At 44.2% G+C, this 72,089-nt stretch overlaps 2 protein-coding genes across 3 annotated transcripts; one reads left to right on the top strand and one right to left on the bottom strand.

The window, feature by feature from the left end:
• The first annotated feature begins 29,929 nt into the window (after positions 1-29,929).
• sqstm1 (sequestosome 1) lies at positions 29,930-44,914 on the top strand. Its single transcript, XM_068044020.1, has 8 exons — positions 29,930-30,305; positions 33,297-33,392; positions 35,531-35,745; positions 37,653-37,797; positions 38,363-38,452; positions 39,361-39,623; positions 42,096-42,309; positions 43,339-44,914. Exons 1-8 carry the CDS (start codon positions 30,137-30,139, stop codon positions 43,494-43,496), a joined length of 1,350 nt encoding a protein of 449 aa, XP_067900121.1. The 5' UTR covers positions 29,930-30,136; the 3' UTR covers positions 43,497-44,914.
• An 862-nt stretch (positions 44,915-45,776) lies between these two features.
• On the bottom strand, positions 45,777-71,455 carry mrnip (MRN complex interacting protein). 2 transcript variants are annotated; one of them, XM_068044018.1, is made up of 7 exons: positions 71,277-71,455; positions 63,914-63,973; positions 57,345-57,442; positions 55,474-55,543; positions 54,693-54,844; positions 54,194-54,302; positions 45,778-47,943 (listed from the first exon to the last, which is right to left on the bottom strand). In XM_068044018.1, exons 1-7 carry the CDS (start codon positions 71,391-71,393, stop codon positions 47,182-47,184), a joined length of 1,368 nt encoding a protein of 455 aa, XP_067900119.1. In that variant the 5' UTR covers positions 71,394-71,455; the 3' UTR covers positions 45,778-47,181. The 2 variants fall into 2 exon arrangements, with proteins under 2 accessions (XP_067900120.1, XP_067900119.1); XM_068044019.1 differs by lacking the exon at positions 63,914-63,973 and having other exon boundaries at positions 45,777-47,943.
• Positions 71,456-72,089: the final 634 nt, after the last annotated feature.

Here is a 72,089-nt window from a genome sequence, read left to right as displayed (position 1 = left end):
TCCCAAAGCACTTTACAAGAGTAATATCAACAAGAATTTTGACATTTTTTAACACTGGGCCATAGGAGATATTGGGAAAGATGATCAAAAGCTTGATCAAAGAGGCAGGTTTTAGAAGCGCCTCAAAATAGGAGAGAGAGCGTGATGGGAGACCTTTAGGGAGGGAATTCCAGAATTTAGGATCAAGGCAACTGAAAGCATGGCAGGCCATGGTGGAGCTATTAAAATCAGGGATGCTCAGGAAGCCAGAATTGGAGGAGCGAAGATATCTCGGAGGGGTGAGGCAATGGAGGGTTGTTGGATGGGAAGCCTGTGAAGGTCAGCGAGCACAGACGTGATTGGTGAATGAGACTGAGCACATTACGATATGGAGGTTTGGATGAGCACAGGTTTATGTAGGGTTGAAGATGGGAGGCCAGCCAGCAGAGCATTGGAATAGTTAAGTCTAGAGGTAACAAAGGCATGGATGAGGATTGAGCTGAGGTAAGGTTGAAGTTGAGTGATGTTACAGAAGTCGAGAAGGCAATATTGGTGATGGAATGTGGTTAGAAACTTAACTCGGAGTCAAACACAACAATGAGGTTGTGAACGGTCTTATTCTGCTTATGACCATTACCAGGGATAGAAATGCTGGACAGGGAACGTGTTTGTCGTGAGGACCAAAGATAATGGCTTTAATCTTCCCAATATTTAGTTGGAGCAAATTCTGCTCATCCAATATTAGATGTCAGACAGTTGAGGGATCCAAGGAGGTGGTGGTGAGATAGAGCTGAGTATCATTGGCATACATGTGGACCTGATGTTGTGTTTTCCAATGATACTGCCAAGGGGTAGCATGAAGCTAAGAAATAGAAGGAGAACAAGAATAGATCCTTGGGGGAACTCCAGAGGTAACAGAGCGAGAGTGGGAAAAGAAGTCATTGCAGGTTATTCTTTGGATAAGAATAGAACCAAGCTAGGGTAGTTCCACTCACCTGAACAATGAGTCATAGAGTTATACAGCACAGAAACAGGCCCTTCGGCCCATCGTGTCTGTGCCGGCCATCAAGCACCTAACGATTCTAATCCCATTTTCCAGCACTTGGCTCATAGCCTTGTATGCTATGGCATTTCAAGTGCTCATCTAAATACTTCTTAAATGTTGTGAGGGTTCCTGCCTCTACCACCACTTCAGGCAGTGCCTTCCAGATTCCAACCACCCTCTGGGTGAAAATATTTTTCCACAAATCCCCTCTAAACCTCCTGCACCTTACCTTAAATCCATGCCCCCTGGTTATTGACCCCTCCGCTAAGGGAAAAAGTCTCTTCCTATCTAACCTATCAATGCCCCTCATAATTTTGTATACCTCAATCATGTCCCTTCTCAGCCTTCTCTGTTCCAAGGAAAACAACCCTAGCCTTTTCAGTCTCTCTTCATAGCTGAAATGCTCCAGCCCAGGCAACATCCTGGTGAATCTCCTCTGCACCCTCTCCAGTGCAATCACACCCTTCCTATGGTGTGGTGCCCAGAACTGTACACAGTCCTCCAGCTGTGGCATAACTAGCATTTTATACAGCTCCATCATAACCTCCCTGCTGTTATATTCTATGCCTCGGCTAATAAAGGCAAGTATCCCATATGCTTTCCTAACCACCTTATCTACCTGTGCTGCTGCCTTCAGTGATCTATGGACAAGTACACCAAGGTCCCTCTGACCTTCTGTTCTTCCTAGGGTCCTACCCTCCACTGTATATTCCCTTGCCTTGTTAGTCCTCCCAAAATGCATCACCTCACACTTCCCAGGATTAAATTCCATTTGCCACAGCTCCCCTCATCTTTCCAGCCCATCTATATCGTCCTGTAATCTAAGGCTTTCCTCCTATTTACGACACCACCAATTTTCGTGTCATCTGTGAATTTACTTATCATACCTCCTATATTAGGTAAATTAATAGGTAAATTGGCCATTATAAATTGCCCCTAATGTAGGTAGTTGGTAGGGGAATATAGGAACAGGTGAGGATGTGGTAGGAATATGGGATTAGTGTAGGATTAGTATAAATGGGTGGTTAATGGTCGGCACAGACTCGGTGGGCTGAAGGGCCTGTTTCAGTGCTGTATCTCTAAATCTAAAAATCTAATTCATGTGAAAATCATTAATGTACACTACAAACAGCAAGGGTCCCAGCACCGAACCCTGTGGTACACCACTGGTCACAGGCTTCCACTCGCAAAAACAACCCTCGACCATCACCCTCTGTTTCCTGCCACCAAGCCAATTTTGGATCCAATTTGCCAAATTGCCCTGGATCCCATGGGCTGTTACCTTCTTAATCAATCTCCCATGCGGGACCTTATCAAAAGCCTTACTGAAGTCCATGTAGACTACATCAACTGTCTTACCCTCATCTACACATCTAGTCATCACCTCGAAAAATTCAATCAAGTTAGTTAGACACGATTTCTCCCTGACAAAGCCATGCTGACTATCCCTGATTATTCCCTGCCTCTCCAAGTGGAGATTAATCCTGTCCCTCAGAATTTTTACCAATAGTTTCCCAACCACTGATGTTAGACTCCCTAGCCTGTAATTACCTGGGCTATCCCTGCTACCCTTCTTGAATAATGGTACCACATTCGGTCCTCCAGTCCTCTGGCACCTCTCCCATGGCCAGAGAGGATCTGAAAATTTGTGTCAGAGCCCCTGCTATCATCTCCCTTGCCTCACACAACAGCCTGGGATACATCTCATCTGGGCCTGGGAATTTATCCACTTTTAAGCCCGCTAAAGCATCTAATACTTCCTCCCTTTCAATGTTAATATGTTCAAGTATATCGCAACCCCCTCCCTGATCTCGACACCTACAGCGTCATTCTCCACAGTGAAAACAGATGAAAAGTAATCATTTAAAACATCACCTGTGTCCTCCGGTTCCACACACAGATTGCCAGTTTGGTCCCTAATGGGCCCTACTCTTTCCCTGGTTATCCTCTTGCCCTTAATATACTTATAAAACGCCTTAGGATTTTCCTGTATATTGACCGTCAATGTTTTTTCATGTCTCCTCTTCGCTCTCCTAATTCTTTTTTTAAGTACCCCCCTCCACTTTCTATACTCCTCTAATGCCTCCGCTGTTTTCAGTGCTCCGCATCTGCCAAAAGCCTCCTTTTTTTCCCAATCCAATACTCCATATCCCTTGACATTCAGGGTTCCCTGGACTTGATGGTCCTATCCTTGACCTTAATGGGAACATGTTGGCCCTGAACTCTATTTCCTCTTTGAATGCTTCCCACTGGCCTGATGTAGACTTTCCTACAAGTAACTGCTCCCAGTCCACTTTAGCCAGATCCTGTTTTATCAAATTGAAATTGGCCTTCCCCCAATTCAGTACCTTTATTTCTGGCCCGTCTTTGTCCTTTTCCATAACTACCTTGAATCTTACAGAGTTATGGTCACTATCCCCGAAATGCTCCCCCACTGATACTTCTACCACTTGTCCAGCTTCATTCCCTAGGATTAGGTCCAGTACTGCCCCTTCTCTTGTAGGACTTTCTACGTACTGGCTCAAAAAGCTCTCTTGTATGCATTTTAGGAATTCCTCCCCTTTTAAGCCTTTTTCACTAAGACTATCCCAGTTGATATTAGGTAAGTTGAAATCCCCTACTATTGTTACCCTATTATTTTTACACCTTTCTGAGATTTTCCGACATATCTGTTCCTCTACCTCTCTCTGGCTGTTTGGAGGCCTGTAGTACACGCCCAGCCAAGTGATTGCCCCCCTTTTGTTCTTAATTTTTACCCATATGGCCTCATTTGAGGAACCTTCTAAGATATCATCCCTCCTTACTGCAGTAATTGACTCCTTGATCAACAGTGCAATACCACCTCTTCTTTTATCCCCTCCCCTATCACGCCTGAAGATTCTATACCCTGGAATATTGAGTTGCCAGTCCTGCCCCTCCCTCAGCCGTGTCTCTGTGATAGCAATAATATCATAATCCCATGTGCTTATCAATGCCCTCAATTCATCTGCCTTATTAGTAAGACTCCTTGCATTAAAGTATATGCAATCCAGCCTTGCATTTTCACTTGTGCCTTACCAGGTCTATATTTGCTCTGCCTTCCAGACTGATTCAGTTTCTCTTCTATATTTGGCTGTGCCTCACTCCCTACTGTACCTCCACTTTGTATCCCATCCCCCTGCCAAATTAGTTTAAACCCCCCCAACAGCACTAGCAAATCTCCCAGCAAGGATGTTGGTCCTGTCCTGGTTCAGCTGCAACCCGTCCAACTTGTACAGGTCCCACCTTTGCCAGAAACAGACCCAGTGGTCCAGGAACCTAAAGCCCTCCCTCCTGCACCATCTCCTCAGCCAAGCATTCATCTGCTCTATCCTCCTATTCCTATACTCACAAGCACGTGGCACTGGGAGTAATCCAGAGATTAAAACCTTTGAAGTCCTGCATTTTAATCTGCCACCTAGCTCCCTAAATTCTTTTTGCAGGACCTCATCCCTCTTTCTACCTATGTCGTTGGTACCAATGGAGGTGAGGCTTTGGAGGAGGATGGTGTGGGGACTATTTCAGTACAGGGAATGGTAGCACTGTGGTCATGTTAATGGACTAGTAATACAGAGGCCTGCACTAATGCTCCAGAGATATGAGTTCAAATCCCACGATGGCAGCTGGGGGAATTTAAATTCAATTGTTAATAAATCTGAAATAAAAAGTTAGTGTCATCAATAATGTGCATGAAACTACTGGACTGATGTAAAAACTCATCTGGTTCATTAATGTCCTTCAGGGGAGGAAATCTGCCATCCTTACCTGGTCTGGCCTATATGTGACTCCAGATCCACACCAATGTGTTTTACTCGACTGCTCTCTGAAATGGCATAGCGAGCCACTCTGACATAACAAACCGCTACAGACTAGCAATGTTGGTGACAGCACCTCTGAGTGCAATATTTTTTTATTTTAGAGATACAGCACTGAAACAGGCCCTTTGGCCCACCAAATCTGTGCCGACGAACAACCACCCATTTATACTAACCCTACAGTAATCCCATATTCCCTACCATCTACCTACACTAGGGGCAATTTACAACGGCCAATTTACCTATCACCCGCAAGTCTTTGGCTGTGGGAGGAAACCAGAGCACCCAGCGAAAACTCACGCGGTCACAGGGAGAACTTGCAAACTCCGCACAGGCAGTACCCAGAATCGAACCCGGGTCCCTGGAGCTGTGAGGCTGCGGTGCTAACCACTGCGCCACTGTGCTGCCCTGGAGTGCCTCTGTATTACTAGTCCATTAACATGACCACAATGCTACCATTCCCTGTACTGCAATACTGGAGTGTCAGCCTAGATCTTTTTGTGTTCAAATCCTGGATTGGAATTTGAATTCGCAACCTTGTGACTTAGAGGCAAAAGTGCTACCAGCTAAGCCATGGCTGGCACCTCACAGAGATATGTATGTTCTATGTTCTATGTTCTATAAATTATGATGGTTTTTGATAGAGTAAATAAGAGGAAACTAATTCCAGTGGCAAGAGTGGCGGTAACACAGATTTAAGGTAATTGGCAAAAGAACCAGAGAGGAGATGAGTTTTTCTTTTACACAGTGAGCTATGATCTGGAAGATCTAACTGAAAGGTGCTGGAAGCAGATTCAATAGTAACTTTTAAAAGGGAATTGTATAAATACTTAAAGGGGAAATGAAGGGGAGTGGGACCAGTGGGATAGCTCTTTCAAAGACCCAGCTCAGTTACAATGGGCCAAATGGCCACCTTCTGTGCTGCATGTTTCTGATTCTATTCCTATTAAGCTAGGACTTCTTGAAACTTTTTTATTTTGTCAAATTGCTCTACTCGCAGCCAAAATTTGGTTCATTGTTCTTTGGGGGTAATTATTCTGCCATTATTCCTTTTTCTGGATTTCTGTTTCATTGATCTGGAATTCTGTCACCATGTGACTAGCTACTGTCCTAATTCTTTATACTGTGCCTCCTGACTCAATCTCTGTTCCCTTTTTTTGTAAGTTCCATATATAATTTTTGAGTGGAAATATATTGAGGTGACGAGGGCAGGTGTGCTGCATTGTTTTTTATTTTCAGATTCTCCAGAAGTATAATTTTGTACATTGATATACATATGTAAATTGTACCAAAATCTTCTTTGGCCTCCTTATCTCGAGAGACAATGGGTAAGCGCCTGGAGGTGGTCAGTGGTGTGTGGAGCAGTGCCTGGAGTGGCTATAAAGGCCAATTCTAGAGTGACAGGCTCTTCCACACGTGCTGCAGAAATATTTGTTTGTCGGGGCTGTTACACAGTTGGCTCTCCCCTTGCGCCTCTGTCTTTTTTCCTGCCAACTGCTAAGTCTCTTCGAGTCGCCACACTTTAGCCCTGCCTTTGTACCAAAATAGATGCAAATAAACTGACCTGCAGGCGGCGGAGTTCCAAGTGAGAACCTGGTGGGGAGGAGGGAGGAATAAAATTTTCAGGGCGGGAGGGGTGAAGGAGCGGGGGAAACAATTTTGATTGGATGTGGGGATGGTGGGACGGGGTTGAAGGGCAAAAGATTGAAGGCTGGGGGGGAAAGTTTGGGTATTTGAAAAAGTCAATTGTTGGTCATTTCGGGCAATGAAATGACCATGGTGGGGGGGGTGGGATTGGGGAAGGGCCTCCACATCTTCATTACTTTTTAATTAAAAAATTGCATGTCGGTACCTTCTAAATATTGAAATTAATTGTAATGGCTTAAAACCCTTTAAAAATGGCACCTGCGCTGTGGCGCGGGATGCTGTTGCAGTGGACGCGGTGGACGCAGCGGCCGCCCCCTCTATGTCATCAGGGGCGGCAGCTCCGCCCCCTCCATTTAAATGAGTCCCCGCGCATAATATCGCGGGGGCTGCTCGGCGGCCGTTATAAATTCCAGGCGAAGAAAGAAAGGTGCTTTTTATATAGCACCTGTCACAACCTTAGGACATCTCCAAGCACTTTATAATGAACTAAGTACTTTTGAATTGTAGTCATTGTTGTAATTTAAAAGTTACTTCTTGGAGTTATTCCTCAGTCACAACAACTTTATCAAATTACCACAAATGTAACATGTGTGGGGAACTAGATGTCAGTGTTAAACATTCTTGTCAGTCCAGTGGACTGTCACCTTTCAACTTCACTTATTAAAAAGCAAGCGTTGTCTGAAAGCCTCCTGCTCTTTGTCTTGCGTAAAGTGTTCCTTGTTTACAGACTGAAGTTGCTAGAAGTTGTTAACCCTTTGTCATTAGCATTCAGGCCTTTTCACTTAACTAGAATTCCAAAACATCTGCAAATACAACACTACAGTTTACTACTTATATACTTCATCAGTTTACTGTCCTGAGAAGTGTTAGGGAGTCAAATCTTGTCTTAACGAGCCTCTGCCTACAAGATGACAGTGATCTTGAATTTATGTCATCTAGTTACCAACTCACCAGCCTGTAGGAGTAGATCTTCCTTATTTACCTTAACAAAACTTTTTGCATTAGCTTTGAACATTTCTATCTGATATCCTCTTGACTGTCTCTATCACAATCAAAAGAACCCCATTCTCTTTTGTCTATCCTCACCAATAAAGCTTCTGATCCCTAATGTCATGTTCTTAACCCAGAGGGCTGCTGTTGATTTGGAATTAAACTCCAGCAAGAGTCGGCACCTTAAGCAGAAGAAAGGAGAAAGTTGGAAGCCCTTTTTGTTTTAGAAAGAGAAATCATGGGCATAATGTTGCAGGTAAATATAAACAAAAATTAGGCCTGTAGTGATTCAGCAGTTTAGTCTCTCAACAATGATTCAGAAAAAACAGTAACTCAGAGCTCCGAGTCCCCCCTGATAGGTCCCCATGACATCATCCATTACCAGGCAGCTACTGTATCACCTGATTCTAACTCATACAACCATATGACTAAAATCCTTATGTGTTAGTTAAGTTCACTACATCACTTCTGACATCTCATTGAATATATAGTTATGTAAAGGAAATGCTTCAGAAAAGTTAGGAAAGTTCTAGAAAATGTCTTCATAAACAACAGGACAACTCAGCATTATGCAATATTCATCTGAATGTATTTCAGGCAAAATAGTTGAATGTAGTTTCTTTTAAGCATTGGCAATATTTATATTTGAACATTTGTTTTCTGCTCCTAATGTCCCTGCCTCTTGCTGGGTTATAGTTCCAAGATCCTAACAACTTGCTCGTATCTTACTTGAGGCCATTCTCCATATGTGAGCTAAGGTTGTCACTTCTGATTGAACCGTATTCTGCAAACAAGACCTCCTGGACTCCAAACACTGCATTGCCACCATTGGCAGTCTGACACGTTAATCCCTATAGTGATAGATTGATAATGGCAGCTACACTACCCACAGTCCTCTGTGCTCCAAAAACTGTTCTACCCACCCAGGGCTCATTGTGTCTCTGTTTGTTCTGCGTCCAAGAGCTGGAATGAATTAGGAGAAGGAAATGCCCCCAAGATCCTGTGGGAGATTAATCATTAATTCTGGAAGACTCCCGACCAAACCAGAATGGTTGGCAACCCCAGTATGAGCCCAGAGGAGTTATTCACTGGGGAGCAGGGGAGGATTGTAGTGGAACCTGATCGCCAACAATTTGTATTTATACTGTGCCTTTAGCATAGTAAACATCCCAAGGTGTGTCATAGGAGCATTATCAGACAAAACACTAAGCCACATAAAGAGATATTAGGACAGGCAACCAAACGCTTGGTCAAAAAGGTCAGTTTTAAGGAGCCGAGAGGTTTAGGGAGGAAATTCCTGAGTTTAGCACCGAGGCAGATGAAGGCACAGCCGGCAATGGTGGAGCAATGCAAATCAGGATACACAAAGGCCAAAATTTGAAGAGCGCAGAGATCTTGGAAGGTTGTAGGGCTGGAGGAGGCTTGGCAAGGTTTGGAGTGAAACAGGATTTTTCTCCTGAGTTGCCTGCAGGAGTGTCCAGGAGATTAATCATTAATTCCAGCCCTAGTGTGAGCTCAGAGGATGTATTTAATGAGGGGCAAAGAAGGCTCACAGTCGATCTCATTCTAACCAGGCATTACACACACGCACTTTCCATCGAAATCACTGTGCGGGAATCCTGGAAAATTTTTCCCCCTCTCTAGCTGAGAGTCACCGTCACATCTGAGATCAGGTAACTGAACCCTGAATCAAATCGGAGTTCTTCCTGGTCTGTAGAGCTTAGCGTAACACCATGTAATGGATTTATCCACCAAACCATGGGTGAAAGCTCTGGAGCTGTCACAGCTCCTGTGAGCTGTGGTTTAGTGAGTAGCATGCTTATCTCTGAGTCAGAAGGTTGTGGGTTTAAGTCCCACTCCAGAGACTTGAGCACCTAATCCAGGCTGACACTTCCCATGCAGTAGATCATGGCACGGAAGGAGGTTCACCGAGTCCATGTTGGCTTTCTGTAGAGCAATCCAATCAGTTCCTTTCCCCTGCTCTATCCCCATAGGCCTGCAAAATTACTTCCCTCAAGTGCCCATCCAATTTCCTTTTTGAAATAATTTGTCGTCTCCACTTCCACCCTCGTAGCAGCAAGTTCCATGTTATGACCACTCGCTGCGTTTAAAAAAAAAAGTTCTTCCTCACATCCACCTTGCATCTCTTGCCCAAAACCTTTAATCTGTGTCCCCCGGTCCTTGTACCATCAGCTAATGGAAATAGCTTTTCTTTGTCTACGTTATCTAATCTTGTACACCTCTATCAGATCTTCCCTCCAATATCCTATACTCCAACGTAACCCTATAGCTAAAATCCCTCATCCCTGGAACCATTCTGGTAAATTTCCTCTGCAACCTCTCAAGGACCCTCACATCCTTCCTAAAATGTGGTGACCAGAACTGGACACAGTATTCTGGTTATGGCCTAACCAGAGCTTTATAAAGGTTCAGTATAATTTCCCAGATTTTGTAATCAATACCTCTATTTATACCAAGATCCAATATGCTTTGCTAACCACTTTCAAGAACACAAATTAGAGCAGGCGTAGACCATATGACCCATCGAGCCATTCAAAATGATCATGGCTGATTTTAGGATTCAACTCCACTTTCCCACCTCCTCGCCATATCCCTCGATTCCCTGACAGACCAAAAATCTGTCCGTCCCAGTCTTAAATGTATTCAAGGATGGAGCATCCACAGCCTTCTGGGATAGAGAATTCCAAAGATTCACAGTCCTTTGAGTGAAGTAATTTCTCCTCATCTCAGTCCTGAATGATCGGCCACTTATCCTGAGATTGTGTCCCCGTGTTTTACATTCCCCAACCAGTGGAAATAATCTCAGTTTCTATGCTATCCAGCCCCTTTAGAATCTTGTATGTTTCAATGAGATCACCTCTCATTCTTCTAAACTCCAGAGAATACAGGCCCAATTTACTTAGTTTCTCATCATAGGACAACCCCCTCATCCCAGGGACCAATCCAGTGAACCTTTTCTGCACTGTCTCCGATGCAAGTATATCCTTTCTTAAATGTGGAAACCAAAACTGCACACAGTATTCCAGATGTGGTCTCACCAAAACCCTGTACAATTGTAGCAATACTTCCTTATACCTGTACTCCTCCAATCCCCTTGCAATAAAGGCCAGCATTTGCCTTCCTAATTGCTTGTTGTACCTGCATGTTAACTTTGTGCATTCCTTGTACGAGTACCCCAAGTCTCTCTGAACATCAATACTTACTAGTTTCACATCTTTTTAAAAATATTCTGTTTCTCTATTTGTACGACCAAAGTGAACAACTTCACACTTCCCTAGATTATACTCCATCTGCCATCTTGTTGTCCACTCACTTAACCTGTCTATATCTCTTTGCAGCCTCTCTGTGTTCTCTCCACAGCTTACCTTTCCACCTACCTTTGTATCATCAGCAAACTTAGATACATTACTCTCTGTCAATTCATCTAAGTCATTAATATTGTTTGTGAATAGCTGAGGCCCCAGCACTGACCCTTGCAGCACTACACTATTTACTGCCTGCCAACTTGGAAATTCCCCGTTTACATATGAACATACAAATTAGGATCCATTCGGTCTCTCGAGCCTGCTCTGCCATTCAATAAGATCATGGCTGATCTGTTTGTGTTTCGAATTCCACACTCCTATCTATCCCTGATAACATTTGATTCCCTTGCCTAACAAGAATCTATGTACCTCAGCCTTAGAAATATTCAATGACCCTGCCTCCACCACCTTCTGAGGCAGAGAATTCCAAAGTCGCACAACCTTCAGAGAGTAAAAATTTCTCCTCATCTCTGTCCTAAAAGGGTGCCCCCTAGTTCTGGACTTACTCACAAGAGGAAACATCCTTTCCACATCCACCTTGTCAAGACCGTTCAGGATCTTATAAACTTCAATCAAGCCTCCCCTCACTCTTCTAAACTCCAGTGAAAAGAAGCCCAGTCTGTCCAACCTTTCTTCATAAGACAACCCGCTCATTCCAGGTATCAATTTAGTAAACCTCCAATGAACCGCCTCTAACACATTTACATCCTTAAATAAAGAGACCAAAACTGCACACAGTATTCGAAATGTGGTTTCACCAATGCCCTGTATAACTGAAGCATAACATCCTTTTATTTTCAATTCCTCTTGTAATAAAGGATAGCATTCCATTAGCCTTCTTTATTACTTGCTGTACCTGCATACTAACTTTTTGTGACTCATGCACTGGAACAGCTAGATCCTCTGCACCTCAGAATTCTGCAGTCGTTCTCTGTTTAAGTAGTACTCTGCTTTTTATTCTTCCCACCAAGGTGAACAACTTCACATTTACCCACATTATACTCCATCTGCCAGATTTTTGCCCACTCACTCAACAAATCAATCTATCGGTCTGCAACCTCCTTATGTCCTCTTCACAACATACTTTCTTACCTATCTTTGTGTCATCTGCAAATGTATGCCCACTTGTTGCTTCCTGTCTGTTAACCAGTCATCTATCCATGCTAATATATTACCCCCAACTCCATGAGCCCCTATCTTGCCAATTAACCTTTTGAGTGGCATCTCATCAAATGCCTTTTGGAAATCCAGGTATACTACATCTACTGCTTCCCCTTCATCTACCCTACGAGTTACATCCTCAAAAAACTCTCATAAATTCGTCAAACAAGATTTCGCTTGAGTAAAACCATGTTGACTTGTTCTAATCATACTGTGCTTTTCTAAGTGTATTGTTAAGACTTCCTTAGATTCCAGCATTTTCCCAATGACTGATGTTAGGCTAACTGGCCTTTAGTTCCCTGTTTTCTATCTACTGTCTTGAAAAGCGGTGTAACTTTTGCCAACTTCCAATCTGATGGGACTATTCCCGAATCTAAGGAATTTTGGAAAATCATAGCTAGTGCATCTACTATCTCTGCAGCTATCTCTTTTAGAACCATAGGATGTAGGTCATCAACTCCTGGAGATTTGTCAGATTTTAGTACCTTAGGTTTCTCCAATACTTTTTCTCTGCTGATATGAATTTCCTTAATTTTCTCACTCTTTTTAGCCCCTAGGTTACTGCCTATTTGTGGAATGGAATTTGTCTCTTCTTCTGTGAAAATGGACACAAAGTATTCTTTCAATGCCTTTGCCGGTTCCTCATTCCCCATGATAATTTCTCCTGTCTCTGCTTTCAAGGGACCAACATTTACTTTAGCTTTTGTCTTCCTTTTGATATACCTATAAAAGCTCTTACAATCTGTTTTTATGTTACTGGCTGGTTTATTCTCATTCTATTTGTTCCATTTTTATCAACTTTTTGGTGGCCCTTTGGTTTCTAAAACACACCCAATCCTCAGACTTGCTACTATTTTTTGCAACATTGTAAACCTTTTCTTTTAATCTAATACTATCCTTAACTTCCTGAGTGAGCCACGGATGGGTCATTCTTGCTGAGTTTTTGTTTTTCAAAGGAATGTATTTTTGTTGAACCCTTTGAATTGTTCTTAAAAGGTTTTCCACTGTTCATTTACCACCATACCTTTTAGTCTATTTACCCAATTTACTTTAGCTAGTTCTCCCCTTATGCCTACATAATTGACTTTGTTTAAGTTTAAGATGCTAGTTTGTGATTGGAGCATGTCACTTTCAAACTTAACATGAAATTCAATGGTATTATGATCACTGTTTCCCAGTGGATCTTTTATTCTGACATTGCTTCATTACACAATACGTGGCTCCACATGTATTGCTCCAAGAAACTGTCTCGAAAACATTCTACCAACTCATCTTCTAGACCACTCCTGCCAATTTCATTGTCCCAATCTATATGAAGATTAAAGTCCCCCACAATTATTATATTGCCTTTGTTACAAGCTCCAATAATTTCTTGTTAATGCGCTGTCCAACAGTATAACTACTGTTAGGGGGCCTATAAATTACTCCTACCATTCTTGCTATTCCTTATTTCCACCCATACTGATTCTATTTCATGATCTTCTCACCTTTCTCACGAATGCCCTTATGTTATCCTTTACCATCAGTGCTACCCGCTCCTCCTTTGTTATTAACTTTCTGAAATATTGTGTACCCTGGAATATTTATTTTCCAACCTTGATCACCATGTAACCATGTCTCTTTGAAGACGATTAGATCTAAATCATGTACCTCTGTTTGTGCCATTAGTTCATCTATCTTTTTGTGGATGCTTTGCATATTCAGATATAGAATCTTTTAATTTCATTTTTTGCTTCTATTCCCTTCAATGACCTTATTCGCTGATGTACAATTTCTGTTAAACTCTCTGTCCCTTCCTGTCCCGTTCTGCTTGTCTTTACCCACAATGCTATACTTTTCCGATGCCTTTCTCTTTGGATTTCTAAATCTCACCTCTCCTGAACCTCCTCCCACTCTGTTCGCTCACAACCTCTAGTCTTATCTGCTGGATCACTCTTGAGTTTGTATGCACTATCCTATCCTGCCACACCCTGATTATCATTATCCTTATTGCTATCTTGCCTTCTCCTCTCTCTTTAAATTATCACATCTTCCCTCACTTGATCCCTCGCCCACACTATTTAGTTTAAAGCCCTCTCTACTGTCCTAGTTATGACTTGCCAGAACATTGGTCCCAGCATGGTTCAGGTATAGACCATCCCAATGGTACAGCTCTCGCTTTCCCCAGTACTTGTGCCAATGCCCCATGAATTGAAATGAATTCTTCAACACCAATCTTTGAGCCACACATTTAACTGTCTAATCTTCATTTACCCTATGCCAGTTTGCTCGTAGCTCAGGTATTAACCCAGAGATTATTACCGTTGAGGTTCTGCTTTTTAATTTATCCCCCAGCTGCTCATACTCCCTTTGCAGAACCTCTTTCCTAGTCCTATCTATGTCATTCGTACACACGTGGACCATGACAATGGGATCCTCCCCCTCCCAATGTAAGTTCCTCTCCAGCCCCAAGCAGATGTCCCGAACCCTGGCACCAGGCAGGCAGTCCTTCTGGACTCTCGCTCTTGGCTGCAGAGAATGGTGTCTATCCCCCTGACTATACTGTCCCCTACTACTACTACATTCCTATTTACTCGCACCCCCCCACACCCCCCTCCGCTTGAATGGTTTCCTGTACCACGGTGCCATGGTCAGTTTGCTCATCTATCCTGCAGCCCTCTCATCCATACAAGCTGAAAGAACCTCAAACCTTTTGGACAATTGCAAGGGCTGAGCCTCCTCCATTTCTGCCTTCTCGATCCCCTTACCTGTCTTACTCGCACTCACATACTCCTGTCCCCGACCACTGACCAAATCAGAGGATTTGTGGTGTGACTGCCTCCTGGAACAAAGTGTCCAGGTAACTTTCTCCCTCCCTGATGCATCACAGTGTTTGTAGCTCAGCCTCCAGCTCAGTGACTCTGAGCCAAAGCTATTCGAGCTGCAGACACTTACTGCAGACGTGTTTGCCATGGATCACAGTGGTGTCCACCAGCTCCCACATAAGGCAGCTGCAACACATCACCTGCCCTGCCATCCTGATTGGGTTTTAAATAACTAGGCCCAACCATCTTCAGCTGCTTCATCAATGACCTTCCTTCAATCATAAGGTCAGAAATGGGGATGTTCGCTGATGATTGCACAATGTTCAGCACCATTCGTGACTCCTCAGATACTGAAGCAATCCATGTGGAAATGCAGCAAGACTTGGACAATATCCAGGCTTGGGCTGATAAGTGGCAGGTAACATTTGTGCCACACAAATGCCAGGCAATGACCATCTCCAACAAGAGAGAATCTAACCATCTCCCATTGACATTCAATGGCATTACCATTGCTGAATCTCCCACTATCAACATCCTAGGGGCTACCATTGATCAGAAACTGAACTGGAGTAGCCATATAAATACCGTGGCTATAAGAGCAGGTCAGAGGCTAGGAATCCTGCGGCGAGTAACTCACCTCCTGACTCCCCAAAGCCTGTCCACCATCTACAAGGCTCAAGTCAGGAGTGTGATGGAATACTCTCCACTTGCCTGGATGGGTGCAGCTCCAACAACACTCAAGAAGCTCGACACCATCCATGACAAAGCAGCCCGCTTGATTGGCACCCCATCTACAAACATTCACTCCCTTCACCACCAACGCACAGTGGCAGCAGTGCGTATCATCTACAAGATGCACTGCAGCAACATGCCAAGGCTCCTTAGACAGCACCTTCCAAACCCGCGACCTCTACCAACTAGAAGGACAAGGGCAGCAAATGCATGGGAACACCACCACCTGCAAGTTCCCCTCCAAGTCACACACCATCCTGACTTGGAACTATATCGCCGTTCCTTCACTGTCACTGGGTCAAAATCCTGGAACTCCCTTCCTAACAGCACTGTGGGTGTACCTATTCACCAGCCAATCTATTAAGCTTTAACCTTACAATTAGAATAATTACCCGAGTTTTGAAAGATAAATGATGATAAACTCACCAACCAATCAACTATTTTCCGGTGATGTCACATTTTGATTTTTTTTTTCTCACCTCAGAACAAGGTCAGTCCGCTCTGGTGGCCTGGACTGGACTGGCTAGCTCTTTTAAACTGCTCACTGGTCCTGTTTTCTCTCTCTCTCGCTCTCTCTCTGCTTCCCACCGCTGCTCTTTTGAAGTGCCTACTGGTCCCGCTTGCTCTCTCTCTCTCTCTCTCTCTGCTTCCCACCGCTGCTCTTTTGAAATGCCTACTGGTCCCGCTTGCTCTCTCTCTCTCTCTCTCTGCTTCCTGCCGCTGCTCTTTTGAAGTGCATGCTGGTCCTACTTGCTCGCCAATATGTCCTGCCATCTGCAAATATCTATGCACATGAACCTACTGGTCCCTCTGTCCCTGTACACTGTTTAGAACTGTGCCATTTAGGCTGTATTGCCTCTCCCTATCCCTCCTGCCAAAATGCATCACTTCACACTTCTCTGTATTAAATTCCATCTGTCACTTGTCTGCCCATTCTGCGAGCCTTTGTATGTCCTGCTTCAGTCGATTGGTATCATCCTTGCTGTTTGTCACACCACCAAGTCTGGTATCATTGGCAAATTTTGAAATTTTACTCTCTATTCCAAGATCCAAGTCATTGATAAATATCAAAAAAAGCAGTGGTCCTAGCACTGAACTTTGAGAAACACCATTACTCATCGTCCAGTATGAAAAGCAACATTTACCAATTTTCACTGTTTTTTGTCCTTGAGCCAATTTTGTGATCCAAGCTGATACTGACACTCCTATTCTATGAGCCTCAGTTTTGTTGACTAGCCTTTTATGTGGTACCTTGTCAAATGTTTTCTTAAAATCCATGAAGACAACATCAATTGCTTTCCCTTCATCAACCTTCCCTGTTACTTCATCAAAAAATTCAATTAGATTAGTCAAGCACGCTCTACCTTTTACAAATCCATGCTGGCTATCCTTAATGAACTCAAACCTCTCCAGGTGCTTGATTTTTTTCTGCCTGATTACTGTTTCTAAAACCTTAACCAGCACTGATGTTAAATTAACTGGCCTGTAGTTCCTAGGAATGCCCTTACACCATTTCTTGAATAAGGGTATCACACCTACCCCATATCGAGGGAAAATTGGAAAATTATGGCAAGTCCTCTGCTATCCCCACTCCCACTTCCTTGAGCAACCTGGGATGCAAGTTATTCGGATTATGCGACTTATTCACTCTAAACAAAGCCAGCCTTTCCAGTATATCCTTCCTGTCAATCACCCCATCCATTATCTCTACTTCTACCGATATTTTGTCTGCATCCTCTTCCTTAGTAAACAGTGATACAAAGTACTCATTAAGTATTCTAGCCTTGCCCTGTGCCTCTAAGCATATATCACTCTCTTTGTCCCGAATAGGCCCACCCCACCTCTTATACCCTTTACTTATTAGCGCTTACTATTTACATGTCGGTAGAAGATTTTTGGGTTCCGTTTAAATGTTAACTGCCATTCTATTCTCATTCGCTCTTTGCTAGTCTTATTTATGTCTTCACTTCCCCTCTCAACTTAAAGTATTTGGCCTGGTTCTCACTTGAAAAATTCACTTGATGTGCATCATTTTACATTTTATTTTTTTTATTTAGAGATACAGCACTGAAACAGGCCCTTCGGCCCACCGAGTCTGTGCTGACCAACAACCACCCATTTATACTAACCCTTCAGTAATCCCATATTCCCTATCACCTACCGATACTAGGGGCAATTTACAATGGCCAATTTACCTATCAACCTGCAAGTCTTTTGGATGTGGGAGGAATCCAGAGCACCCGGCGAAAACCCACGCAGACACAGGGAGAACTTGCAAACTCCGCACAGGCAGTACCCAGAATCGAACCCGGGTCCCTGGAGCTGTGAGGCTGCGGTGCTAACCACTGCGCCACTGTGCCGCCCATATTCTCAATCTTCCTCATCATCCAAGGAACCCTGGCTTTGGTTCCCTTGCCTTTTGCCATTGTTGCAATGTACCTAGCCTGTACCTGAAACATCTCCTTCTTGAAGATCACCCATTTTAGAAGCCTATAGAATACCCCCAGTATTGTGATAATTCCATTTTTGCTTCTCAGTTCTAACAAAATCGATTCTGCCTTTGCCTCCTCAGAACATCTTCCATTTCCAACACTATAATGTCCTCCCTAATCATTACTGCCACCTCATTTTTAGCTTCCCTATCTTTTCTGAACAATTTATATCTTTGAATATTAAGTGCCCTGGCCTCACCGTTTTTAAGCCACGTTTCTGTTATTGCCACTACATCATATTCTCATCCGACTATTTGTGCTTGTAGCTCACCAACCTTATTTACCACATTTGTGCATTTACATACATGTATTATAAACTTGTCTTTGTATTCCTCATAGTCCTTCTTAGTCTGCTCCCATCTAATGTGGTACTACTTTTTCTAGCACTATCCAACACTCTCACTCCTTTATGCACCTTATTCCTCTTTTCTACTTCTATTAGCTGGTGTACATCCCCCTGCCAATTTAGTTTAAACCCTACCCAACTACACTAGTGAACCTTCCCCTGAGGACATTGGTCCCAGTCCTGTTGAGGTGCAACCCTTCCCTTTTGAATAGGTGCCTCCTGCCCCAGAAGTGGTCCCAATGTCCCAAGAATCTGAACCTCTCCCTCCTGTACCATGCCTCAAGTCACACATGGATCCTCCCTATAGTCCTATATCTACTCTTGCTAGCACGTGGCACTGACAATAATCCAGAGATTACCACATTCACGGTCCTGCTTTTTAACTTCCTCCCTTGCTCCTGAAAATCTGACCATAGGACCTCAATACCTGCTCTGTCTAGGTCACTGGTACTAATGTGTAGCACAATGTCTGTCTGGCTCACTCCCTTCCTCCTGCAGAATATTCTGCACCCTCTCCTTGATGTCCTTTACCCTGGCACCAGGGAGGCAATGCTCCATGCGGGGCTCGCCTGGTTCGCATCCTTCCATCTACAAAAGATGATGGACAGATTGTGGCTCACACTGACAGTTACATAAATGCCTGTCTGTCCCCCTAACTATGGGATCTCCTATAACGACTGCATTTCTACTCTTTGCTGTTCCCTCCTGTGTAGTCCCTTGCCCATTGGTGTCATGGTCTGAACTACACTCCTTCAAGGTGTTGTCACTCCCAGCAGTATCCAAAGCTGAGTTTGAAAGTTTGAAAGTGACACACCGAAGATGTCTGCACTTCCTGCCTCTTTCTACTCTTCCAGATGGCCACCCACCTACTATCCTGAACTCTCACTCCCTGTGGGGTGACCACCTTCTGGAACATATGATCCAGGAAACTTTCATCCTCCCTGATGCTCCACAGTGACTCCAACTGCCCCTCAAGCTTGGAAATCCTGAGCTCAAGCAGCTGGAGACACTTCCTACACACTTGGTTCCCCAAGACACATGAGGTGTCCTGAAGTTCCCACATGGTACAGGAATTACAAGATGCCTATCCGTGATCTTTTAAAAAACTCTATTCCCTCTTATAGAATCTAGTTAGTACCTTGTTTAAACTATTAATTTTAATTGACTTTTGTAGACTTGCTCTGTGCTAATACTGTTACTGATATACTTATCCCAATTTGAAATTTTATTAGTTAAACTAGTTAAGCTATAAATTTAATACAGTACTTTATAGTTTCCTGGTCCTAGTTTAAACCACTGTCCATTTAAAAAAAAAAATCCTAAAACTCAACCAGTCACCTACCTGCTATCCTCTGATGTCACTCCTTGAATTTTTGGAAATACACCGATCAGTTCCACACTGTTCCCCCACTCTCTCTCTGTCTGTCTCCCTCTTTTGTTCCCGCTGCCACTGCTGGTGTCTCTGATAAGGTCCACACACTGATTGTGCGCTGCATTGTCACAGCAGCTGTATTTGGGATGAGACGTTAAAACCAAGGCCTTGTCTGACCTCTTGGGCCTCATAAAATGAAAAGCAGGGGAGTTTGCCCCAATGTCCTGGGTCAATAATTATCCCTTGACCAACACCACTAACAAAAGATTATTTCACTGCTGTTTGTGAGACCTTGATGTGGAGAATGGCTGCCATGTTTCCTACATTGCAACAGTGACTACACTTAAAAAGTACTTCATTGGCTGTAAAGCGCTTTGGACATGCTGAGGTGATGAAAGACGCTATAGAAATGCAAGTTCTTTCTCAGAACGATTGAAAGTGTGTTGTGTTGACTCACTAGCCTGTGATTTATTCCCCAGTTGTACTAATGTGGCCTCCAGTGAGTTTTGCAGCTTTACAATTTTGCAATTGTGAATGCAAATTAAGTACACAAGAACTAACAATATATTTTTTAAAAACTGCAGTAAATGTCATTTTGCAGCACTGAGAATTTAGAACCAACCATGTGTAAGCCTGTCCTGCGTATTTTATTTTGTACAGTGAAATCTAGTTAAATAATCAGCAGTTGCTCCATGTGACTGCAGTCAGGTGATTCTTATCAGGCCGGAACCGTAGGGGAAGATATTCTTGTTGAGACATAGGGGTGCTTAAAACCCTCTTGTGTCTGAAATGTTTACATACTGCGTGGATAAAGAATTAGTTTACTAAACTCAGGTCATTAGACTCTCGGAGTCAGCTGACTGTCACCAGACTTCTGTCTTTTTTTGTTTGTGTTTATTATCTTGCAAACATGTTGTTTCTGCAGCTGCACTGATAGCACTGGCTTCCTCCTGGATATCTGATTGTATTTCAGAAGTTAGGACCAGGGGAGTTATGCAGCATGTCAATATGAGCAGTTGATCCTTCACACAGTTAAGTTTAAAAATCACTGATATATGGCAAGTAACTAGAAATTAACCTAGAAATATGTAGTCTGGGTACCCACAGCGTCCAACTAGAAGGCACAGACTCAAGCTCAGAACATAAGACCAACAGTAGGCCATTCTGCCATTGAGCCTGTCCTAAACTCTGTTCCCTTGTCGTCGACTCCATCCCTCTCCCCAGCCACTTGTCTGATGCTGAACCAGACTGTTCGCAGCCTTGCCATCCTATTTGACACTGACCTGAGCTTCCGTCCCTACATCCTCTCCATCACCAGGAACACATACTTCCACTTCCATAATATCGACCATTTCCCTCCCACCCCACTCATCCGAACACAGGCTGGTGCCTGTGCCCTAACTCGTGCCAAGTCCCGTTCATCCATCACCGCAGTACTTGCTAACCTATATTTGCTCCCTGTGCAGCAAAGCCTCAATTTTAAAATTATCACCTTCTTGTTCAGTTCCCTCCATGGCCTCGCCCCTTTTTATCTCTGCGTAACCTCCTCCAGCCCTACAGCCCTCCGTGAAATCTTCATTCCTCCATTTCTGGCCTTATGTGTATCCACACTTTCCTTCATCCCATCATTGGCAGCCTTGCCTTCAGCTGCCTAGGTCCCAAGTTCTAAAATGCCCTCTGTAAACCTCTCCTCTCCACTCTCGCTCTTCCTTTAAGACACTTCTTAAAGCTTTTGGTCCTCATGTCTCCTTGTTTAGCTTAGTATTGATTTTTGTCCAATAACGCACCTTGGGGCATTTTACTACACTAAAGGCATAATTCAAAGGTAAGCTGTTATTGTAGCTGATGTGGTTCTTTCCTTTCCTCCTCTTCTTTCACTTTCCTTTTGCTTCCTCCTCCATCTTTATTAAAGCTTGGTAAGAGAGGAAGGTTTTTAGTCATCTACACTAATATCTCCTTACATAGCTCAGGGTCATATTTTGTTTTATAATGCCTCTGAAGCACCTTGGGACCTTTTATCAAAGTTCTACAACAACTGCACTTTCCCACCCTATTCTCATATCCCTTGGTTCCTTTAGTATCCAAAAATCTATTGCTCTCAGTCTTGAATATGCTCGATGACTGAGCATCTAAGCATCCACAGCCTGCTGGGGTAGAGAATTCCAAAGATTCATAACCCTCTGAGTGAAGAAATCTCTCTTTCTCTCTGAGCTAAGTGACCAGCCTCTTTATCCTGAGACTTTAAACCCTTGTTCTAGACTCTCCAGCCAGGGGAAACAGCCTCTCGGTAACTACTCTGTCAGATCATGCAAAACGTTCATACATTTCGATGATCATCATCTCTCGTTCTTCTAAACTCGAGGATATAGGCCCATTCTACTCAATCTCTCTTCATAGGACAACCCTCTCATCTTTGGAATTAATCTAGTGAACTTTTGTTGCACTCTCTTCTAAAGCAAGTACATCTATCCTTAGGTAAGGCGACCAGAACAGTACATGGAATGCCAAATGTGGATTCAGCAAAGCCCTATATTATTGCAGCAAAACTTCTTAAACTCCAACCATGCAATAAAGGCTAACATATTATTTGCCTTCCTAATTGCTTAGGACTTTGACATTTTATAGGTAGAGCCTTGTGGTATAGAGTGGTCACTTCTTTGTGCTCTGCTTTAAACGTACGAAACAAAGTGCAGATAAGGAGATCCTGGCTGGACAACAACTTCCATCACCTTTAATGTAAAAGAAAATGTCTGAGCCAGATGAGGAGGGATTTTGATCAGGTTTTCTTAGGGGGAGAGAGATGGCAAGGCAGGAGGGTTTAGGGAGGGAGTAGGACCTAGGCAGGCAAATGGTGGGATGCAGGCACAAAGGGCCCTGAGTAAGAGGAAAAAAGACTTTGAGTAGAATGTCGGTTGCAGAGATGCAATGAATATATGATTATGGAGAAATTTACAGATAAGGATTTTCAACTTGAGGTATGGGGGATGCCAAGCTAATGTAGGTCAGTGAAGAGGGGGTGGAATGGGGGGTGATGACCGAGCAGCAGAGTTTAGGATTAATTGGAGTTGATAGAGGGGAGAGAATTGGAGGTCAGCAAGAAGGTTATTGGGAGTAGCCAAGTCTAAAGGTGATCAGTGCATTTATAAAAGTTTCACTATCATAGGGAGTAGGGTGGAAATGTTGAGGTGGAAGTATGCAATGTTTGTAATGAACAGGATGTGGAGTCTGAAACTGAGCCCAGGGTTAAAAAGTTGATGGAGGTTGCGAACAATTTGAATGAGCCCAAGAAAGTGATCAAGGAGGAGAATGGCAAGATAGTGGTGTTTGCGGTGGGGACTGATAGTTTCATGATATCCCAATTTGAATTGGAGGAAGTTAAGATTTATCCAAGAATGGAAGTTAGTGAAACATTCTCTGGGGCTAATAATAGGAGAAATATTGTCCCAAAATAATGACAACTATTGGTGACTGAACACAGGTAGTTTCTGTCTCCCAATATGGATTCCACTTAACCAGAAACTTGCAGGGTTATGAAGATACAAATTAGAAGCAGGAGTAGGCCATTCAGCCCCTCAAGCCTGCTGCACCATTCAATAAAATCATGGCTGATCTGTTTGTGTCTTGAATTCCACACTCCCATCTACCCCCAATAACCTTTGATTCCCCTTCCTAACAAGAATCTATCTACTTCCGCATTAAAAATATTCAATGACCCCACTTCCTGAGGCAGAGAGTCGCACAATCCTCAGTAAAGGGGGAGGCGATAGCGTAGTGGTATTATCACTGGACTAGTAACCCAGAGACCCAGGGTATTGTACTAATGCTTTGTCTTTCAACACACCATTAACATATTGTTTGCCTTTGCTCCATGACCTTTTGGTCAGCTATGTGGCCTGGTCCAATCTGCACCTTCTCCTTTGTTATCTCTTGCCCAACCCCCACCTCACTTGTTTATAATCTGTGACTTTTCTAATATTTGTCAGTTCTGAAGAAGGGTCACTGACCCGAAACGTTAACTCTGCTTCTCTTTCCACAGATGCTGCCAGACCTGCTGAGTGAATCCAGCATTTCTTGTTTTTGACCCAGGGTATTGCTCTGGAGACATGGATTCGAATCCCACCACAGCAGAAGGTGGAATTTGAATTAATAAATCTGGAATTAAAAAGTTAGTCTAATGATGTCCATGAAACCACTGTCGATTGTTGTAAAAACCCATCTGGTTCACTAATGTCCTTTAGGGAAGGAAATCTGCTGTCCTTACCAGGTCTGGCCTACATGTGACTCCAGACCCACAGCAATATGGTTAGCTCTTACATGCCCTCTGAAATGGCCTAGCAAGCCACTCAGTTGTACCTAACCGCTACGAAGTCAATAAAAAGGAATGAAACTGGACGGACCACCCGGCATTGACCTAGGCACCGGAAACGACAATGGCAAACCCAGCCCTGTCGACCCTGCAAAGTCCTCCTTACTAACATCTGGGGGCTTGTGCCAAAGTTGGGAGAGCTGTCACACAGACTAGTCAAGCAACAGCCTGACATAGTCATACTCACGGAATCATACCTTACAGACAATGTACCAGACACTGCAATCACTATCCCTGAGTATGTCCAGTCCCACCAGCAGGACAGACCCAGCAGAGGTGGCGGGACACTGATCTACAGTAGGGATGGAGTTGGCCTGGGAGTCCTCAACATCGACTCCGGACCCCATGAAGTCTCATGGCATCAGGTCAAACATGGGCAAGATAACCTCCTATTGATAACCTCCTACTGCCCTCCATCAGCTGATGAGTCAGTACTCCTCCATGTTGAACACCACTTGGAGGAATAACTGAGGGTGGCAAGGGCACAAAATGTACTCTGGGTGGGGGACTTCAATGTCCATCACCAAGAGTGGCTCAGTAGCACCACTACTGACCGAGCTGGCCGAGTCCTAAAGGACATAGCTGCTAGACTGGGTCTGCAGCAGGTGGTGGGGGAACCAACACAAGGGAAAAACACACGACCTTGTCCTCACCAATCTGCCTGCCTCAGATGCTTCTGTCCATGACTGTATTGCTAGGAGTGATCACTGCACAGTCCTTGTGGAGACAAAGTGCCGCCTTGACATTGAGGATACCATCCATTGTGTTGTGTGGCACTATCACCATGCTAAATGGGATAGATTTCGAACAGATCTCGCAACGTAAAACAGGGCATCCATGAGGCGCTGTGGGCCATCAGCAGCAGCAGAATTGTACTCAACGACAATCTGTAACCTCATGGACCTGCATATCCCCCACTCTCCCATTACCATCAAGCCAGGAGAACAACCCTGGTTCAATGAAGAGTGCAACCTGGTGAAGCTACAACCCAGGACCACTTGCATGCCAAACTGCATAAGCAGCATGCAATAGACAGAGCTAAGCAATACCATAACCAACGGATCAGATCTAAGCTCTGCAGTCCTGCCATATCCAGCCGTCAATGGTGGTGGACAATTAAACAACTAACTGGAGGAGGTGGCTCCACAAATATCCCCATCCTCAATGATGGGGGAGCCCAGCACATTAGTGCGAAAGATAGGGCAGAAGCATCTGCAACAATCTTCAGCCAGAAGTGCCGAGTTGATGATCCATCTCGGCCTCCTCCTAAAGTCCCCAGCATCATAGATGCCAGACTTCAGACAATTGGATTCACTCCGCGTGATATCAAGAAACAACTGAAGGCACTGGATACTGCAAAGGCTATGGGTCCTGACAATATTCCGGCAATAGTACTGAAGACCTGTGCTCCAGAACTTGCCGTACCCCTAGCCAAGCTGTTCCAGTACAACTACAACACTGGCATCTACCCAGCAATGTGGAAAATTGCCCAGGTATGTCCTGTACACAAAAAGCAGGACATGTCCAACCCGGCCAATTACCGCCCCATCAGTCTACTCTCAATCATCAGTAAAGTGATGGAAGGTGTCATCAACAGTGCCATCAAGCAGCACTTACTTAGCAATAACCTGCTCAGTGATATTCAGTTTGGGTTCCGCCAGGGCCACTCAGCACCTGACCTCATTACAGCCTTGGTTCAGACATGGACAAAAGAGCTGAAGTCAAGAGGTGAGGTGAGAGTGACTGCCCTTGACATCAAGGCAGCATTTGACCGAGGATGGCATCAAGGAGCCCTAGCAAAACTGGTGTCACTGGGTATCAGGGGGAAAACTCTCTGCTGGTTGGAGTCAAACCTAGCGCAAAGGAAGTTGGCTGTGGTTGTTGGAGGTCAATCATCTGAGCTCCAGGCCATCACTGCAGGAGTTCCTCAGGGTAGTGTCCTAGGCCCAACCATCTTCAGCTGCTTCATCAATGACCTTCCTTCAATCATAAGGTCAGAAGTGGGGATGTTCGCTGATGATTGCACAATGTTCAGCACCATTTGTGACTCCTCAAATACTGAAGCAGTCCGTATAGAAATGCGGCAAGACCTGGACAATATCCAGGCTTGGGCTGATAAGTGGCAAGTAACATTTGCGCCATCCAAGTGCCAGGCAATGACCATCTCCAACAAGAGAGAATCTAACCATCTCCCCTTGACATTCAATGGCATTACCATCGCTGAATCCCCCACTATCAACATCCTAGGGGCTACCATTGACCAGAAACTGAACTGGAGTAGCCATATAAATACTGTGGCTACAAAAGCAGGTCAGAGGCTAGGAATCCTGGGGTGAGTAACTCACCTCCTGACTCCCCAAAGCCTGTCCACCATCTACAAGGCACAAGTCAGGAGTGTGATGGAATACTCTCCACTTGCCTGGATGGTTGCAGCTCCAACAACACTCAAGAAGCTCGACACCATCCAGGACAAAGCAGTCCACTTGATTGGCAACCCATCTACAAACATTCACTCCCTTCACCACCGACGCACAGTGGCAGCAGTATGTACCATCTACAGGTGCATTGCAGCAACGCACCATGGCTCCTTAGACAGCACCTTCCAAACCCGCGACCTCTACCACCTCGAAGGAGTTGAGCACCAGATGCATGGGAACATCAACACCGGCAAGTTCCCCTCTAAGTTACACACCATCCTGACTTGGAACTATATCGCTGTTCCTTCACTGTTGCTGGGTCAAAATCCTGGAACTCCCTTCCTAACAGCACTGTGGGTGTTCCTACCTCACATGGACTGCAGCGGTTCAAGAAGGCAGCTCATCACCACATTCTCAAGGGCAATTAGGGATGGGCAATAAATACTGGCCTAGTCAGCGACACCCACATCTCATGAATGAATATTTAAAAAAATGAAAAAAAAAGATTTCCCCTCATCTCAGTCATAAAAGGGCTACCTCTAATTTTAAAACAGTGCCCCCTAGTTCTGGACTCACCCACAAGGGGAAACTCTATCCCACATCCACCTTGTCAAGACTGTTCAGGATCTTATATACTTCAATCAAATCTCCTCTCACTCTTCTAAACTCCAGTGAAAAGAAGCCCAGTCTGTCAAACCTTTACTCATAAGACAACTGGCTCATTCCAGGTATCAATCTAGTAAACCTTCTCTGATCCGCCTCCAACGCATTCACATCCTTCCTTAAATAAGGAGACCAAAACTGCACACAGTATTCGAGATAAAAACAAGAAATGCTGGAAATACTCAGCAGGTCTGTCAGCATCTGTGGAGTGAGAAGCAGAGTTAACGTTACATTAACTCTGCTACTCTCTCCATAGATCCGAACAGACCTGCTGAGTATTTCCAGCATTTCTTGTTTTTATTTCAGATTTCCAGCATCTGCAGTATTTGCTTTTATCACAGTATTCGAGACGTGGTCTCACTAATGCCCTGAATAACTGAAGCATAACATCCTTACTTATATTTTCAATTCCTCTCGTAATAAAGGATAGCATTCCATTAGCCTTCGTTATTACTTGCTGTACGTGCATACCAACCTTTTGTGATTTATGCACTAGAACGCCTAGATCCCTGTGCGCCTCAGAATTCTGCAGTCATTCTCCGTTTAAGTAATACTCTGCTTTTTTATTCTTCCTGCTCAAGTGAACTTCACGTACAATACGTCAATGAGCTCCCCTTTATCTGCAGCGCATGTTACTCCCTCAAAGAATTCTAATAAATTGGTTAAACGTGATTTCCATTTCACAAAACCATGCTGACTATTCCCAATTACCTAAGTGCCCAGCTATAGCCTCCATAATGATTGATTCTAACACCTTCCCCACAACAGACATTAATCTAACTGGCCTGTAGTTACCTGGTTCCTGCCTCCCACCCTCCCCCCTTGAATAGAGGGGTTATATTTGCTACTTTCCAGTCTGATGGAACCTTTCCAGAATCCTGCGTATTTTGAAAGGTTAACACCAATGCATCTACTACCTCATTAGCCACCTCTTTTAAGACCCTAGGATGAAGTCCATCAGGACCCAAGGACTTGTCATAGAGTTATACAGCACAGAAACAGGCCCTTCAGCCCATCGTGTCTGTGCTGGCCATCAAGCACCCATCTATGGGTGGCACAGTGGTTAGCACTGCAGCCTCACAGCTCCAGGGACCTGGGTTCGATTCTGGGTACTGCCTGTGCGGAGTTTGCAAGTTCTCCCTGTGTCTGCGTGGGTTTTCGCCGGGTGCTCCGGTTTCCTCCCAAAGCCAAAGACTTGCGGGTGATAGGTAAATTGGCCATTGTAAATTGCCCCTAGTATAGGTAGGTGATAGGGAATATGGGATTACTGTAGGGTTAGTATAAATGGGTGGTTGATGGTCGGCACAGACTCGGTGGGCCGAAGGGCCTGTTTCAGTGCTGTATCTCTAAATAAAAAATAAAATAAAATATTCGAATCCCATTTTCCAGCACTTGGCCCGTAGCCTTGTATGCTATGGCGTTTCAAGTGCTCATCTCAATACTTCTTAAATGTTGTGAGGGTTCCTGCCTCTACCACCTCTTCAGGCAGTGTGTTCCTTGTCAGCCCACAGCTCCATCAGTTTGTTTAGTATCGCTTCCCTGGTGAATGTAATTTCACCAAGTTCCTCTCTTCCTTCCACCTCCTGATTTACAGCTACTACTGGAATGTTTTTTGTATCCTCTATAGTGAAGACAGAAGCAAAATATTTGCTAATTTCATCCACCATTTCCTTATTATCTACTATTAACTACCCATTCTCACTCTCTAGAGGACCAACACTCACTTTACTTGCTCTTTTCCTTTTTTAAATACCTGTAGAAACTCTTGCTATCCATTTTTACATTTCTAGCTAGCTTCTTCTCATACTCTAATTTCTTTCTCCTGATTAACCGTTATGGGAAAAAAGCAGGACTAATTGGATAGTTCAAAGAGCCAGTGCAGGCATGATGGGCTGAATGGCCTCCTGTGCTGTAAGTTTCTATGAAATGGCATAACAAATACAGCACAGAAAAAGGCCAATAAGTCCAACTCGTCCATTGCCAGTGTTTTATGTTCTATAAGAGCCTCCTGCTACCCCCTCTTCCTCTTACCCTATCAACATACCCTTATATTCCTTTCTCCCTCAACTACTACTTGAGATAGTGAGTGCCACATTCTCACCATTCTCTGGGTAAAAGAGGTTTGTCCTGAATTCCCTATTGGATTCATATTTATGGCCCCTAGTTTGGGTCTGGGAAACATTTCTCTACGTCTACCCTGTCCAAACTATTTGGTTATATTAATGAGTTTTGGCCTTTTCCCCCTCCTTGGATACTTTTTTTTAAGGATTACATTCTAGAAAGTCGAAGAGACTTAGTAGTTGGCAGGAAAAAAGACAGAGGCGCAAGGGGAGAGCCAACTGTGTAACAGCCCTGACAAACAAATTTCTCTGCAGCACCTGTGGAAGAGCCTGTCACTCTAGAATTGGCCTTTATAGCCACTCCAGGCGCTGCTTCACAAACCACTGACCACCTCCAGGCGCTTATCCATTGTCTCTCGAGATAAGGAGGCCAAAGAAGACATTCTAGAAAGTAAGACAATAGCAACCATTTCAAAACACTGTTTGAAAATAAATGTTATTGTGCTCGGAACAGATCTCCAGGGTGACTGGATAGCCTGAAGGAAAGGCGAAGCCTGCTGTGCAAGTGTCCTTGCACCAATTCCCGTCGATGCTCGCAGTCTCCCCTTCGGTGGCTCAGAGCTAATAAAGAGCGACGTCACCGCTGTATACAGAAGAGAACATGAACGGAAAAGGTTGGGTTTGTGTTCCAGGGTCGGAGGGCGGGGATCTGGGTATATAAAGCCGGTACCCAGCAGATCAGCTATACTCCGTTTTGAGTAGCGAGAAGAGCAAAGTTTGGAGAGTCGGTAGCAATTTCTTGCTGCGCAATTGAGGTCATCGCAACTTTCCGCCACAAAGTAGCGAATTTCTTAGCACAAAGTAACGAGCGGGGAGTTACACACCGTCTATCGAGGCTGAACCATGGCTTTTAATGTGAAGGTTTACCTGCTGGGGAAAGATGAGATACACCGGGAGATCCGCCGTTTTACCGTCGATCACGGCGTCTCCACCAGCTTCGACTATCTCTACAAGAAGGTGGCCAGTGTCTTCCAGTCCCTTCGATCGGAGAACTTTCAGATGTTTTACAAAGGTGGGCGTTTGTAACTCTTTTTCCTTCCCCCCCCCCCCCCCCCCCCAGCGAGTTATTGCAAGAAATGTTTGTGCCTCACCCGGATTTGTTTGTATTAGATTTTCGCCTCCAAATTAATGCTTTTAATGCGCTTTTGGGTCAATCTGTTTGTCACGATGCACTTTAATATTGCAAACAGTAAAGAAAGCTATTGCTTTTCTTTGGCAAATGGTTTTAACTGGTAAATAGCGACCGGTGTACGGTTGGTTTTGCCACTGGCCTTTGCTCGGTTAGTTATGTCTTCCCTGATCTGCATTTAACCGGCTTTAACTCGGATCTGGAGCGGATTTAAATCGTCCGATCGCTGGGAGGATTGGGATTGTTCTAGATCAGATTTTTCCTCCCAGTCTGTTGCTGGGAGATGATGATTTTAAAACAAAGCAAATCTTCTCTGGGGTGAGTGACTAAGTTGTTTTAAGCTCCACCTTCCCCCTGTCGGCCAACCTGCGGAAATCCCCTGAATATTACCAACACAAACAGCCGTCACCCGATATCTTCTACTGCTGAAAGTCTTGCTTTTAAGACATCTGTCATAGTTGCTGGTATTCATATTTTTGCTATGGTGGAGGGGAGAAAGTCGTGCGCCTGATTTGTTTCAGAGCAATCAGGAGTCCATTTTCCATTGTCTACTTTATCTTCAATCTATCTTTGAAAGCTCCAGTAGAGAGTACCAGATTTTCACTACCCTTTGTGGGAAGAACTGCTTCCTGAATGGCCTAGCTTTAATTTTAGTTTTGTCCTTTTTTTGTTCTTAATCCCCCCACCAGAGGAAATAATTTCTAATATAAGTGGTATTGTATAGGGCTAAGCTTTATAGAAATACAGCATATTTTCCCCTTCCTGTTCTTTCAATTAGTTTAAATATGACTTGTGGTTTGACCCACTTGCCAAAGGAAACTCCAAGTAAGGAGGTCAAAACCCTTCATTAATTTTGAATATCTCCCTACAACCTTTCTCTGCCCTAAGGAAAACAATCCTAGTTTCTCCAATCTGACCACATAACTGAAGTGTCTCTCTTTTGGTATCCTTCTGATAAACCCTCTCCAGGACCTTTTATGTATTTCCTAAAGTATAATCAGTGCCTGGAAATGCACACAACACTATATTAATCCCCCTGCTGATTGCTATTCTGAGAAAGGAAACATTTTATAATAATGCCACTTACCCAGCCTTTAATGTACTTTCCTGGACTTGGGCAGCTTGTCTTAATCCTGTAGAGCTACTCTGGGATGCACAGTGCTGCTTCTGGACAGATGCCAGTTTTTCAGTTAGTAGCCATTTTACTGAGTCAGAAGCTTGTGGTTCAAGACCTATTCCAGAATCTGAACTAATGCGATACTTCAACGCAGTACAAAGTGCTACAGTGTTGATGGTGCTGGCCTTTGGAAGCAATATTAAACTTTGGTTTTCCCAATTTAAGGGCTTAAAAATCCTTTTGATACTCCATGAGTTGAGGTGGAAGATCAGCCCTACTCCTGCTCCTCTTGCCTATGTTCTTGAGATGAATGAATAATAGTAACTGAGCTAAATTGGAAAATGTACCAGATTTTGGTTATGAGCACATTTAAAGTGATGCCTACAATGCATGCAAGACTTGATTTTTAAAATTCACAGTTTAAAAATTGGAATGCATTACTAGATGGCCTACTTTCACAACAGCAGTTTGTAGTCTTTGTCAGGTTCAGAAAGTATGGCTTTCCACATGCAACCATAAACTACCAACAGTCATTCTGGGCTGCCAGCCAGAAAGTCTCATTTTCAAGTAAGCAACATATAAAATAAATATTGTACAGAATCCAGACCCAGTGTTCAACCATAGCTTGGGTTGACTGCTTTTTCTTTTTTTTTTTAAACCAGCCCCCACCCCCAGCAAACCCTTGTGAAATGAAGTGAGTTTCTACCTGTACACAGGGGTAAAGATTGTTCTTCTGTTGTAAGAACATAAACAGAAGTAGGCCATTTGGCTGCTTTGCCATTTGTAAGATCATGGCTGATCTACCTCAACTTCACTTTCCTGCCCTATCCCCATATCGCTTGCTTCCTTTTTCTCCAAAAAAAAAACCTATCGATCCCTGTTTCGAACATACTCGATGATTTGAGTGTCTGCAGTCCTCTAGGGGTACATAATGCTAAAGATTCATAACCCTCTTGAGTGAAGGCATTTCTCACTACAGTCCTAATTGTTAGCTCCCTTTTTATCCTGAGATATCCTGAGAACCCTTGGTTCCTCAGCCAGGGCAGAACAGCCTCTCTGTGCTTACCTTGTCAAGTGCTGTCAGAATTTAGTATGTTTCAGTGAGATTGCCTCTTGTTCTTCTTAATTAGATTAGATTAGAGATACAGCACTGAAACAGGCCCTTCGGCCCACCGAGTCTGTGCTGAACATCAACCACCCATTTATACTAATCCTACGCTAATCCCATATTCGTACCAAACATCCCCACCTGTCCCTATATTTCCCTACCACCTACCTATACTAGGGGCAATTTATAATGGCCAATTTACCTATCAACCTGCAAGTCTTTTGGCTTGTGGGAGGAAACCGGAGCACCCGGAGAAAACCCACGCAGACACAGGGAGAACTTGCAAACTCCACACAGGCAGTACCCGGAATCGAACCCGGGTCCCTGGAGCTGTGAGGCTGCGGTGCTAACCACTGTGCCACTGTGTCCCCCATCCTTGTGGGATAACCCTTGCATTCCAGGAGTCAATCGAGTGAACCTTTGCATCCCTTCTAAGGCAAGCCTATCCTTCTTTGGGTAAGGAGGTCTGAACTCTATTCAGTACTCCAGGTGTGGTCTCACCAGAGCCCCATATAATTGCAGCAAGTTTTCTTTACTTCTATGTATCAACCCCTTTGCAATATGCCTTGCTAATTGCTTGCTATACCTGCATGTTAACTTTGAAGTCCGAGTTGAATCTGCAAGCTGGAATAATCATTATCTGCTACAGATGAGGAAGGGGACATGATTGCATTCTCCACTGATGATGAGCTGATGATGGCTCTATCGTTTCTTAAGGAGGGAACCTTTCGCGTCTATATCAAAGGTAAGACTTCCTATCACTCTTTGCTAAAATCAACCCATTAGCCGTACTCCTCATTCCCACTGGGATCTCAGTGGGTGTAAATATATGGGGAGCGGGTGGGGGGAGAAGCAGCTATAGCACAAAAACCTGTCCTTGTAAACTGTTCAAATGTGGGCAGTGCCCAAAATAACCCGCGGACTGAATGTTGCACAACACTGAATTTTGCTGTGTTAAGTGTTTTCCATCCCTACTATTTGCTTGTATGTTGGTAGCAATGTGCTAAATAAATCTAATGATGATAGTTACTGTTAATTGGATACAACTATACTTCAAAGGACTTAATTGTCTGTAAAAGCTGTTATGTAAACACAACCTCATGGTAATAAAGACCCCTCCATACTGCACATCACAAAATTCTATTGACTGAAATGTCCTCACTCTTCAGAGACAAGACATTTCTGTTTCTTGTAAACTGAATTAAATAAGCTCTGAGCAATGTTTTTATTTGGGTATAATCTAATTTTCAAGCACCCCTCCCTTTCGGCACCCCCCCCCCCCCCCCCCAAAAAAAGCTGTTTACATTTAGTCGTTAACTTAAGAGTGTGAAGTCTTGGTAAATGCTGTTCTCCATTTGGTTTCTGCTTGTGTGGTTTTTGCCATATTCTCTTGCCTCCAATCTAGAACAACAAACAACAATGTTTTACAGACCTATAATCATCTGAAGGGTTTACATGTGGTTTTAGGAGGTCTAGGACTGTACTTGTTTAGAATTGAAACTGTTACAGCATAGTCTCTTGGAAGATAGTAATACAGTTGGCCTTTTTTAATCTTCTAAATCATTTAAAAAAAAAAAAAAAAATTAATTCTTGGATTGTGGTCATCGCTGGCAAAATATACTTCAACTCGCCAAGGTGTCTTAGCCTCACCTCCCAAGCCCCCAACTTCTCCTACCTAGAAGGACAAGGGAAGCAGGTGCAAGGGTACATCACCATCTCCAAGTGACACACTAGTCCAACTTGAAAATATATAAGCTGTTCCTTCATTGCCAGGTCAAAATTATGGAACTCCCTCACTAACAGCACTGTGGGAGTGAGTACCTCCACACACAGACTGCAAGTGTTCAAGGACACAGCTCATCACCACCTTCTCTGGGGTGATTGGGGATGAGCAATAAATGCTGGCTTTGCCAGTGACACCCACATTCTCTTGAATGAAAGACCAGCACTTAAACCCCATCCATAGTTACCCTGGGAAGGCAGTGGTGTGCTGCCTTCTTGAACCACTGGTAGTGGGTTTGATACAAATGGTGTAGGCTATTTCAGAGAGCAGTTGAGAGTTAACCATGTTGGTGTAGGACTGGAGTCACCTGTAAGTACAGACCCAGTTAAGATGGTAGATTTCCTTCCCTAAAGGACATTAGTGATTTGCGTTTTTAGGATAATCAAACAGCTTCATGGTCACTTTTACTAAGACCACTGTTATATTTTAGTTTAGTTTAGAGATACAGCACTGAAACAGGCCCTTCGGCCCACCGAGTCTGTGCCGCCCATCAACCACCCATTTATACTAATCCTACACTAATCCCATATTCCTACCACATCCCCACCTGTCCCTATATTTTCCCTACCACCTACCTATACTAGGGGCAATTTCTAATGGCCAATTTACCTATCAACCTGCAAGTCTTTGGCATGTGGGAGGAAACCAGAGCACCCAGAGGAAACCCACGCAGACACAGGGAGAACTTGCAAACTTCACATAGGCAGTACCCAGAATTGAACCCAGGTCGCTGGAGCTGTGAGGCTGCGGTGCTAACCACTGCGCCGCCCTTTTCAGATGTTCTAAACTGAATTCAAATCCTCAAAAGTGGAGATTTGAAATCTGGTCAGGATGAATAATCCAGAAAACATATTTAGTGAGATAACCTGTTAATACTTTTAGGTTTTGTGAAAGATGAGAGATTTAATCTTTTATTGAGGTTACTGGTAGAAAAAACAGTTGATGGGCAAAGGCGCACAGTCTTGCTGTTAACCCATCCCTGATTCACATAACCATTAAATCATTGCATCAGTTGTGCCACACTGTTCCCAAAAGGAATATTTACCAGGTTTTCCACTCACTGACAAATATTTTCGCTCTCGCAAATTTTACAAACCTAGACAAGAAGGAGTGCAAACACGGCCAGGACAAGGGAGCTGGGGCAATTCATCCAAACATCGTCTGTGATGCCTGCAGTGGCCCTGTGATTGGTCCTCGCTACAAGTGCTCTGTGTGTCCTGACTATGATCTGTGTGGCACCTGCAAGGGGAAGGGATTCCACAAGGAACATGAGATGATGCTCTTGCAGACCCCTCAATTCTTCCATCCATTTGAGGTGAGACTGTTCATTTAGTTTATATTTAAAAAAAAAAAAAAATCCGTCTCTTCCCAAAAACCAGAGCAGTAATTACCATGTGTCTGGTAGATAACTCCATGGACTGTGGGCAATTCTGAACTATTTGGTTGGGATCCACAAGTCTATTTTTATTTTAATTCTGAACATCAAAATATATAGCCAGTTGAAACCCTCTATTGGCTCAGCAGAAATGTAGGTACTGAGTGATGCCGATGGGAAGGTTACAAGTTCAGATCCTGGGTTAAGCTAGCACACTTGTGCTAAACGTTTTTTTTTTTAAATCACTGGTTAGGCCTCTGCTTCAGTATTGTGGCCATTCTAGGCACCACACTTCAGAAAGGACACTAAAGTGTTGGGAGAGGGTACAGAAGAAATTTACTAGAATGGTGCCAGGAACGAGGGACTTCAGTTATGTGGTGAGACCGGAAAAATTAGATCTCTTTTCTCCTTTGAGCGGAGAAGATTAAGGGGAGATTTGATGGTGATCATAATCATGAAGGGCATTGATAGGAGAAAGTTCTTCCAATGGCAGAAGGGTCAGTAACCAGAGGAAACAGACTTGAGGTGACTGGCAAAGGGGACAGGGAGAAACCTTTTTTTTTTTTTAAAACACCACGAGTTGCTGTGATCTGGAATACACTGTGATGGGAGTGGAAGCAGATTCAATAGAATCATTTAAAGGAGAATTAGATGGCTCTTTCAAGGATCTGGCACAGGCATGATGGACCAAATGGCCACCTTCTGTGCTGTAACATTCTATGATAAAGGGAGAGTGGGGAAAGGAGGTTGCTCTCTGGGCCAAAGGGAAAAAATGGGTTCAAGTTCATGCTCTAGGAAGCCCAGTTGTGATTACCTGTATGGATCTTGGTGAGAATATGGTTGGTTGGGAGTAGCAGAATTGACCCTCCTGTCCAGTTGCTGACCTAATGTCTGCAGAAATGACCACTGATATGAGGGCTGAAGCTAGTTCTGAAACCAGAACCCAGTAGTAGTTGCCACTATAAATGTACCTGGGAGTGTACTACTTATTGGCTGAATACCGAGCAGCCTGGTTAGTGAGTAATAATGGCTTGGTTCATAAGAGCAGGAGTAGACCATACAGCCCATCAAGCCTGTCCCACCATTAAATACGATCGTGGATGATCTTGGGCTTCATTTCCATTTTCCTGTCAGCTCCTCATATCCCTAGGTTTCCTGAGGGACCTTTAAATATATTCAACAATGGAACATCCATTACCCTCTGGGGTAGAGAATTTCAAAGTTTCACACTTCTTGAAAACATTTCTCTGAAATGATCATCCTCTTATCCTGAGACTGTGCCCCTGTGTTTTAGATTCCCCAGCCAGCAGACTATCATGTGCCCAGCATCACCTTTCCAGTTAAGTAGTGCAGCCTGGCGAAAGGAAATCAATCATTCACCTTTTGTACTGTTAAGACTTTTTCTGTCCCATTGTGCCTGTGCCAGCTCTCTTGAAAGAGTTGTCATTAGTCCCACTCCCCTGCAACTTTTCCCTTCAAGTATTTATCCAATTCCTTTTTGAAAGTTACTATTGAATCTGCTTCCATCACCCTTTCAGGCAGTGCATTCCAGATCATCATTTATCCTCCTCCTCCTGTATGATTCTTTTGCCAGTTGTTTTAAATCTGTATCTCTGAATACCACAGTTCTGATAGGCCAAAGATGGTTGAACCACTATGTTCTGACCTGTGACCAAGCATACTTGAATAACTTGTCATCTGACTGCTGTGATTCATGTGCTGCTGTTCTCAATTAAGTGTAAATATTAAAATTGGGTTACATAGCCTAAAGGCTGGTTTAATTTTTGTCGTCTCCCATTGGGTGATGCACAAGTTGTAACTTTTTTTTTTTCTCTTGGCTGGAGCAGCGGTTTCCCCGTGCGATGTGGCACAGGAGGAGAAATGGAGCTCTGTGTCACTGGGCTATGGCACAGCAAGAGTCCTTTGCTCAAGCTGCAGCTAACTCTGGTAGACAGCAGTCACCTGCTGCAAAGCTGAACCCAGCTGAACAAGGTAAGTTGCTAGATGCGTGGCAGTACCAGTGATTTACCACGGTGCAGAGGCATTAATCTTTTCATACCTCAGGTATTCCCCAGCCCTAGGTGCAGTAGAAAGTATTGCAGCTAGATTTACCAGGGATGAGGGATTGGTATGGGGAGACTGGAGAAGCTGTGATTGTTCTCCTTGGAGTAGAGAAGGTTAAGGAGAAATTTTAATAGTGGTGTTCAAAATCATGAAGGGGTTTTGGGAGTAAATAGGGAGGAACTGGTTCCAGTGGTTGATGGAGATTTAAGATAATTAGCAAAATAATCAGATGGGAAATGAGGAAACAATTATTTAATGCAGCATATTGAAAGCAACTAGTTCCTATGAATGAGATTCCCTTAAATAAGGTATTGAATTGTTCAAAGATTCATCATATTACTTTTTTAAGGAGTGGGTGGGGTGGGGGGGGGAAAATGTCTATTTTATGGTGAAGTATTTGGAATAAAATTACTCGAGTGGAACAGGAGAAGAAACTATTGTTTGAAGTGTGTAGTGATGAATGTCTTCTGTATTTGAACCTTTTTTTTTGTAGCTTCACCTTCTGGGAGCCAGAAACAGGACCAGAATGTCAATTATCTGAAGAACGTGGGACGAAATGTGGCTGCAATGCTCAGCCCACTGGGTAGGTTTGGAAGCTTGTATACCCCCACTGTTCACCCCCAGTTTCTCTTTGTGACTCTGGTGGGTCATAGTGATTGCACCTTCCAACACTGTCCCTGTCTTACCCCAACAGCCCTCTGATCTAACTGGGTGGTGGGGCAGGGGTGTGCATCAATGTCTAAGATGTGTGTGCCTCCATTCAGTGTGTCAGTCACCACTGCAACACTAGGTCCCCCTACTGTGTTGGGAACAGGAACTCCTAGCTGGAGAGCTCTTTCTCCCATCACTCGTGACTATTATTTGCCTATGTGAGACAGACTGAAGAGTCATCTCTGACAACAAGGCTAAGAGGAGGTAACTCCTGAACATGGCAGAGACCTGTTGCCATTTTTTCCTTGTCTGCCACAACTTCTGCCTCTGCTGAGTAAAACACTTTTTTTTTTGGATGGATTGGGAAAACCCCCATGGGAATTCTACCTTCCCCTTGGTGTGGAGCTCTAGGGATTTGTCCATGTGCTCAGGTGTGTTACAAAGTATTTCCAGCACAAACCGGCTTCTGCTCAATAAAAAGCTCCTATCCTTCATCTAACCCCATCAGTATATCATTCCATTCCTTTATGCTTATCTAGTTTCCCCTTGAATGCGTCTGTTTGCCTCAGCCACTCCCTGTGCTAACAAGTTCCACATCTACCCAGTCTCTCTCTCTGGGTAAAGTTTCTCCTTAATTCCCTATTGGATTTATTAGTGACTGACTGGCCCCTAGTTCTAATCTCTGTCAACCCTATCAAACCCTTTTCATAATCTTAGACCTCTACTGGGTCACCCCTCTGTCTTCTCTGGCTCCAATCGGTTGATAGTTATTGCATCTCACATTTTAGCAAATCGTTCTGTCCTTATAACATGGGGCTGAGAAGTTGTTCTTTGTTGCAGGTATTGATGTTGATATTGATGTGGAACACCATGGGCAGCGTTTTAAAGCTACTGAGTGCGCTATGGAGGGGGGAGGCCAGCCTCAGCCTGGCTATGTGGGCGGTGACACACATACTGGTCCATCATCTGCCAACCAGAGCAAACCAAGAGCAACTGCTGGCTCCAGTCAGGAGCAGAGTGAGGTAGTGCTAATGGACATGGAACAGTCAGCCACAAACCAGAATTCCTTTGAAGCTTTTACCTCAAACAATTTGGAATCCAAGGTAAAGACAATGACCTGCTCTTTTGCAGAGTGCATCGAGAAGGTGGGGTGGGGGAGTGAACAAAACCACAGTTACTCAATGGTAGTTGGGCTTCTACAACTGCACACTGAGTATTTTGCCCATCCCAAGCTGTACTGAGAAGTTGGTGGTGAGCCACTGGTCGAGGGTTTGATGCAATCCACTCCGTTGTTAGACCACTTTTGAAGGCATTTGAGAATCAATCACATTGGTGTCAAATATAAGCCCAGACCAGGTAAGGACAGCAGGTTTCTTTCCCTAAAAGGTCATTAGTGAACCAGTTTGGTCTAACGACAATGTAACAGTTTCATGATCACGTTTCATGAAACCGTTTTAAAAATAAATTTCCAGATTATTAAACTCCAAACTTTCCATAGGGGAATTCAAACTTGTTTTGTGGATTATTAAACCAATCCTCTGGGTTACTAGTCCCATTATTATATAACCACTACTGTACCATATCCAGTATACACCAGACCAGAGCAGTGACCACTAAGTGGTGAGAGGTAGGAAGGGGAGAGACAAACTGCTCAAATAATAGAGTTCAAATGGCAACAATTGAATCTTGATTTTTTTTTTCACTTATAATGCAGGCAATTCTTATCTCAAAATCAAGGTACGTGTACAAGAAAATAAATATTTACCCTGCAAAGTTTTGGAGGGGAGTTTTGATCTGCAATAGCCTGTTTCACATGGCAAGCTACTGTGATGTAATGGATTCCCACTGCCCTTTTTAGTTTTTCACCCTCTGCCCCATCCTGCTATAGGTGTGTTCCTCTCTCTCTTTGTTGATGAAATTGGTCCAGTATTGGTTTTATATGAGCACTGTCCTTCCTGATGGGATCACTCCCAGCTCCAGATAAAGTTCTTTGCTGCAGCCTTGCAGTTCTAATTTTGTAACTGCAATGCAATACAGCTCTAAATTCATACAATGACTACACTTCAAAAGTGCTTTGGGATATCCCAAGATTGTGAAAGGCCACATGTAAATGTAAATCTTTTAAGGGCTTATTTCAGGCTGGGCTAATTACACCCTTTAATATCATGACCTGGCCAATATCTAGCTTTCAACCAACCATTTACAAAAAAAACTCATTGCTGTTTGTTGGATCTTTCTGTGCTCAAATTGGCTGCTGTTTTCAACATTCAAGCAGTGACTATACTTTTTTAAAGAAAAAAAAATTCGGTGTAGAGTGCTCTGGTTCTGAGTTCATGAAAGCTGCAATATAAATGCAAGGTTTTTTTTTTCAGTTAATGTGTAAAGTTCTATTTCCACTCCAGGACCACTAATATCTAATTATAGCTACCCTAAATGCTGCCTTGGTTGATGTTGGGACCAGGTGAGAAAGCTGTCTCGGGGTCTCTTACAGTAAGACCAGATGAAAGCTGAAACAGGATTTAACTTTTTAAACAGTGTTTTGAGCTCCCCCTTGGTGAATCCTTGTTCATTGCCTTCCAATTATAAGGCAAAGAAATGAGCACAAACAGGCCTGCTTGGGTTGAAAGAAAAGTGAACTTTATTAAAACTTCAACGTTGACGTCTACAGATATGCACCACGCAATCCGCACATGCAAATTGAGACAGAAAAGATAAGTAGAGAAATTTGAGGCAATCTCTGAAGAGGGTTTTTGTTACTGTGCTTCGAGCTCACTGGTCCTTGCTTGTAGGTAGATTTTGCTTTTTGTTGGAACCCAGCATTCTTAAACCTTATTCATTGTAGGAGACTCTTCTCTCTCAAGGTTCATATGTCTTCAATGGATTACAAAGCTAGTGAGAATGAGATGAAAGCAGACAGGAGAGAGGTCTTTTCAGTCCAGGAGTAAACCACTTTGAGTTTTAAAACTCTGGCAAGTTCAAATTCAAAAACACTCCAACAGCCAGTTAGTCATGTGACTAAACTGGTCTGACCACATCTGGTTGTGTATTTGGCCATTTTAGCAGTTAACCTGGAATGGTAGCCTTTCCGCCTTCAACGTCTGGTGATCTGAAGTCCATTGTGGATTAAATTGGAGCAGGGAGTGGCCCTTTTGTCCTTTTCCAAGTACAATCTGTTACTATGCAAACGTCTTTCCAGTCAAGGGTCTGGTGTTTTTTTTTAAACAAGTTCTTTCTTTACTCCAGTAACAGTTTAAAAATCAGTGTTCATGTGGCGCAATATGTGTGCCTCATTCTTGACAGGTCTGGCCTGCATGACCATTTCAACTAAATAGATACAATCCAGAGTGCAACCCTAAACACCTTCCTGGGCTGGATGGCATATATCAGCTGGTATATTGATCCATTGTGGAAGTATCATTATGTAACCCAACTGTTTCATACATTTTCTTAAAAGCAAATGCTCCTTAAGAGTTGGGAAGTTAATTTTTAACATACAATTTATAAGCAGAAAAAGTATTAACAATTTGTATAATGTTGCCCTATTTTAAAATGAGTTGCATCCCCTTTCCTGACAGACATCCAGTGTTGACAGTAATATTGAAGAGGAATGGACTCATCTGTCACCAAAAGGGGTTGATCCATCAACTGGCGAACTGCAGTCAATGCAGCAACTTCATTTGCAGGACCTTGAAGAGGTACAGTCCTTAAACCAGCAACCAGGTTCTAGCTCCTATGAGCAGGGACCCACTGGACTGAAGGAAGCAGCTTTGTACCCTCACCTTCCACAGGGTAAGTCAGGGGTTTTTAGTAACCAGGCAGTTCTTGAAGTCATATTGGTTGGATTTTAAACTTTGCCCCAATGTCTAATTGTTTTGGTCTGATTTACACTCCTGTTAAGTGCCTAGGTGTGATCTTCCCAAGATAAAGGTTCTATTATAAATGCAAATTGTAGTTGTCTGAGCCATGCAGACCTGGCAGGTCCCAGGTTTCAACCATGGTCTGTGTGGAATTAGTTGACCTCCATGAAGTATGAAACAGTTTCAGACTTTGATCTCTACCTCGATGGCACCAGGCCCCCAATGAGAGCTTGTCCTTGTTAGCTGCAAGGATGATGTGATTGGGATATGGTGTCAAGGTTTCACTTAATTATGTATCCTTTGAAATGAGGTGGGATGCCTCGGCCCTGCTCTTGAATGAGGAAAAATCCCACTCTAAAAACCAGAACAGGAGTGGGTCATTCAGTCCACCATTATATAAAATCATGGCTCATCTGTATCTTAACTCCATAACCATATCTAATTAAAAAAAAAAATCTAGTCACAAAGATTGCTATTGGTGGGGAAATGACAGATTTTATTGAGGACCGAAGTAAACCACGTTGGGCCTGAGTAAAGGGAACCAAGGCCAGTCTATTCTCTCTTCCTCTTGGCTTTTCCAGATTTTCTTTTTTTCACTGGCCAGTCAGTAGTTGTTGCTCATTCCTAATTGCTTATGAGAAGATGGTGGTAATATGCCTTCTTGAACCATTAACATTTAGCCTATTGCTGAGATTTGTAGAGTAAAAGTACATAGAATGTGTACAGCAGAGAAACCAGCCATTTGGCTCAACTAATCTATGCTGGCATTTATAAGCCCATATTAGCTTCCTCAACCCTGCCTATTCATTTCTCTTTCATTATGTGTAGATCTAGCTAATGCATGCTGTTTATTGGCCTCAACCATTCCTTGTAGTAGTAAGATCTGCATTGTAACTACTCTACTCAAAAACAACTCATCTTCTGAGATGGGGATCCTGAGCTAACAAGTGTTCTCTTCCAGATGCAGAGCCATGCCTGATAGAAGCCCTGTCCCAAATGTTGTCTATGGGATTCCACGATGAGGGAGGTTGGTTAACTCGTCTCTTGGTGACCAAACAGTGTGACATTGGGTCAGCACTGGATGCCATGCAGCCTGCAAGGGGGCCAGCTCGCCAGTAAATCGCTTTGAAGAAAAGATCCACTAGCAACATCTAATTACCCTAATTTTTTTTGTTGCAACATTATTGGATTGTTACACTTTTCTATTCATGGGTTTGTAACCTTCTGTAGCTGCACTTTTGAAATTATACAGTTCTAATTTTAGAATGCTCCATCAGGGCTGAGCAGGTTCTCGGTGATCCCTATTTTAATCAGCACTCATGTTTTCCCAAGTACCCAGCTTGGTCAGTGTTAGGAAAAACATCCACAAGTATGATTTTTTTTTTTTTGGTTTTGTTATTTGTATTGTAACTTTTTTAAATCCCCTGCTAGTTTAAAAAAACACACCCACTACACATGTCGAACTGAACTTGTTTTGTTAACCCATCTTTCTGCCCCCACCCACTCCCCCAGTGACAGTTGGGACATTTCATATCACTTTTTTTTTTACAATACTGTATTGGTGTTTGGGCAATGGCAAACTTCCCTATTCCCAGTATGAACTAGAAGTAACAAAATTCAGGACTGGGTAATTTGATGGAAGTTACTATTTTGTTTATTCAGTGTTTCAGTGACATTGAAGCAGGTTAAATGGTGAATATAAGACAATCGCTACTAGCCACAAGCTTGTCTTTAGTATAAAGAAGGTATACCTGAATTTGTAACTTGAAAAACAACAAATCTGTTTGTTATCTTTTAGAATAAGCAAGGGACCAAAAAAATGTTTGGGTAGTCATGAGGGAAGGAGACAGTGAGAAATAAAACTTTAAAAAAAAAACTCAGTTGCTGTATGAAAAAGAGTAAAACCCTCCAGGCTCAATAACATATTTTTTTTTTTTTCCTCAGTCAGGAAGGTTGATGGCAGAGATGGTGGTGGTTGGGGGGGGTTTAACAGGTTATTAACTATACCTCTGACCAGTTCCATCCTCATTGCAATGAGTGCCTTGGACTGTAATCTTGATGTCAAAAAGGGCCGATCACTGACAGCAGCCCCAGTGAAAGGGGCAGCTGTTATACCACCAGTGCAGTAAGTCTACTGACCCCATCCCATTTTGGCACCAGAGACCAGCTGAAATTGCCCCTTCCATGTGCAGTGCTGAGGAAATACTGACACTCTATCTTCAGAGTAAGAGAGGAAAAAGGGAATTGGAGGTGCTATTGGTGCCAAATGAAATGAAGGTTGTGGTCCTTTTTGCCTCCTTGTCATGACAATATGCCAACTTGGATTTGATCTTCTGCCTGTTACTTTTTCTTTCTCTCTCTCTCTCCTCACCCACACCCGTGATAGTTTTGAAGTGTTGTTAAAGCAGCTAGTCAGCTCTAGAACTGCACAGCCCTCATGTAGAATGCACTTTAAAAGGTTATAATTTAGCATTAGAACTTCAGCCTGTACTTTTTGTTTATTCTCTGCAATTAAAATATGCATTTTAAAAAGCAAACTGGTATTGAATTAAAATTACTGAAAAAGGTCACTGGAAGCTGGCTTGACTGATGCATGGAATTCACACAAGCTTTCAATTGGCAGTGGAATAGCTACTTTAATAACTGTTCAATGTTTAAGCCAGAAAGCTAACTGATATCAGGGCTTTTCATGGTACATACTGCAGAAAAGAACAGGGGCATAGGAACTGGATTATGCAGCTGTGGCAGACTTAGTGGACCAAATGGCTTCCATCTGTGCTGTACTAATATGATCTCTAGTCCTACTTATGAACATCTCCATGGCTGCTAGTGAGTCAGTTGTAGCCTGAAAATCCAGCAACAACTGTGCCAACAATTTTTTTTTCTAAACCCATGAAGTGGAAAGTCCTGGAGGCTTGTGCTCCATGATACAGTCTTAGCTAACAGAGTGCCAGCCATTAATGTAGACCATGTGACAGGCCTGGAAAAATCAAAGGAGGGCATTGAATACAAAAACAAGTCAGTTCTGATAAACTTTTACAAATCACTGGTTGGTTAGTACAATTCTGGGTACTATGTAGGAAGGATGTCCTTATCCTTGAGGGAGCTTTATCAGGAACATACAAAAGATGAGGGAAGTTAGTTATGTGGAGAAGTGGGGATTGTTGTTAGTGCATGCAAGAGGATACTTAATGGGTGGTTTTCAAAATTGAAAGCTTTTGATAGAGCAAGTAGGGAGAAACTACTGCCTCTGGCAAGTGGGTCAATAACCAGATGTCCTGGATTTAAAATAATTGGCAAAAAAGCTAAAGGGGAATGAGTAATTTCTTCTAAAAATGTTATGATCTCAAACACACGACCTAAAAGGTTGGTGGAATCAGATTTCAAAGGAACTTTTAAAAGGATATAGAACATGTACTCGAAGAGGACTAATTTGCTGTGTGTGGGATTTAAATTCAACAGCGTGCTTGAAGGGTTGGCACAAATGTGATGAGCCAAATGGCGGCCTGGTAGAAGAAACTGTGTCTTCCTAGCTTTGTTTTCACTCACCTTGATTTCGAGAACGATGATACCATGCTCAGATAGAATGTGTCACACCTTGAAAGATTTAAAAAATTTATTCTGCACATTACTCAGTACACCCAACCCCTCCAAATAAAAACCATCATTTGACATCTGTATTACAGGACCACATATTTAAGACTGAAACCCCCCAAACATAGTATGCTTCATAACCTCAGAACATCCTAAAGCACTTTACAACCAGTGAATTATATTTTTTTGAACTGTTCTAATGTAGTAAAATGCAGCAATTTTCTCAGCAAGTTCCCATGAAAATTACCGTGATGTTGACTGAGGGCTAAATATTGGCCTAGGACATCGAACAACTCTTGCTCTTCAAAAGTGTCATGGCATCTTTTATTTATGTTCATCTGAAAGAAGGCACCTCTGACAGTTCAGCTATCGCTCAGTATGCCACTGGAAGTGTCAGCTCTATTATGTGCTCATGTCTCTGGATTGGGTCTTGAATCCAGAACCTTCTCACTCTGAGGCAAGAGTGCAACCCTCTGAGCCACAGTCGACACCCAAACCCCCACACTCCGTTGCCAGCAACAAGATGCAGTTCTGAATCAACCTGCTCTTTATCCATTGCAGGCCCACAGATTCATTCCCTGGTTTGTTTCAGCTCGTGCTCTGTTCTCTATGCTTAAGAAAACGATGAGATGGGTATGAATTTGATTTCATTTCAAGGCTGGGGATAATGGGATATTATGCAATTTACTCTGAAACCATATACTAACGGAATGTCTATCTCGTACCAAAAATAATGGTAATGTCACGAACTGATGATACTTAAACCACTAGAGTTACACAAACCAGCAAAGTGGCAGGTGTGACCACTGCCTTCATCCAGTTGTTTCAAAGTTGTCGCCAAAAAACTACATCCAGCAGCAACACAAAATTTTTTTTTAAAACAGTTTATGGCTATAGTTTTAACACATCGTAGTAATTCTATAGCAGCAAACATTCCATGAAGTAGCAGCTGGGGAGAAAGGGTACAGGAAGGTATGTTTCCCAATTTCCAAGAGCTACTGTTCCAAACAAACACTGCCTGAAATAATCCTTACAACCACCTTTCATTTGAAAAACTCATTTCAGATTAATGCTGGCATTAAAAGTTCACTAGTGGATTTACCACAAATTTGTGAAACAGTCACAGAGGAACATAGTGCAACGGCACTGGTGTGATGCTACATCGCGAGGTGCCCCCACTTAGCATGAAACCCTGGGGAGCAGAGGTAAATCACAAATCGTCAAAATCCTCATCCGTCTGAAAGAGCGACAAAAAGGAGTTGGTCTGTTTGACATGTAATCTGGGAGCTGTGCCAGACAACCCATGAGCTGAGGATTGACAGGCTGTTAGAGTGAGCAGGGATGAGGGGGGCTCTGACTTTGGGGTGCATGAAACTTCAGGAGTACTGCGTGTGGATGTAGGAAACAGCTGATGCACTGAGGTATCCTTCACAGCTCTGCGTGCACAACTGCTGGGCTCATGTGCATCAGTGGCAAGTTCTGGCGAGCCCAGCACCGTCGTGGCTACTCCAATAAGTTCCAGAGCAGCGAGCGGCTGAGTCACGATTCCCTCAGCAGCACTTCCAGTGATAAGTGGTGAACTTGGCCTGCCATCACCAGCTAACTCCAAACTGGTAAAAAGAGCAGAACCACCCACGTAATCACCTTGATCTTCAAGTACAGAACGCTGCAAGGAATGGTCGGTGGAAGGACAATCCCTCTTCCAGTTTGGTTGCCCCTTGGCCTCACCAGTGTCTTGATCGAAGAATTCATCGTCTTCTGCATTGTTGTGGGGTAGGAATCTATCCCATCTAGAGGCCTGTGCACCCTGTCTCTTAGCTGGGAAAGTAGCTGCGTCACACTGACACTCATTCCTCAGCCAGGCCACTGGGTTGGATTCTAATTGTGAGCAGTTTAAGACATTGCTCCATTCCATGGCTCTAATCTCTGGGTTCCCGCCTCTGCTCTCACTTGGTGTGGAATTCACATACTTCTGCAACACAGAAAAATACCTGCATAAACACACAAGTGGTCAAGAACAAGAAAGGCCCATTTGGGTGATTGAACCCCACCCCTCCAGTACCTTAACTCTCCCATCAAGACCATCCCTTTTGTACCTTAAATCTCCATCAAAGCCCATCCGATTGGTGGTCTAACTCTAACTGTGACCATCTCTCCTCCTCTTTGTTTACTAAGCCGTGGACAGACGGACAGACCCACATATGCATTTCCAAAGCATTTCACAACCTCAGGATGTCCCAAAGCACTTCATAGCTATGAAGTACTCTTGGAGCATTCTTCTTCTTCTTCTTTGGCCTCCTTGTCTCGAGAGACAATGGGTAAGTGCCTGGAGGTGGTCAGTAGTTTGTAGAGCAGCACCTGGAGTGGCTATAAAGGCCAATTCTAGAGTGACAGACTCTTCCACAGGTGCTGCAGATCAAATTGGTTGTCAGGGCTGTTACGCAGTTGGCTCTCCCCTTGCGCTTGTCTTTTTTCCTGCCAACTGCTAAGTCTCTTCGATTTGCCACACTTTAGCCCCGCCTTTATGGCTGCCCGCCAGCTCTGGCGATCACTGGCAACTGACTCCCACGACTTGTGATCAATGTTACAGGACTTCATGTTGCGCTTGCAGACGTCTTTAAAGCGGAGACATGGACGGCTGGTGGGTCTGATACCAGTGGCGAGCTCACTGTACAATGTGTCCTTGGGGATCCTGCCATCTTCCATGCGGCTCACATGACCAAGCCATCTCAAGCGCCGCTGGCTCAGTAGGGTGTATAAGCTGGGGATGTTGGCCGCCTCGAGGACTTCTGCGTTGGAGATACGGTCCTGCCACCTGATGCCAAGGACTCTCCGGAGGCAGCGAAGATGGAATGAATTGAGACGTCGCTCTTGGCTGACATACGTTGTCCAGGCCTCGCTGCCGTAGAGCAAGGTACTGAGGACACAGGCTTAATACACTAGGACTTTTGTGTTCCATGTCAGTGCGCCATTTTCCCACACTCTCTAGGCCAGTCTGGACATAGCAGTGGAAGCCTTTCCCATGCGCTTGTTGATTTCTGCATCGAGAGACAGGTTACTGGTGATAGTTGAGCCTAGATAGGTGAACTCTTGAACCACTTCCAGAGCGTGGTCGCCGATATTGATGGATGGAGCATTTCTGATGTCCTGTCCCATTATGTTTATTTTCTTGAGGCTGATGGTTAGGCCAAATTCGTTGCAGGCAGCCGCAAACCTGTGTAGTCACTGTTATAATGTAGGAAACTTAGCAGCCAATTTAGGCAGATCTAGCTACCGCAATCAGCAATATGATAATGACCAGATAATCTGTTTTTTGCAATATTGATTGAGGGTTAGATATTGGTGAGGACACTGGGGATAACTCCCCTGCTCTTCCTCGAAATAGTGTCATGGAATCTTTTGACGTCCACCTGAGAGAGCAGATGGGGCCTCATTTTAACATCTCATGTGAAAGATGGCAGATCTGATGATGCAGCACTCCGTCAGTGCCATCTTTCCCTCAGTGCAGCAATGTATTGTCAGCCTGAAGTTTTGTGCTCAAGTCTCTGGAGTGGGACTTGAAATCACATACTTCTAACTCAAGGTGCTACCCACTGGGCCACGCTGACATTGTGCAGATTATTCCAAATATCAGTTTATGGTTAAAGCACTTTTTTGCAACTACTGGCTTTCATGAATTTGAATAGGTATTCACTGATCCACTCTCGACTTTTTTTATTTGCTCATGGGACGTGGGCTTCGCTGGCAAGGACATCATTTATTGCCCATCCCTAATTGCCCTCGAGAAGGTGATGGTGAGCCGCCTTCTTTAACTGCTGCAGAGCTTGGGGTGTAGGTACACCCACAGTGCTGTGATAGAGTTCCAGGATTTTGACACAGCGACAGTGAAGGAACGGCGATATAGTTCCAAGTCAGGATGGTGTGTGGCTTGGAGGGAAACTTGCAGGTGGCGGTGTTCCCACACGTCTTCTGCCCTTGTCCTTCTAGCTGGTAGAGGTCGCGGGTTTCGAAGGTGCTGTTGAAGGAGCCTTGGCGAGTTGCTGCAGTGCATCCTGTAGATGGTACACGCTGCTGCCACTGTGCGTCGCTGGTGGAGGCAGCGAATTTTGAAGGTGGTAAACGGGGTACCAATCAAGCGGGCTGCTTTGCACTGGATGGTGTCAAGCTTCTTGAGTGTTGTTGGAGCTGCACCCATCCAGACAAGTGGAGTATTCCACCACACTCCTGACTTGTGCCTTGTAGATGGCTTTGGGGAGACAGGAGGCGAGTTACTTGCTGCAAAATTCCTAGCTTCTGACCTGCTCTTGTAGCCACAGTATTTATATGGCTGGTCCAGTTCAGTTTCTGGTCAATGGTGACCCCCCATGATGTTGATAGTGGGGGTTTCAGTGATGGTAATGCCATTGAACGTCAAGAGAAGATAGTTAGATGCTCTCTTGTTTGAGAAGGTCATTGCATGGCACTTGTTTGACTCGAATGCTACTTGCCATTTATCAGCCCAAGCCTGGATGTTATCTAGGTCCTGCTGCATATGGACATGGGCTGCTTCAGTATCTGAAGAATCGTGAAAGGTGGTGAATCTTGTGCAATTATCAGCGAACATCCCCACTTCTGACCTTATGATGGAGGGAAGGTCATTGATGAAGCAGCTGAAGATGGTTGGGCCTAGGACACTACCCTGAGGAACTCCTGCACTGATATCCTGGGACTGAGATGATTGACCTCAACAACCACAACCATTTTCCAACAGAGAGTTTTCCCCCGATTCCCATAGACTCCAGTTTTGCTAGGGCTCCTTGATGCCATACTCGGTCAAATGCTACTTTGATGTCAAGGGCAGTCACTCTCACCTCACCTCTGGAGTTCAGCTCTTTTGTCCATGTTTGGACCAAGGCTGTAATGAGGTCAGGAGCTGAGTGGCCCTGGCGGAAACCAAACTGAGCATCAGTGAGCAGGTTATTGCTAAGCAAGTGCTGCTTGATGGCACTGTTGATGACACCTTCCATCACTTTACTGATGATCAGGAGTCGACTGATAGGGCGGTATTTGGCCAGGTTGGTCTTGTCCTGCCTTTTGGGTACAGGACATACCTGCGCAATTTTCCACATTGCCTGGTAGATGCCAGTGTTGTAGCTGTACTGGAACAGCTTGGCTAGAGGCACAGCTAATTCTGGAGCTACTCTTTAGTACTATTGCTGGAATGTTGTCAGGGCCCATAGCCTTTGCAGTATCCAGTACCTTCAGCCATTTCTTAGATATCATGCGAAGAGAACTGGATTGACTGAAGCCTGGCATCAGTGATGCTGGGGACCTCAGGAGGCAGAGATGGATCATCCACTCAGCACTTCTGGCTCAAGATGGATGGAAATGCTTCAGCCTTGTCTTTTGCACTCCCCCATTGTTGAGGATGGGGATATTTGTGGAGACTCCTCCTCCCGTCAGCTGTTTAATTGCCCACCACCATTCACAACTGGATGTGGCAGAATTGCAGAGCTTAGATCTGATCTGTTGGTTGTGGGATCACATAGCTCTGTCTATTGCATGCTGCTTCTGCTGTTTGGCATGCAAGTCGTCCTGTGTTGTAGCTTCACCAGGCTGCCACCTCATTTTTAGGAATGCTTGGTGCTATTCCTGGCATGCCCTCCTGCACTCTTCATTGAACCAGTGTTGGTCCCCCAGCTTGATGGGAATGGAACAGTGGGGGATATGCCAGGCCATGAGGTTACAGGTTGTGCTTGAATACAATTATGCTGCAGCTGATAGCCCACAGCGCCTCATGGATGCCCAGTTTAGAGTTGCTAGATCTGTTTGAAATCTATCCATTTAGCACAGTGGTAGTGCCACACAACATAATGGTGGGTACCCTCAATGTGAAGATGGGACTTTGTCTTCACAAGGACTGTGGGGTGAGCACTCCTATCAATACTGTCATGGACAGATTCATCTGTGACAGGTAGATTGGTGAGGATGAGGTCAAGTAAGTTTTTCCTTCACCACCTGCTGCAGATCCAGTCTAGCAGCAATGTCCTTTCGGACTTGGCCAGCTCAGTCAGTAGTGGTGGCACCGAGCCACTCTTGGTAATGGACATTAAAGTCTCCCACCCAGAGTACATTCTGTGCCCTTGCTATCCTCAGTGCTTCTTCCAATAGGTGTTCAACATAGAGATGCACTGATTCATCAGCCAAGGGGGAGGCGGTTGGTGGTAATCAGCAGACGGTTTCCTTGCCCATATTTGACCTGAAGCCATAAGGCTTCATGGGGTCCAGAGTTAATGTTGAGGACTCCCAGGGCAACTCTCTCCTGACTGTATACCACTGTGCTGCCACCTCTGGTGGGTGCGCCCTGCCAGTGGGACAGGATATACCCAGGGACAGTGATGGTGTCTGGGACATTGTCTTTAAGGCATGATTCCGTGAGTATGACTATGTCAGGCTGTTGCTTGACTAGTCTGCGGCACAGCTCTCCCGATTTTGGCACAAGCCCCCAGATGTTAGTAAGGAGGACTTTGCAGGGTCGACAGGGCTGGATCTGCCGATGTCGTTTCCAGTGCCTCGGTCGATGGGAGGTGATCCGTTCGGTTTCACTCCTTTTCTTGGAGTTTGTAGCGGTTTGATACAACGGAGTAGCTTGCTAGACATTTCAGAGTGCATTTAAGAGTCAACCATATTGCTGTGGGTCTGGAGTCACATGTAGGCCAGACCAGGGAAGGATGGTAGATTTCCTTCCCTAAAGGACATTAGTGAATCAAATGGGTTTTTACAACAATCGACAATGGTTTCATAGTCACCACTAGACTAGCTTTTAATCCCAGATTTATTAATCGAATTCAAATTAAATTTGGAATATTTTGGGTTTGATAGTTTAAACACCTTAGTGAGGTCCTCTAGTTGGAGCATCGTGGAAAAGGATTATCAATTTAAAATTATCACTAAGAGTGAGGTGAGAAGATAGGAGAACCTTCTCTACACAGAGGGTCGATGAAGCATGGAATGCATTGTTACAGGGAGTGGTTCAGGCAGAGACCATTGTATCTTTTAAGGAAAAGTCAGATAATTATTTGAAGCAGAGGACAACAACGTACATTTATATAGTGCCTTTAACATAATAAAATGTCCCAAAGCCCTTCACAGGAGTGTTATAAAACAAGGTGTGACACCAAGCCAGAAAGAGAGATGTTAGGTCAGATGACCAAAAACTTGGTCGAACAGGTAGGTTTTGAGGAGTGTCTTAAAGGAGGAAAGCGAGGTAGAGGGGCAGAGAGGTGCCAGGAGGGAATTCCAGAGCTTGGGGCTTAGGCAACTGAAGGCAGAGCCACCAATGATGGAGCGATTAAAATCAGGGATACACGAGAGGCCAGAATTAGAGCAGTGCAGATACCTAGGAGGGTCATGGGGCTGATGGAGATTACAAAGATAGGGAGGGACGAGGCCATGGAAAGATTTGAAAACAAGAGAATAAGCCTATAGAAGACCATGAGGGACAATGGAATTAGTTTCAGATTGCTCTAGCAAAGAGATAGTATAGACATGAGGGGCAAAATGGCCTCCTCCTACACTGTAAACTTCCCAGATTCTAGCACTGTTGTCACACTGCTCAGTGCATGGCGTCATGGTTCTGATGAGCTGACTAAATACAGCTTTTTAAAATTCTGAACTGTTAACGATCCCAGGTTAATGGCAGAACACACTGTTGCACCACAGAATGTTGGGACACAAGTTCACCCACATGATTTCTCCAGACAAGGGAGCTCTTGAACCTCATCCAGGCTGTTTTGTAATGATGGAAAATAACTCCAAAAGGTGGGTCCAGATGAAGCCAGCCATTTGATCTAAAATGTTCTGAGCACCAAGTACAGAGACTTCCTTCTGCAGCACCCAGACATGAAGTTCTGGCCTCAGCACAGTTCCTGTGGGAGGGTCTCAGTGTCCTCCCTACAGTTCGGGTTAGGACTTTTCCTCCATGGAAAGGAAATGTCCAGCTTTTATCAGGTGCTCCATCTGGTGGAACAGCTGAGCAATGATAGCATATAGGAACAGCCCCTTAAACCTGTTCTGCCATTCAATGAGATCAAGGCTCGTTTCTGGTTTGACTGACACCTAGTGCAACCAAAATAGCGGTGGGAAAAGAGAAAGGATTCAACTGCTTTAAACAAATATATATCATACAGATTTCCCAGCAACAATCACAAATCTTCCACATGTCTCATCAACTGAACTCTCACCAGATAACTTCCCATCTTCTTTTGAGCAGACTCCTTTTCATTGCTATCAGTGCAGTGTCTATATGGATCCAGTTGCTTGGAGTCACTGCGTAATCCTCTTTTACGCTTACTAGGAGTGAAAAGAAAAAATATTCCAACAGATTTTCCTCACTGAATCCTCGATTTGAGCAACTCTTCATCCTCGGTCACTCCACCAACACCACTAATCTTCTGAACAGCCCATTTTCCCACTTAGTTCAGTTCCCTCCTGAACACCTAAAAGTCCTCAATAGTTGGGGGCATCACGCTCAAATTGGCTCCCATCCTGTCCGAGAGCCAGCTGCGGCTTCCTGCATAGCTCCTGGAACCTCGACTCCCACCCACTAAATAACCAGGATGGGAGTGTCCCCACCCTCTCCTCCAGGGTCAAACCAAGGACATAATCGAGCGTCAAACCATATGGCGTAATGGCCATTGACACACCAAGACTAATGTGATATTCCATCCTACAACCTCTCACCTTCGATCCCTGCTGGCATTTCTCACGCCTGCCTGGAACTGCTGTCGGTCCATGTACACAATCTCGCCTTCTCCTCCCTGCTCCTCCGACGCATCTTCGGCAGTTTTCTGGTCCAGATAAACACTCCAGCGGCTGCTTGTTGGGCTCTCAACCTGAGTCAGAAAACAATTTGCAAGAGGCAATGTTAGAGAAGAGCCATTAAACCACTTTCCAAATAAAGATACTTCCACTTTATAATTTATAAAGAATCATAGCTCGCCTGATAATTTGCTTCAAAAGTCAGATTTGGTTTTCATAGTACACTAGTCATTCGCTAAAACAGCAATCACTTTACACACAGCAGCGTTCCAGAAACTGCAATGATCGGGTACGGCAGCCTAGTGGCCGTGCTAGGTCACGCGTTCAAAGCCTCGCATGACAAGTTGTGAAATTGAATTTAATAAATCTGATAATTTATGGACGGATTGTCATTAAAAACTCAACAAACTCACTAATGTCCTTCAGAGAATGGAACCTGCCATCCTTACCCAGTCTGTCTTACAAGTGACTCTAGTCCCACTTTATGTGGATGACTCTTAATTGCCCTCAGTATGCTCAGTGTTATAAATTTACCAGCTGAGATATCGAGGGAAACCACCTCCAGCTGATATTCAAAGTGATAGATAATCAGCATGAAATATGAGTGTGGGTTTTGTGAAGCTCCAATATCATCTTCGGCTCAATTAGGGTGGACAGCTGATGAGTTAATGAGAAATCTACCCATCATTTCGATCTCTCTCACCTGCTCACTCACTGTACAAAGTCTTTGGGATTCGTAACCAATGTTTGAACACGTTGGCTCCTCAATGGACCTGCCCAAAAAAAAGTGAAGAAAATCCCCATGATACAATGAAAGGTACAAATAAGGGCTCCAGGTACCAAACACTAGTCATTGACCTTTGCTGGAATCCAGTGCAGGTGTGTGGATATTTGGTGAGGACAGGAGGAGGGTCTGCTGTCCACAGTAAAACAAACTAACCCGCAGCAAAGAGGGATGTACTTTGAGGGTGCTAATGTCAGTGGAATCAAACCTTACATTGTCTTGAAGAGACTGATCATGCAAAAGATTATTTCTGGTTAGGCCTCAGCTGAACTATTGCATGTAATTCTGGGCAGCACACTTTAGGAAGGAAGTCAAGGCCTTGGAGAGACTGCAAGAGCAGATTTACAGGGATGATACTAGGTATGAGGGTCTTCAGTTTATTTATTTATTGTGGAGAGATTGGAGAAATGGGTTTTTCTCCTGAAAGTAGAGAAGGCTGAGGAGAGATCTAAGAGGTGTTCAAAATTATGAGAGTTTTGATAAAGCAAGTAGGGAAAAACTGTTTCCTCTGTCAAGTGGGTCAGTAACAAGACCATAGATTTAAAATAATTGGCAAAAGAACTAGAGAGGAAATAAGTGAAATGTCTTCACACAAAGCGTTAAGGTCTGGAATGTGCTACCTGAAAGAATGGTGGAACCAGTTTCCAGAAGAACTTTTAATAGATGATTAGGCATGTACTTGAAAAGGACTTATTGCAGGATTACGGGGACAAAAGCCGGGGTACGGAAACTATATTGGATAGCTCCTTCAAAGAGCTGGCTCAAGCACTATGGGCTGAATGGCCTCCTTCTAGGGGGTTGGAGCTTAAAAATAGGGAAGTCTTGTTACAACTGTATAGGGTGTTGGTGAGGCCGCACTTGGAGTACTGTGTATAGTTTTGATCCCTGTATTTAAGAAAGGATATACTGGCATTGGAGGCCGTTCAAAAGAGATTCACTAGGCTGATTCCTGGGATGAAAGGGTTAAACAGGTTAGGCCTTTATTCATTAGAGTTTAGAAGAATGAGGCGTGATCTTATTGAAAAGTACACGATTCTGAGGGGGCTTGACAGGGTAGATGTTGGAAGATGTTTCCACTAGTGGGGGAATCTCGAACTAGGGGACATAGTTACAGAATAAGTGGACACTCATTTAAAATTGAGATGCGAAGAAATTTCTTCTCTCAGAGGGTAGTGACTGTCTAGAATTCTCTACCCCACAGAGTGGTGGAGACTAGATCACTGAATGTATTTAAAGAGGAGGTAGAAAGATTTTTGAAATATCAGGGAGTTGAGAGCTATGAAGAGCTAGCACGAAAGAGGAGTTGAGGTCTGGGGCAGATCAGCCATGATCTTATTGAATGGTGGGGCAGGCTTGAGGGGCCGAATGGCCTACTACTGCTCCTATTTCTTACATTCTTATGTTCTATGCTCTATCATTCATTCTGCCAACGTTAACAAAATTAAATAACTCAGAATCATTAAGAATGCTAATCAATCTTCCTGCTCTGCTGCTGTTAACTAACAAGAGGGGGGATGAGGAGTACTGTTTGTATGCAGCAAGTTATGATCTGGAAGGCACTGCCTGAAAGATTGGTGGAAGCAGATTCAATAGAAACTTTCAAAAGGGAATTGAATATATACTTGAAAAGAAAAAATTTGCAAGGCTACGGCAAAAGGGCAGGAGAGAATGGAACTAATTGGATTGCTCTTTCAAAGAGCCAATGCAGGTGCAATGCCTCCTTCTGTGCTGTATCGTTCTATGGATTATGCAATTAACCCAGAAGATAGATGGAAAAAATGAGAGGTTACCAAGCAGCTGCTTCCATCGCCTGCATCCTCTCCCCCTGCAGCATGTTCAGCTTCTGTACATGTCGTCGACAGTCAGCTCCCGAGCCCTGGCCATATACCTGGGGAGATTGTCACATCAAACCATTAACTCTGGGGGAAATATCAGAAAGAGGGAGAGAGAGAAACTGTATTGATATTGCACCTTACATGACCTCAGAGCATCCCAAAGTGCTTCACAGCTAATGAAGTACTTTTGAAGTGTAGTCACTGTCGTAATGTAGGAAACACTGCAGCCAATTTGCACACAGAAAGCTCCCATAAACAGCAATGACCAGATAATCTGTTTCTAGTGGTATTGGCTGAGGGACAACTATTGGTCAGCACACCAGGGAGAACGCCCCTGCTCTTCTTTGAGCAGTATCATAGAGTATTTTACATCCAGCTGAGATGGCAGACGGGGCCTCAGTTTAACATCTTATCTGAAAGACGGCACCTTCAACAGTGCAGCACTCCCTCACTCCTACTAGTGACGTCAAATTCAATAAAATAACATGTTGAGGGACTTTAGTTATGTGGAGAGACTGGAGATGCTGGGACTGTTCCCCTTAGAGCAGAGAACGTTCAGGGGAGATTTAATGGAGGTGTTCAAAATCATGAGGAGTATTGAGAGAGTAAATAGGGAGGAATTGTTTCCAGTGAGAAGGGTCAGTAACCAGAGGGCACAGATTTAAGCTAATTGGCAAAAGAATCAGAGGGGAGATGAGAATTTTTTTTCATGCAGTGAGTTATGGTGATAGGGAATGCACTACCTGAAAGGATGGTGGAAGCAGATAGGAATAGGAACATAGGAAGATAGGAACAGGAGTAGACCATTCAGCCCCTCGAGCCTGTCCCGCCATTCAATGAGATCATGGCTGATCCGCGGCCTAACTCCATATACCTGCCTTTGACCCATATCCCTTAATATCTTTGCTTAACAAAAGTCTATCTATCTCAGATTTAAAATTAACAACTGTTCTAGCTTCAACTGCTGTTTGTGGGAGAGTTCCAAACCTCGACCACCTTTTGCGTGAAGAAGTGCTTCCTAACATCTCTCCTGAACGGTCTGGCCCTAATTTTTAGACTATGCCCCCTAGTTTTAGAATCTCCAGTGGAAATAGTTTATCTTTATCTAGCCTGTCTTTTCCTATTAATACCTTGAAGACTTCGATCAGATCACCCCTTAACCAACTAAATTCTAGCGAAAACAGGCCTAATTTGTGTAATCTCTCCTCATAACTTAACCCCTGTAGTCCAGGTATCATTCTTGTAAACCTACGTTGCACTCCCTCCAAGGCCAATATATCCTTCCTAAGGTGTGGTGCCCAGAACTGCTCACAGTACTCGAAGGGGGGTCTAACCAGCGTTTTGTACAGCTGCAGCATAACCTCTGTGTCTTTATACTCCAATTCTCTAGATATAAAGGCTAGCATTCCATTAGCCTTTTTGATTATTTTCTGCACTTGCTCATGGCATTTTAAAGATCTATGCATCTGAACCCCCAAGTCTCTTTGGACATCCACCTCTTCCCATTTAGAAAGTACCCTGCTCTATCCTTTTTTGGTCCAAAATGGATAACCTCACACTTGCCCGCACTGAAATCCATCTGCCACAGTTTTGCCCATTCACCTAGTCTGTCAATATCTCCTTGCAATTTTATACTACCATCTAGACTGTCTACAATGCCAGCAAACTTTGTATCATCAGCAAATTTGAATAGATGACTTACTATGCCATTACCCAAGTCGTTAATGAATAATGTGAATAATTGAGGCCCCAACACAGATCCCTGTGGGACACCACTAGTCACATCCTGCCAATCAGAGTAGTTTAGTTTAGTTTAGTTTAGAGATACAGCACTGAAACAGGCCCTTCGGCCCACCGAGTCTGTGCCGACCATCAACCACCCATTTATACTAATCCTACACTAACCCCCATATTCCTACCACATCCCCACCTGTCCCTATATTTCCCCAGCAGCTACCTATACTAGGGGCAATTTATAATGGCCAATTTACCTACCAACCTGCAAGTCTTTTGGCTTGTGGGAGGAAACCGGAGCACCCGGAGAAAACCCATGCAGACACAGGGAGAACTTGCAAACTCCGCACAGGCAGTACCCAGAATTGAACCCGGGTCGCCGGAGCTGTGAGGCTGCGGTGCTAACCACTGCGCCGCCCATTATCCCCACTCTCTGTCACCTACCACTCAACCAACTTCCTAACCATGTCAATAATTTGCCCTCAACTCCATGGGTTTCTACCTTAGTTAACCGTCTCTTATGTGGGACTTTATCAAATGCCTTCTGGAAGTCCATATAAATAACATCCATAGACATTCCCCTGTCCACTACCTTAGTCATCTCTTCAAAAAATTCAATGAGATTTGTCAGGCATGACCTTCCCGTCATGAATCCATGCTGGCTGTCCCTGATTAACTGAAATTTTTCTAGGTGTTCAGTCACCCTATCCTTGATTATAGACTCCAGCAACTTTCCCACCAGAGATGTCAGACTAACTGGTCTGTAATTTCCTTGGTTCCCCCTTTCACCCTTCTTAAAAAGCGGAGTGACATGTGCAACTTTCCAATCCAGAGGGACCACTCCTGAATCTAGGGAACTCTGAAAGACTATAGTTAGGGCATCTACAATGTGCTCCCCTACTTCCTTTAACACCCTCGGATGGAAACCGTCAGGTCCTGGGGATTTCCCACTCTTTAGTTCCATTAATCTCCTTGTTACTGATGTTTTACTTACGTTAATTGTATTAAGTCCCTGTCCCCTATCAGCTATTAACTTTTTCAGGACTACTGGCAAGTTATCCTCCTTTTCAACTGTAAATACTGAGGCAAAGTAATTGTTCAACATGTCTGCCATTTCCCCATTATCAATGACAATATCTCCATTTTCAGCTTTTAGTGGGCCTACATTGCTCTTGACCACCCGTTTTCCCTTTATGTAACTATAAAATCTCTTCTTATTGATTTTGATGCCCCTTGCAAGTTTCCTTTCATAATCATTTTTAGTAGCTCTTATAAGCTGCTTTGTGACCCTTTGCTGGTCTTTGTATTGATCCCATTCGGCCGGATCTGTGCTGTGTTTTGCATTTTTGTAAGCCCTTTCTTTTAGTTTTATGCTATCCCTAATCTCTTTAGTTGTCCATGGCTGTTTTTTCTGTGAAGTGGAGCTTTTTCCTCTCAGGGGTATATACTCGCTCTGTATTTCGTTAAATGCTTCTTTAAATATTCTCCACTGTTCTTCAGTCGTCTGACCAATTAACAGATCTTCCCAGTTTACCGTGGACAGTCTCTGTCTCATCCCGTTAAAGTCAGCCTTACCCAAGTCTAAAATTCTGGTAGCTGATTCGTGCTTTTCACTTTCAAACGCTACGTTGAATTCAATCATGTTGTGATCACTATTTGCTAAATGTTCACGCACAGTTAGGCTACTAATTAAATTTGGCTCATTACTCATAACTAAATCTAATATTGCCTGTCCCCTTGTTGCATCTAGGACATATTGCTGTTGGAAACTATCCCGGACACATTCCAGAAATTCACTACTTTTCTGACAGGTGCTAGTCTGCCTCTCCCAATCTATGTGTAAGTTAAAATCCCCCATTAATACAACTCCGCCTTTGTTACACACTTGCCTAATTTGTGCATTTATACAATCTAACATCTCAGAACTGCTACCAGGAGGTCTATACACAACATCCATTACGGTTTTAGATCCTTTTCTATTCATCGGTTCCACCCATAAGGTCTTCACTGGATGCTTTCCCCTCATTATATCCTCCCTCACCAATGAGGTGATATTATTTCTAATCAGTAAGGCTACTCCACCCCCTCTGTGCATTTGTATATAGAACTCTTATTTGGGCTAAACCCCCTAACCTGTCCCTCAGCACTGCTGCTTTATTTGCCTGTTTATTATTTCTCTCTTCTGGTTTAACCAGTATACTTCTTGCAGTTTTGCCATTACCTGCAGTTCCTGAAGTAGGGTTCCTCACTGTTTCTTCACTCTCTGCCCTGTTACTTATTTTTGAAACTGTATTGACTTCCCCTGAGGCCTCCCCCTCCTCCTCCCCCCCATTTACTAGTTTAAAGTCCTTGTGACCACCCTATTTATCCTTTCCGCTCGGACACTAGTCCCAGATTGGTTCAGGTGGAGCCCATCCCAACGGTACAGTTCCCTCCTGTCCCAATACTGATGCCAGTGCCCCATGAAATGGAACCCCTCTTTCCCACACCACTCCTTTAGCCACGTGTTTACTTCCCTAATTTTCTTATCCCTATGCCAATTTGCACGTGGTTTGGGTAATAATCCAGAGATTATAACCCTTGAGGACCTGTTTTTTAATTTTGTTCCTAGTTCCTGATAATCCCCAAACAGGTCCTCTTGCCTAGTCTTGCCTATGTTGTTTGTCCCAACGTGGACCCCAACAACTGGATCCTCCCCCTCTCTCTCCAATATCCTTTCAAGCTAGTTAGAGATGTCCCTCACCCTGGCACCAGGTAGGCAACACACCATGCGGGACTCTCGGTCCTGCTTACAAAGGATGCTATCAGTACCCCTAATTATGGAATCCCCTACCACTACCACTTTTCTTTTTGCTCCCCCTGCTTGAATGGCCTCCTGTACCATGGTGCAGTGGTAAGTTTGCTCATCCTCCCTACAGTCCTTTTCCTCATCCACACGGGGAGCAAGTACCTCGTACCTGTTAGACAAGGTCAAGAGCTGAGGCTCCTCCATTGCTGAATTCAGGATCCCTCTACCTGCCTCACATGCAGTCACACTCGCCTGTCCCTGACCACTGGCCGAATTTGAGATACTTAATCTATGGGGTGTGACTGCCTTAAGCACAGTGTCCAGGAACCTCTCCCCCTCCCTGGTGTACCGCAGTGTCTGAAGCTCGGACTCCATCCCATTAACTCTGAGCCAAAGTTCTTTGAGCTGCAAGGATACAAAATTGGCTTGGTGATAGGAGGCTGAGGGTGGTAGCGGAGGGTTGTTTTTCAGATTGGAGGCCGGTGACCAGTGGTGTGCCCCAGGGATCGGTGCTGGGCCCTTTGTTATTTGTCATATATATTAATGACTTGGATGTGAATGTAGGGGGCATGATTAGTAAGTTTGCAGATGACACCAAAATTGGTGGTATAGTGGACAGTGAAGAAGGTTGTCTAAGTTTACAACAGGATACAGATCAACTGGGAAAGTGGGCAAGGGATTGGCAAATGGAATTTAACGCAGACAAGTGCGAAGTAATGCATTTTGGGAAGTTAAACCAGGGCAGGACATATACAGTGAATGGCAGGGCCCTGGGGAGTGTTGTTAAGCAGAGAGACCTTGGGGTGCAAGTACATAGTTCCCTGAAAGTGGCAACACAGGTAGACAGGGTGGTGAAGGAGGTGTATGGCATGCTTGCCTTCATCGGCCGAAGCATTGAGTACAAGAGTTGGGACGTCATGTTACAGTTGTACATAACATTGGTTAGGCCGCATTTGGAGTACTGTGTGCAGTTCTGGTTGCCGCACTACAGGAAAGATGTGATTAAGCTAGAGAGGGTGCAGAAAAGATTCACAAGGATGTTGCCTGGTTTGGAGGGCTTGAGTTATAAAGAGAGATTGGATAGGCTGGGTCTGTTTTCCCTGGAGCGAAGGAGGCTGAGAGGCGACATGATAGAGGTATATAAAATTATGAGAGGCATAGATAGGGTAGATAGCCAGCGTCTGTTTCCCATGGTAGAGGTGACTAAAACTAGAGGGCAGAGATTTAAGGTGAGAGGGAGGAGGTTTAAAGGGGATCAAAGGGGTAAATTGTTCACATAAAGAATAGTGGGTATCTGGAATGAGCTGCCTGAGGAGGTGGTGGAAGCAGGAACAGTAGCAACATTTAAGAGGCATCTGGACAGGTAGCTGAAAGAGCAAGGCATAGAGAGATATGGAATTAATGCAGGCAGGTGGAATTAGTATAGATAGGCATTATGGTTGGCATGGACGCGGTGGGCCGAAGGGCCTGTTTCTATACTGTATGACTCTATAACTTGTGCAGATGTGGTCACTGCGGCTCGCAATGGGATCTACCAGCTCCCACATCATGCAGCCATGGCACATCGCCTGCCCTGCCATCTCTACTTCACTTCAGTTAATTAGTTTGACAAATTAGTTTTTTCAAATTTAGTGCAGATTCCCTACCAGTTTTCCTGTGACGTCAATAGTAACATTATAACAATACTAGATTAATAGTGACTTTGTAAAAGGAACTGGATAAATATTGGAAGTTAAAATTTGCAGGGCCATGGAGAAAGAGCAGGGCAGTGGGCCTAACTGGATAGCTCTTTCAAAGAGCCAGCACAGGCATGATGGGCTGATAGAATCTTACAGCACAGAAGGAGGTCAATCAGTCAAAACCAGGCATGCCTGCCATTTTGTTAGTGGACCTCTCCCCTTCCCCCAGGCTTTTCACTGAAAGTGGATTGCAGAACCTCTCTGATGCAATAATGGTTCTTACTGCACTCTGCGACTCAGTGCTACAAAATCAACATCCTCACCTTCAGCACTGACTGTTTCTCTCCACATAATTTGCAGTTCCATTTCTTATTCTTCTTAACCTAAAACAGACAATACCAATTTCAGTAAAATGCACATTAAATAAAAGCATTTCAGGGCAGCATTTTTGTGAAGGGGAGGTCGCGTCTTACTAATTTGATTGAGTTTTTTGAGGAAGTGACGAAGATGATTGATGAAGGAAGGGCAGTGGATGTTATCTATATGGACTTTAGTAAAGCCTTTGACAAGGTCCCGCATGGCAGACTGGTACAAAAGGTGAAGTCACACGGGATCAGAGGTGAGCTGGCAAGATGGATACAGAACTGGCTCAGTCATAGAAGACAGAGGGTATCAGTGGATGGGTGTTTTTCTGAATGGAGGACTGTGACTAGTGGTGTTCCGCAGGGATCAGTGCTGGGACCTTTGCTGTTTGTAGTACATATAAACAATTTGGAGGAAAATGTAGCTGGTCTGATTTGTAAGTTTGCGGACGACACAAAGGTTGGTGGAGTTGCGGATAATGATGAGGATTGTCAGAGGATACAGCAGGATATAGATCGGTTGGAGACTTGGGCGGAGAAATGGCAGATGGAGTTTAATCCGGACAAATGTGAGGTAATGCATTTTGGAAGGTCTAATGCAGGTGGGAGGTATACAGTAAATGGCAGAACCTTTAGGAGTATTGACAGGCAGAGAGAGCTGGGCATACAGGTCCACAGGTCACTGAAAGTGGCAACGCAGGTGGATAAGGTAGTCAAGAAGGCATACGGCATGCTTGCCTTCATTGGTCGGGGCATAGAGTATAAAAATTGGCAAGTCATGTTGCAGCTGTACAGAACCTTAGTTAGGCCACACTTAGAATATTGCGTGCAATTCTGGTCGCCACACGACCAGAAGGACGTGGAGGTTTTGGAGAGAGTACAGAGGAGGTTTACCAGGATGTTGCCTGGTCTGGAGGGCATTAGCTATGGGGAGAGGTTGGAAAAACTCGGATTGTTTTCACTGGAACGACGGAGGTGGAGGGGCGACATGATAGAGGTTTACAAAGTTATGAGCGGCATGGACAGAGTGGATAGTCAGAAGCTTTTTCCCAGGGTGGAAGAGTCAGTTACTAGGGGACATAGATTTAAGGTGCGAGGGGCAAAGTTTAGAGGGGATGTGCAAGGCAAGTTTTTTTACACAGAGGGTGGTGAGTGCCTGGAACTTGCTGCCAGGGGAGGTGGTGGAAGCAGATACGATAGCGACGTTTAAGAGACATCTTGACAAATATATGAATAGGAAGGGAATAGAGGGATATGGGCCCCGGAAGTGCAGAAGGTGTTAGTTTAGGCAGGCATCAAGATTGACACAGGCTTGGAGGGCCGAATGGCCTGTTCCTGTGCTGTACTGTTCTTTGGCAGTGAAAGCAGATTCAACAGTAACTTTCAAAAGGGAATTGGATAAATTCTTGAAAAGGAAAATTTTTCAGGACTATGAGGAAAGAGCAGTCGGAGTGAGCCTAATTGCATAGCTTTTTCAAAGTGCTGCACAGACATGATGGGCTGAATGGCCTCCTTCTGTGCTACACGATTCTATGACCTATTTTGAGAACGATATCAGTAGTTTCCTGATACCTATTAGTTGTGGTTCACAGGAATAGGCCCATCAGACCATTCAATTAGATCATGGCCGATTGTAAGTTCAATCAATTTATCTGCCTTTGTTGCATATCTCAAAACCTTATCTAATAAAAAATTTATTGATCTCGGTCTTGAAATTTGAATTGACCTCCAGTATTGCAGTCTTTTGGGGAAGAGAATTCCAGATTTCCACCAGGAAAATAAGACTGGCAAAGAGAGAATATAAAAGTAGAATGGCAGTCAACATAAAAGGGAACCCAAAGATGATCTACCGGCATGTAAATTGTAAATGAGTATAACAGGAGGAGTGAGGCCTATTAGGGACAGAGAGGGTAAGATATGCTTAGAGGCACAGGGCAAGGCTAATATACCTAATGAGTACTTTGTATCAGTGTTCACTAAGGAAATTGAGGCTGACAAAGTATCAGTAGGAGAGAGTAGAAGCAATGGATAGGATAAAAATTGAGAGGGGATAGGTACTAAAAAGGCTGGCTATGCTTAGGGTAGATAAGTCATCTGGTCCGGATGGCTTGCATCCCAAGTTGCTAAAGGAAGTGGGGATGGAGATAGCGGAAGGGCTTGCCATAATCTTCCAATCTTCCCTGGATACAGGGAGGTCCCAGAGGATTGGAGAGTGGCAAATGTGACACCCTTATTAAAGAACAGACAGCCCCATGCAGGCCAGTTAGTTTCACATCAGTGATGGGTAAGGTTTTAGAAACAATAATCAGGAAAAATATCAACCAACACTTAGAGAGGTTCGAGTTAATTAAAGATAGTCAGCATGGATTTGTAAAAGGCAAATCATGCTTGACAAATCTAACTGAATTTTTTGATGAAGTAACAGAGAAGACTGATGAAGTGAATGCAGTGGATGCTGTTCATATGGATTTTAAGAAAGCATTTGATAAGTACCACATAAAAGGCTGGTTAGGATAACTGAAGCTCATGGAATAGGAGGGTCAGTGTACAATTGGATAAAAAATTGGCTCATGGACAGAAAACAGCGAGTCATAGTCAATGGTTGCTTTTCAGACTGGAGGATGGTAGACAGTGGTGTTCCCCAAGGGTCAGTGCTGGGACCACCTTTTTTGATATATATCAATGACCTGGATCTTGGAATACAGAGTAGAATCTCAAAATTTGCCGATGACACCAATCTTGGAGGTGTGACAAACAGTAAGGATGATATGAACTCTCTGCAAGAAACATACATAGGACACTAGGATAGGCAGAGACGTGGCAGATGGAATTTAATACTTAAGTGATGCATTTTGGCAGAAGGAATAGGGAGAGGCAATATATACTTAATAGCACAGTTCTAAAAAGTGTGCAGGAACAGAGAGACCTGGGGGTGCATGTGCATAGACCTTTGAAGGTAGCAAGACATATTGACAGAGTAGTTAGTAAAGCATATGGGATCTTGGGCTTCATAAATAGAGGCATTAAGTACCAAAGCTGACCCTCTATAAAGCTCTGGTTAGGCCTCACTTGGGGTACTGCATCCAGTTTTGGTCACCACACTTCAGGAAGGTTGTGAGGGTCCTTGAGAGGGTGCAGAGCAGATTTACCAGAATGGTTTCAGGCATGGGGGATTTTAATTCCAAGGTTAGGTCAGAAAAGCTGGGCTTGTTTTCCTTACAACAAAAGAGATTGAGGGGAGATTTAATAGAAGTGTACAAGATTATGATCGGCTTAGATAAGTCAGACAAGGAAAAACTGTTCCCATTAACAAATGGTACAAGGACTAGGGGACACAGATTGAAAGTTTTGGGCAAAAGATGCAGGGAGAATGTGAGGAAGCGCTTTTTTTACACAGTCGGTGGCAATGACCTGGAACTTGCTGCCCACAAGGGTGGTGGAAGCGGAGACAATCAATGATTTCAAGAGAAAGTTGGATGACCAGCTGACAGCAAAAGATTTGCAGGCTACGGGGATCGAGCTGGGGAGTGGAACTGACTGCATAACTCTGTGGAGAGCTGGCATGGACTCGACGGGTCAAATGGCTTCCTCTGTGCAGTAAATGACTCTATGACTCTTTGTGTGAAGAAATGCTTCCTGATTTCACTCCTGAATAGCCCAGCTTTAATTTTAAGACAGTGTCCCTTTGTTCTGGACTCCCTCCAGCAGAAGTAGTTTCACTCTCTCTACCCCATCAAATATTTCTCTCATATTAACCACCTCAACTAGTTCACAGCTCAACTGTCGAAACCCAAGGGGATACAGAGGAACTACAAACATATGAATTAGGAGCAGGAGAAGGCCACTCAGCCTTTCGAGCCTGCTCCACCATTCAATAAGTTCATGGCTGAACTGATTACTCCACATTTCCACCTACCCCCGATAACCTTCCACCCCCTTGTTTATCAAGAATCTATCTACTTTCTACTAGTCTTTGTAATTTAACTATTTAAGTCCTGGTATCATTCTGATGAATCTTTGCTGCACCACCTCCAAGGTCAGTACATCCTTCCTGAGGTACGGTGCCCAGAACTGCATGCAATACTCCAGATGGGGTTTCACCAGAGCTCTATATCATGAAAATGTCACTTTCTTCCCCTCGCATTCTAGCCCCTCAAAATAAAGGCCAACATTCCCCTAGCCTTTTTGATTACTTCTCATACCCACACTAGATGTTAGTGATTTGTAAGCATGGAGCCCCTAAATCTCTCTTCATCCAGAGTTCCTAGTCTCTCACATTCAGAAAATATTTAAATTTGTTTTTTTTTTAATCCAAAGTGCAGGACCTGATTTCCCCACAGTGAACTCCATCTGCTATTTTGTACACTCACTTAATCTGTCTACATTCCATTGTAACTCTCTGCTTCCATCTATACAACTTACTGAGCGTCTTAACTCAGTGTCATCCGCAAACTTGGAACATACAACTCCATTTCTTCATTCACCATTGGTATATATGGTGAAAAGCTGAGGCCCCAGTACAGATCCCTGAGGAAAACCACTAATCACATCCCACTAATCAGAATCCCTTTATACCCACTCTGTCTCCAATCTGGCAAACAATTAGCAATTGGAGGAGTTGCGACAGTTTTGAAATATCAAGGATATTTGATCATGTTGTTCCAAAGATCCTTGTGCCCTAATGTTTGGGCCCTCACAAGTGACGATCAAGCCCTGCAGCGTTTTCCTGCCTAAGGGAGCTGTGATCACTCTCCCAGCAACAGGCTGGTGAGACAGAGAGCTGATGCCGTGATGCACCCAGGGAAGGCAGATCTGGATGAGGAGTTGGTTCTGTGCCATGGTATGTAACATGAGAGCACGGAGTGAGGAAAGGCGTTATGTCCCATCAGACTTAATTATTCCATAATGCATTTCCACCTCCAACATCATCTACTGATCCAATATATTAAGGAACACAATGTTCCTTCCAGGATCTGGGTCACATTCCTGGAACTCCCGATCGAACAGCACTGTGGAAGCACCATATGGGTTGCAGTGGTTCAAGAAGACAGTTCACCACCACCTTCTCAAGGGGCAAAAGGGGTGACCAATAAATACTCTAATTGGCAGCTGTGTCACTTCCCAAGAATTAATTTTTTAAAAACTCTTCTGAATTTGAGGTAAGTAGCAAAAGATGAGTTGTCATGATCTGGAATGCACTGCTTGAAAGGGTGATGGAAGAAGATTCAATAGTAACTACTGTAGTCATAATCTCAGGATAGGGCTGAGATGAGGAGAAATCATTTCACTCAGAGGGTTGTAAATCTTTGGAATCCCCGAACCCAGAGGGCTATGGATGTTCAGTTGATGAGTATATTCAAGATAGAGATCGACAGATTTTTGTACACTAGGGAAATCAAGGGATAAGGGAATAAAAACAGAAAGGGCTGGAAATACTCAGCAGGTCAGGCAGCATCTGTGGAGACAGAAGCAGAGTTAACATTTCAGACTTGTGACCTTTCATCAGAACAAAGGTCACAGAACTGAAACGTTAACTCTCCTATCTCCACAGATGCTGTCTGACCTGCTGAGTATTTCCAGTACTTCCTGTTTTTATTTCATATTTCCAGCATCTGCAGTGTTTTGCCTTTATTCAAGGGATATGGGGATTGTGCAGGAAAGCAGAGTTGAGGTAGATCAGCCATGATCTTGTTGAGTGACGAAGCAGGCTCAAGGGGTCATATGGCCTACTCCTGCTCCTATTTTATATTCTTCAATGGGAATTGGATTAATACTTGAAGTGGAAAATTTTGCAGGGCTATGACAAAAATGCAAACAGCTGGCACAGGCACAATGGGTTGCATGGCCTCCCTCTGTGTTGTAAGATTCTATGTTTCTACAAAACAATGTAAAGCAGTGTTGGTATCTTCTATATAATCAGCCAATGCTACAGTTCAGGTGTTTCCCTTCAACATTCCTGTCCTGTTTTCACAACAAAAAGGCAATTTCCACAAGTAGCTTGAGTCTTCTATGGACTGGAATCTAGGCCTTGTAGGTGCTGTACATGGGATAGGAACTAGAACAACTTGTCTATCATAATTTACATAATTAACAGGCCAAGGCATTTCATAGATAAGTGTAATGAAATTGCATGTGAAGCTCAGAAAGGAGATTAGAGGGTGTTCGAAGGTTTACTGAAAAGGTGGGTTTTGAGAAGTTTGGTTGAAAAGGTGACAGGACGGAGAGCCAGAGAGTAGGACATGGAGATCGAACAGAACAGGAGCACAAAAGGTCAGAGAAAGGATACCTATCCACTGTCCTCTGTAGCCTGACTGTTCCCCTATTTCCCTGCTCCCTCCTCGCTGTCCACTCTGCCCATTGTCCCACTCCATCCATTAAGAAATGGGAGCAGGAGTAAGCCACCTGACCCCTCCAGCCTGCTCCACCATTCAATAAGGTAATGGCTGATCTGATTGTGGCCTCAACTCCACTTTCCTGCCTGCTCCCCGATAACCCTTGACTCCCTTGTAGATCAAAAATCTGTCTGCCTTGAATATATTCAATGACCCAGCCTCCATTGCTCCCTGGGGAAGAGAATTCCAAAGAAGCAGGGAGGCGGTGGCATAGCGGTAATGTCACTGGACTAGTAATCCAGAGGCCCAGCTAGTACTCTTGGGATAAAAACAAGAAATGCTGGAAATACTCAGCAGGTCTGACAGCATCTGTGGAGACAGAAGCAGAGTTAATGCTTCAGGTCAGGAACCTTTCAGCAGAATAGTGCTCTGGGGACATGGGTTCAAATCCCACCATGGCAGATGATGAAATTTGAATTCAATTAATAAATCTGGTATTTAAAAATAGCTGGTCGAGTGGTGGCCACAAAACCATTGCCTACTTTTGTAAAAACCCATCTAATTCACTAATGTCCTTTAGGGAAGGAAATCTGCTGTCCTTACCTGGTCTGGCCTGACAGCAATGTGGTTGACTCTTAAAATGTCCTCTGAAGTGCAAACCACTCAGTTCAAGGGCAATTAGGGATAGGTAATAAATGCTGGCCTAGCCAGTGATGCCCATATCTCACGAATGAATAAAAAAAATGACCCTCTGAGAGAAGAAATTCCTCCTCAACTCCATCCCCAATGCAATGCCCCACTCCATTATCCCAGCAGATAAATGGGGAAAACGGAACTGAATGTAAAAGCTGCCTTGTGGTGTCTGCCTCATCTCAGGGATGTAGGAATATCTGCCCAGAGCCTGGGCTCTGGCTGGCGGGGAGGGGGGCGCGTGGTGAGGCTGACTACCCTGGCAGGAGCTGCAGGTTTCAGGCCCCGGCGCTCTCTTTTACCTGCTGGATTTGGTAGGTTTTACAGAAGCAGCATCTCAGCACCTGGAACTCCTGAACCATTGCCATGAGCCTCGGGCTCCGACCCGCAACCCAACTCACACCCGTGACTGTTTCCATGGAGACGCGCTACTTCCCGCCAGCCGCGCTCATACCGCTCCCTACCGGCTGGAGGCCAAACACCCGGCTGCGCAGACATATCCCGTCCGCTGCCGGCTGGAGGCCAAACATCCGCCTGCGCAGACACATCCCGTCCGCCCCCTGCCGGCCGGAGGCCAAACACCCGCCTGCGCAGACACATCCCGTCCGCCTTCTGCCGGCCGGAGGCCAAACAGCGGCCTGCGCAGACACATCCTGTCTGACCCCTGTTCTCAAAAAGGGTCACTGACCTGAAACGCTAGCTCTGCTTTTCTCTCCACAGATGCTGCCAGACCTGCTGAGTATTTCCAGCATTTCTTGTTTTTATTTCAAACACCTGCCTGCATCGCCCCCTGCCTGCCAGAGGCAAAACACACAAACTGCCTCCTGTAGCAGTGCCATCCACCGGAGGGAGGTCACCTCCACACCTTGCCCATCTCTCACCTCCTGACATGCACTAGCTGTCTGAGGGAGGTCTCTCACACATTGCTCTACAGTGCCACCTGTAGGAGGGAGGTCTCATACACAATCACAGAATTGTTACTGCGGAGAAGGCCCATTGTGTCTGCATCAGCTCTCTAAAAGAGCAATTCCCTCAGTTCCATTCCCCTGCCTTCTCCCCGTAACCCTGCACACTTTTCCTTAATATACAACTGTCTAATTCCCTTTTGAATGCTT

The sequence above is a fragment of the Heterodontus francisci genome, chromosome 12 (assembly GCF_036365525.1).
Source record: "Heterodontus francisci isolate sHetFra1 chromosome 12, sHetFra1.hap1, whole genome shotgun sequence".
NCBI classification, from domain to species: domain Eukaryota; kingdom Metazoa; phylum Chordata; class Chondrichthyes; order Heterodontiformes; family Heterodontidae; genus Heterodontus; species Heterodontus francisci.
This window is presented reverse-complemented; position numbering and strand designations above follow the sequence as displayed.

Excerpts from the sequence above, each read along its gene's own strand:
- sqstm1 (XM_068044020.1), top strand. The coding sequence starts at position 30,137 with ATGGCTTTTAATGTGAAGGTTTACCTGCTGGGGAAAGATGAGATACAC. Across the intron at positions 30,306-33,296 it reads CTTTCAGATGTTTTACAAAG|ATGAGGAAGGGGACATGATT; the intron begins GTGGGCGTTTGT and ends TATCTGCTACAG. Across the intron at positions 39,624-42,095 it reads CAAACAATTTGGAATCCAAG|ACATCCAGTGTTGACAGTAA; the intron begins GTAAAGACAATG and ends CTTTCCTGACAG.
- mrnip (XM_068044018.1), bottom strand. The coding sequence starts at position 71,393 with ATGGAAACAGTCACGGGTGTGAGTTGGGTTGCGGGTCGGAGCCCGAGG. Across the intron at positions 55,544-57,344 it reads GCGATGGAAGCAGCTGCTTG|GTCCATTGAGGAGCCAACGT; the intron begins GTAACCTCTCAT and ends TTTTTTGGGCAG. Across the intron at positions 47,944-54,193 it reads AGAAGATGGGAAGTTATCTG|AAGTATGTGAATTCCACACC; the intron begins GTGAGAGTTCAG and ends TCTGTGTTGCAG.